The 71,934-nt window shown below is 42.1% G+C and overlaps 2 protein-coding genes across 2 annotated transcripts; both read left to right on the top strand.

The window, feature by feature from the left end:
• The first annotated feature begins 1,058 nt into the window (after positions 1-1,058).
• Positions 1,059-19,510, top strand: LOC149919959 (uncharacterized). Its single transcript, XM_090141848.1, has 5 exons — positions 1,059-1,296; positions 1,428-1,495; positions 11,442-11,581; positions 18,619-18,852; positions 19,378-19,510. The coding sequence occupies exons 1-5, from the start codon at positions 1,059-1,061 to the stop codon at positions 19,508-19,510; spliced, it is 813 nt and encodes a 270-aa protein (XP_089997974.1).
• A 4,669-nt stretch (positions 19,511-24,179) lies between these two features.
• On the top strand, positions 24,180-69,452 carry LOC116229859 (amine oxidase [flavin-containing] A-like). Its single transcript, XM_031594598.2, has 15 exons — positions 24,180-24,321; positions 37,847-37,941; positions 42,436-42,573; positions 49,775-49,879; positions 52,381-52,472; positions 56,749-56,890; positions 58,592-58,741; positions 59,959-60,118; positions 61,486-61,582; positions 63,133-63,186; positions 64,366-64,423; positions 64,836-64,933; positions 66,311-66,422; positions 67,865-67,927; positions 68,075-69,452. The coding sequence occupies exons 1-15, from the start codon at positions 24,276-24,278 to the stop codon at positions 68,228-68,230; spliced, it is 1,566 nt and encodes a 521-aa protein (XP_031450458.1). The 5' UTR covers positions 24,180-24,275; the 3' UTR covers positions 68,231-69,452.
• Positions 69,453-71,934: the final 2,482 nt, after the last annotated feature.

The raw sequence follows: 71,934 nt of genomic DNA, 5'->3' as shown, positions 1-71,934 counted from the left end.
GCCTGTGCGTGTACACATGGTGGGGCAGAGACTGCCAAGTGATTCTTGCAAAAGGATCACACAGTTTATCTGGAAGGTCAAGGTATTTTATGCCTGATTTGAGAGAATGTGACTAGAAGAAATGAGAAGGAAGCAATACCAGAATGCTAGAAATTATAGATTCTTCCCAGAAAGAAGAAATTCAAGTAACTAAATTGTATTACATGCCTTTGAACTGATGCAGATGGATTGCATTTCCAAGAAGGCTGTAAACACAGAACCATCAAAGAGGAGATGCCTTTGGGAAAATAAAATGGTTCCCATCGTATTTGAGGCCCTGGAGTGGTCCAGAGAAGGGCAGTGAAGCTGTAAAGGATCTGTAGCACAAGTCTTAAGGGGAATGGCTGAGGGAGTTCAGTCTGGAGAAAAGGAGGCTCAGGGGAGACTTTCTTGCACTCCACAACCACCTGAAAGAGGCTGTGGCGAGGTGGGGATCAGCCTCTTCTCCCACATAACAGTGATAGGATGAGAGGGAATGGCCTCAAATTGTGCCTGGGGAGGTTCAGATTGGATGTTAAAAACCACTTCTTCTCAGAAAGAGCAGTGAGGCAGTGGCACAGGCTGCCCAGGGAGGTGGTGGAGTCACCATCCCTGGAGGTGTTCAAGAGCCGTGTGAATGTGGCACTGAGGGACTGGGCAGTGGGCATGGCGGGGGTGGGCTGGTGCTTGGACTACAGGGTCCTTCCAACCTTAATGATTCTATGACTCTATATTTCTTGAAGGAGCAAGGAAATGGGAATGGCTCCTTTCCAATTTCCTTACAAGAGAAAGGAAAAAATAATAGTACAAACAAAACACAATAAAGACAACAACAACAACAAAACAACAATGATATCACTAGAGTTTTCTAAGTGAAAGCGATACAGAGAAAACACCATTTGGCTTCCTTACATTTTACGGCAAATTCTGCATGTTTGCATTTGCAATTAGCTCACGGTGCAGCTGGGTGGAGATAACGCGCTTCTCCTGCTGGTGGCGGCCAGCTGCAGGCAAACTCTGCCGCACGCTGACGGGTAGGGATGCGCAAAGCAGAGGATGCCACGGGGCTCTCCACGGCGGCGGATAGAATAAAGCCCTCCAGCAGGAGACGAGGTTGCCATGGGAGCTCGGGTGCTTCCAATGCAATCCGAGTACAAACGATGCTCTGCCCTTGCAGCCGGTTGGATCTTTTCTCTGCCAATGCGGATGACTTGACTGACTTTAAGGAATTCCCCGTGTTTGTTCGAAAGGAGGACAGAAATTATTTCCTGCACGGATGTATCTATCTGTCTGTCTATCTATCTATTTATTTATTTGGGGGAGGGTTTCAGTGTCCTCTGTTAAGATAGTAAAAAATGGCTCAGCATTTGAGTTTACGCCCAAACGGCTTTCTAAACGTCCCTGCTCAGTGCAAGTCGGGGATGCACACAGAACTCACAGCGTCACCGCTGTCCAGAGCATTGCGCGGTGCGATGCGGTACGGGACAGTGCAGGATGGTGCGGGGAGGTGCGGAGCGGAGCGACTTTTCTGAGCCAATGCCGCCCCCTCGCGGGTTCGGCCGTCGTGGGGCCAGCGGGTGGTTCTTCCCAGGGCGGCGGAATTAAATAAATAAATAAATAAATAGATAAATAAATAAATAAATACAATTTAAAAATAATAATTATTTATTTGTTTGTTTATTTTTTAATCCCGGCTAGCCCTGATATCCAGAGACATCCAGATACCCAGAGGCTCATGCGTGCAGACGTAGCAGAAGCAGTGTTTTTCTTTTCTGTTCTTTGATGTATTTGTGTGTGTACTTACAGGTTTAAGTGTATGCACCTCCCACCACTGGGATCCGCCGGTGTCATAACAACTGCCAGCACAAACAGAGATCTCCTGTCAGAGGCAACCAGTGCAGGAGATCCTACTGCAGATCAGCTGCGGTATTTAATTAGAGGTCCGCCTAAACAGCCACTTTCTCCCTTCATTCTAACACCAGGCATCCACTGTCCTAACTAGCTTGCTCTCACCACGTGTGAGAGCTTTCCTATGACACCAAATTGTCACTGGTTTCAGCCACCAAACAGCCCTGTAGACCCTGTGCCTTCTGGAGCAATTTTACAATAAACAAATTGTCCTTTTGGTAGCAAGGCTGTAAGAAGGGAAGCAGTTTGGGGCTGAGATTTCAAACTCTGGATATTTTGTCAAAGGAACAAGGAAGATCGTGACTACGATAAAGATATTTTCGTGTTGCCTTATGCAATGTCCACGTTGCTCTGACTTTACTTGGAATCCCAGACATCTCTGAGATGCTGAGCTCGGGCCTTAGGCTCTCACCTGAAGAGCAGGTGGATTATCATAGAGTCACAGAAAGGTTTATGTTGGAAGGGATCTCAAAGCCCATCCAGCCTCAACCTCCAGCTGTGAGCAGGACTGCCTGCCCCTCACCAGATCAGGCTGCCCAGGGCCCCATCCAACCTGGCCTTGAGCACATCCAAGGAATGGAACATTTTACGTGTACATTTTACATTTTCCTGATTGACCTGGGCAAAGATAAGCCATTCCCACTGTCTTGGAATCTAGATTAAACACAAACTTTACTCAGCCATTACTTATGTACAAGTTGGATGTGCACATTCCAACAGCTGGCAGAGCTGCCCATTTCTCTGCAGACATCTGATTAATCCCCTTTCTCAGCTGGTTCCTCTTTCTTTCATCTGTCTGTCAGAGTAATGGCAAAGCAAAGACTGTGCAATAGAAGGACAAGTACTATGAAATGCCTCCAGTGATGATGCTACAGTCCACAACTTTTTCCCTATCTTTTCCAGTGATCAGTTACTATGCACAGTACCCAGCCTGAACCAGTGATCCTGAAACCACCAGTTTATAGCAGAAATTTCCCTAGTGCTCCTGCACACACTCTCCTTTGCTATTGAACCCTGAGAATGGAAACAACATGGTCTTCGCTCACTTACTGCCAAAGGTTCATGGCAACCGAAGTCAGTAGAGCCACATGTTTGATCAAATGAGCCTCTGAGGACATCTCCTGCACATGAGTCACACCTCAGTTTGGGTGACCCCCTGCTAGGGCTGCATTAAGAGAATTTGCAGTGCCCTTCACAGAAGGCATTCTCTAGGGCTCTTCATAATGAATCCTTCTGTGCCATGTTTGGGTTTGATCCCAGTGTGCTCTCATCGGCCACTGATGATTCAATCAAACTTTCCCTGGAAATCTAATGCTGCAGCTTCTGAGGCTTCATCTTAAGAGCAAATCTGAAGAGCAATGGGACTCAGCTTTCCAGTGCAAGCTCCCAGTATGTTGCTGGAGTTGGACAGTGCAACATGGCAGGATGACAGTAAACAAATGTGTGTTAGCATGAAAGGTCTGGAAGATACAGCCATGGCATTAAAAGGAATTTTGAACATTTTACACTGTATTATTTTTCCCCTGGAATAAATTTAGCCCAAATGTAATGTAGGAAGGGTAGGAAGGCACCACAGAAATAGCTCCAGTGTAAACAAACTCTCAACTGCCAGTGCTGAAAAAGCTCCACAAGTGTGGAGATTCTTCTCAGAGATTTTATTGCTTAGCACAGGCAATAAGGATTTATTTCGTTGTCTTCATTGCTAGATATAATAGCCAAATAGAGATATGAAAGACCCAAGCTGACACTCTGGCTGAAATCTATTGCTCTACCTAAGCACTGCATAACAAGTCGTGGCTAAACAAGAAATCACCAGTGTGGCTATAAATTATGTATTTGCATAAATAAATAAACAGGCAGCCTTATGCATTCAGCTTTCCCATTGCTATACGTGGTTTCCCTGAGATGCTTTTTGGGGCATCTGACTATAGCTTCTTAAGCCCCCAAATCTTCAGTGACATCAGGACTGCCAGTTTTTCAACAGGTTGAAAAGCACCAACATTTTGTTTTGCTGAGTCCGGAGAAAATCTATGTGCATTTGAGCACTTTAGAGAATTGGATCCAAACTACACATATGGGGAAAGATTTTTGATGAAATATAGAAGGGATGGCTTGGACATCGATGATCATAAAATAACTCAATATCCTCCTTTACAAAGACAGGAAGACTCACTACTGTGTTCTGGGTGCTGCCCAATCTTGCCCTGCAAAATGAACCCCCACCCCCCCTCCCCCTCCCTCCTTCTGCAGCTTTACTATAATATGGTTAAAAAGCTCCTGCTTTTCAGCCCACTGTGGAAGTAATTACTGCTATATATTCTCATTTGCAGCATTCTTTGGTGTCTTTGGGGAACAAAAGATAGCAAGTGCACACAGAATATGATGATTATCCATAGATTTCATATTTTCTGGATGAACGAACGGAACAGCAGGATACTAGTTATTGCTATATGAACCTTTACATTCTGTTTGCTGTATCCCTGTGCTGGTTTTGATTGATTTCCTTTTCTGCTGTTGCTTGATGCAATGGACAGTGTCGACTCTGACACTCTGTAACTTCTCAGTGCATTGGCTCCGGCATGCCTCTCTTCATTTCAAGGAGGAAAAGCAAAGTTAAGGGCATCTGCACTAGTGACTGGCTCCTTCAAGTTTTGCTCTGAGTACTCGAGAGTTTATTTAATGTAGGCCTGTAACCATCTCCTTGCCTTGGAAATGGCCCTTGGCCACAATTTATGAAAGTGCTAGGACCTGTACTTTAAGTGGAAATGAAGAACAGCAGGAGAGAAATGGAGGCTTGTAAGATCACTAAGAGAAACACATTATAGCAAACAAATGCAAGATGGCAGATCTGGGTCCAGTTCATAGGTACTTTCCGTACTGGAGCTGCAGGACCACATACAAATATTTCAGTTCCACTTTACTGCAATCACCTGCAAGTTTTCTAATGTCCTGAGATATTTTCCTCTACTCTCTGCAAAGCACACCAACACAGGTTGTAGTCAATAATAAATTCTCAAGAAGACAGGGCTTGGTTGCCCATCATACACTCTCAATCTGAATATTTTGTCCCTGCTGCCTCATATCTACCTCAGTCCAGGACATAGCCAACACTTTCTGCCTACAGCTCTTCGTCATTTTCTGATGACAGAGCATTCAATATCCAGCCATCAAAAAAAAACAAAAGAAAGCATCAGATTCTCAACTTTATCACATCCCGTCTTCCTGATGAACCCCTTCAGTGCCAGCCATTTGATTTACAGACTACTTCATGCCTCTTTGCCAGCATGCTGTATAGACACTAGCTGATTTTTTAAAAGCCAAGCAGGTCTTCTCCTAACACAGATAGGATGTCTCTCCTTGTTCCTTCTTATTTTAGCAAAGAAACTGACTAAATTACCAATTCTGTCAGACTCAGTTTTCCCTTGACTTGGTTTATTTTTCCTGTTTCCAACCACATACCCAACCCAGATGCAGTCTGCTGCTGGTGGAAGGAAGTCAGGTGCTTTTTTACAGCATACATTGGCTTCTCCTTCCAGACCATCCTGTCAGGCAGATTTAGGTAAGATATACCAAAGAGAAAACTATTATCAGAAGCAGTATTTTATTGAACACTGCATTCAGTTTTGACATAGACATTTGGGCTTTGAACAAAGGCAGTCAGACATTTAGGTTGTTTTTTTGTTTTGGTTGTTGTTTTTTGGTGTTTGTTTGTTTGTATCTTTATACCTTTACTCCTTTTTTTTATTAATCCAAGTAATGCATGTGAAATAACAGTTAAGAATGTAATTTCATGCCTAGTTAAGCTTGAAAATATTGGTGATATCCATTGAAGTACTATTAGTGAACACTGATCCAATTCATGGAATTCAAACATTTTTAGTTCAGCAATTCATTAGCAACAGTTAGCACAAAGCATGTGAGAGTTCAGGCATTCTTCATTAAAGCGATCAGTTAACTTCCTGTATAGCCTACCAAGCAAGTCATCTCTGACAGCATGGGTAGGGAGTGGTCCAAATGTAGGCACAGAACAGAAGAGCTGAGGAGGAGAGAGCATACATAAGAACCTGTATTAATTAGAGCATTGCTACACAGCTGTCACTCACTGATGAGAACAACTTAGAATCACAGTCTCATAGAATCATTAAAATTGGAAAAGACCTCTAAAACCATCAGGTCCAGCTATCAGCCCATCACACCATGCCCACTGCCCACGTCCCTCAGTGCCACATCCACACAGCTCTTGAACATCTCCAGGGACAGTGACTCCACCACCTCCCTGGGCAGCCTGTGCCACTGCCTCACCACTCCTAAGAAGAAATTTTTCTTAACATCCAATCTGAACCTCCCCTGGTGCAACTTAAGGCCATTACCTTAATTCTAATCCAGGTCATCCTGGGCATGTCCCTCCCTGCCCTTTTCTTCATGTTTGGCTTTCACAAGCCATGAAGTAACCCCAAAGACATCCTGAAGATTAAAAGTGTGGAGACTGAATGCAGACACCTGGTTGCAGCTTGACCTTCAGCAGATGCATCTCCCCAAGCTCACAGTCCAGTTTTCATGCCCCATTGCTGAAGTTAGGAATATCACAGGACTCAGCATTTTTTCAATCAACAGTACGTTGGCTTAGTATAGCCTAGTATATCTACCTGGCCACTGTGCAATGAAGTCGTTTTGAAGTATATATTAGAAAAATGCCCACTTTTAATTTTTATACCTTACAAGAGAATCACAGAATCATAGAATCGTAACCCTGAATAGGACTCTTCACACAAAACAAACATTACCAAAAACCTTAAAACTGAGGTTAGACCAGATAAGGTAATAGCACACACTAAATACAGAAATCTGAGAAAAATTTCTCTGTTCCCTCCCCAGGGGAGCCACTAACCTCTGGAAGCCCTGAAAGCTAAACAAGCAGAAGTGACCAACCAACTCCTATTGCCTGACTGCAATCCTTTCTCCAGACCGCTCTGCATCCCATTGCTTCCCTCCACTCAATTCTCACATTGTGCCCTGGGCTACTCAGCTCTGCAGCAGCTGGAGCTTGACCATACCTGTTCCCCTGCATGCCTAAATCCATGCATTTCCCTTGATGAGCACCTCTGCCCAAGATTAGCATGGTTAATGGTGTCATACATACTACCGGAGTATCAGTGGGAGGATACAGATATAATGATATCAATCTAAAGTATCCCCAGACATTCTCTATCAGTATTAAACATGCTTCATTCACAGTGTTCTTCTAGAGCATTCTAAAGTGGTAAAATAATGTCCAATGCAGAAGAAGCTGTTTTAAATATATATATGTATATATATATATATATGTGGGAATTAAATATTCAATTAAGATTGACTGGAGCTGAGTCAGTGATACTGGAGGTTGTTCAGGCCCAGTACTTGAGAGAATGTTCAGATTCAGGGCATTGCTGGCCAAACTTTAGTTGGGATGCTGGACAAAGAATACCATCTGTGTTGCTTTTGCCATCTCTAAGGAGGTTTTCCAGGAGGTTCCTCAGAATCACAAGTTTACAGAGATTGTTGAAGAGAAGAAAAAAAAAATCACTGAATTTTTAAAAGTTATAAAAGCTTGCATAGTCTTTGTAGTATCAGAAATTGTTATATCTTTTGAAAGAGGTGATGGCATTTTATCTTTCATTATAGTTTGTTCAGTTCTAATTCTGTGCAGGAGCTCACTTGGGAAAGGAGTTCGAGTACATAACAGTACACATTATTAAAAAAAACAAAAAAAAACAACAAAAAAAAACACCCACAAGCCCTTCTGTCCATTAATGTCTGAAATCCTAATTTGAGTTTAAAGATCATCAGTGCTGTTAAAGATCTGGTACAACTTTGGAGTTTTGCTTTTCAGGCAGGCAGCCAACTGTGAAGGAAGATTTACAGAATGATTTCTGAAGCTTTCAGAGAATTACACTTTGTATCCTGAACACTTAAAAATGGCAGGTAGTAAAGTGTATTCCAGCAGCAGAGAGTGGTAGAATTTTTAAAAGCCTCACTGTACAGTTCTTTATCCATCAGCCAAGGGGCCATGTGCTCCCACACTGGAGCATGTCTTTCACAGCTGAGAAGTGGCCCATTGGGAAAGCAAGTGCCTTAACTTTTCCAGACAGCTGATGAGGTGTGGCATGGAACCCAACAGCTGTCCACTCAGCAGCTGGATACTGTGGAATGTAGTTCCCCAAAACCCAACTTGTCTGCTTCCCTTCATGGGACAGAGGCAGAGTATGCAGAGCATCTCACAGACTGCCCTTCCATATGGGTCAGAGCCCTCCTTGTCCTGTGTTTAATAATTCATCCCTAAGGTCACTTTAAGGAGTCTGCTCAGCAGAAGCAGGAACAGCATAATCTGTCTCTGTTCCAGTCTGTGAACACACACGCTAACAAAAAGCATCAACCAAACAAAGCACCTGAAGTCAGTCTGACAAAAAGTGAGGGTAAGAAAAAAGGGAGAGAAGGCCAAAAGCACTGGTGCCAGCAGCATCACGGTGAGTGTGTTGCACGTGTTGCACGTAGTCTCTGGGAAGGTCAAATGTCCAGGATGGAAGGAAAGGTTGCTGAGGTGGAACAACAACCCCTTTTCCCTGTTGAAGTCCATTACACATGACAAACAGGCAACGTAAACTAGAAGGAAGCTCCAATGCAGAAAGGTAGGATCAGAGAAGCACCAAGGCTGAGAAAACGGTTTAGCATGTTGTTTTTCAATTTTGTTTCTCAGACAGAATTCTCCCACAGAATCACAAAGTGTTTGAGGCTGGAAGGGACCTCTGGAGACCATCTGATCTCACCTCTGCTCAAGCAAGGATACCTGGAGCAAGTGGTCTAGGAACACGTCCAGGTGACTTTTGAAGAACTTCAAGGAGGGAAACACCACAATCTATTTCACTGGTTAGTCACTCACACAAAAAAAGTGTTTCCTTATTTTCCCATGGAGCCTCTTGTGTTTCAGTTTGTGCCCACTGCCTCTTGTCATAGCAGTGGTCACTACTGATTTCACCTTTTCAACATCACTGTTTCAGATAATTGTACTAACTGACAAGATTCCTTCAGCTTCTCCAGGCTGAGCAGTTTCAACTTTTTCAGCCTTTCCATATCAGAGAAGTCACTGAATCATCAAATGGCGTGGGTGGGAAGGGACCATCAAGATATGGCATGGCTGACCACCAACAAAATGCAAGAAACAGAATGGAGACTAATAGGTCAAGGACCAGGACAAGGAGCAAAAGAAGCGGTGAGTGACAACCCATTATTCAGGGTAACTATTATCACTGTTTTGGCTTAGATACCTTCCGGGCTGTTAATCAGTAACTAGGGTCTACCACTACAATTTTTATTCATATTCTGGGAACACGAATGTTATTTTTCTTAGCTTGTGAGGTATTTATCATCCACTATTCAAAGTTTGTTACAGGGAGTATCTATAGCCCTTGATATTAATTCTGTAGGTTAAGCTGAACCAGCTTATAGTTTTATTTTTGAATGTCTACATATAAGTCACCAGTGCCTCATTTGAGATAGTGGCTGTCATACAAGCACATACTCTTTTATTTCTCTTTCCAGATATAACCGAAATTGTAATTTCCCCCAGGAAAGACTGTAATGCTGGCTAAATCTTTATAGAGACAACCTCTTTCTTGTATGTTTTACACTAGTAGTCTGTCACATACCTGCTCATTCCCATATTTTCAAAATGTCTTAGTTGCATGCCACTTAAGCCAAGGAGATGAACATCATTATTTGAATTAATAACTTCTGTGGAAGATCAGCAACATGCTCTGCTGCTGCTGAGACCTGAAACCTCAGAAAACTCATTCCACTTGCATAAATCTTAGCATTGAATGAATTTAGATAGAAACAAAGATGTAGTTCCATCTCTCACTCACTTTTCCAAGCAGCAGTTCTCCTAGGCATGTGTCACAGCCCAAACCATAAGCACTGGAGCACAGTGAGGTAGGGAACCAAGAGGCTGTAGTAGCTTCCTTCTCAGGGCTCTTGAGGCTTTAGGACAGGACCTCCTGGGCATCATAGGATCCAACCCACTGCAACAGCCCTTCCATGGGTACAGAAGGCCAGCATTATCCTCTACCCCAGCCCCGTGGCTTTCTATTCCCACAGGATCACATCCCATCTTGGCCTCCACCACCATAGCAGCGGTGGGAAGAAGCATGGGATGTGACAAGAGAGGCTCTGGCAGGATCTGCCCATCCAGGGTATGCAAGGGGCAGATAAGGGATGGGGAGGTAAATAAAAACAGTGCTGTAGTCAGTGTCCAGTTGGCGTGTGGGCCTGTTTTTGCTGCTGTCCCTGGGAGATAACTTGCTGTTTGCTTTCCCAGCTGTGTCTGTCCCTGTCTGGAAAGCAACACCTGTTTTATAGTACCTGTCTTATAATACCAACACAAAACAGTAAATGGGTGTTGAATAATGTATTTGCAAATACTGTATAAATATTTTATATGTCATTCAAACTGTGACATGGTTTGGAAAGAAAGAAGGAAAGCATTTATTACACTTGAATATAAGTGCTGCAGATTAATGTGAAAGGAGATCTGTATTTTTAATTGTCATGAAACATCTTGTTTCCAGAAGCTTGCTCCTGAGGGTGCCATACATTTTTATATAAATGATTATGCTTGGACAGAAATCATAATTGCATTACTGGAAACGCTGTATTTTTGTACCAGCTGCCTCAGGCTTGACTGTAGAGAAACAAGAATAAAGAAAGCAACCCATGAAAGCTCAGGATTTCTCTTCTAAGAGGCATGCCAGAAATCTGGGGTATTTTCCCAAAGTTACTACAACTGCTGGATTGTCCAGAGGGGCATATATCTGAGAGGCAGAGTAAGTACTGCCAATTCTTGTGACTCCACCAAAATTTCTGTGGTTTCTAGATTTTGTAATTAAACATTTAAAGCCAGTAATGCAGAAGAAACAATGGAATTGATGTTCTTCCCTTCCCTTCCCTTCCCTTCCCTTCCCTTCCCTTCCCTTCCCTTCCCTTCCCTTCCCTTCCCTTCCCTTCCCTTCCCTTCCCTTCCCTTCCCTTCCCTTCCCTTCCCTTCCTCTCCCTCCCCACCTGTCCCCCTTCCCCTTCCCCCTTCTCCTCCCTTCTCCTCCCCTTCCCTTCCCTACTATTTCTTTTCCTTTTTTTTTTTTTTCTTTTCTTTTCTTTTTTTTTTCTAACTGTCAGAAGTTTTAAGACCATTCCATGACTTTGCAATACCTGTCTGATGGTGTTTGGACAGATGCAGTCGACACTCCTGGAAACTGTGGGAAAGAAGCTTCACGTACCCAAATATTTGGGAGCACCTGATGCCCATGTGGATCCATTCTGCCACCTGCCCACATCTCTGGTCATCAGGCTTCACTCATCAATAGCTTTTGTGCTGGGCACAGCAGAGGTACCTCCACAGCAAAAACCTTTCCTTGTCCTGAGCTTCACCTTCAAGGGTAGCTGGAGAACGACTACAAAGTCACAAAGAGGTCCTTCCTCTCAGCTAGCAAATTGTCATAGAGTCTGGAGCACTGAGGCAAGGAGAACATCACATTCACAGTTTGCTGGGCCTCACAAATGCTCCCAACAATCCTTCCAGAGCACCAGCGGAGAAGAGGTATGAGTTAATGCAGACTCTCCATGAAAGGTGAGTTCTCTGTTCTCCTCCTCCCCAGCATGCAGACCAAATTCATTGCTTGGTGATGCTAAGCCTCTGGAATTAAACATGGCTGCAGATGCCTGAGAGATGAGCTATCTTTGTTTAATATCTCAGCATTTTATATCCCAATTTAAGGAGATGAAGCATGTCCAAAGATGCGTGAAAATGGAAAAATAACTGGGGAGAACTATTGTGTTTATAAATCTCAATGGCTGACATTACCATGATGTCTGGCTTTGTGGAAAGCCATTGGTTACCTCCAAATTGGGATTGTTCTTCTGACAGTAAATAAAAGCCCATGCCATAAACTGTGCATGCTGAATTATAAAAGGAAAAGTGCCACCTTATGGCAGTGCATCATTTAAATCATAGCTTTGAATCATCAGTTAGACATTAGGCCTGCCTGTGCAATACCTAAGATATTGTGTTTGCTACAGAAAACAGGAAGGGTAAGGAAAAATACATTTTTCTTGCTTGCCTACTTTAACAATAGTATGTATTGCGGGAACATATTTGTGGGAATGAGAGAAAGGTTCAGCTAAATGCTGCATTAATTGCTTTAAGAAAGGTTTCACAGCTTCTAACAAAAATTCAGAAATAATAACTTTAAAAAAATGAAATTATCAGTTAATCCAGAATTTAACAGGTACACCAGGATTTTGATGTTTTCTACCTTCATGCCATGACAGCTTCAAGAGTAGACAGGAGAAAAGCATCTTTGCTACTTTCCTCTTCCTACTTTTTTTTTAGTAGGTGCTTAAAAATATCTGCCTGAATAGATTTCTGCTAGACAGCCAGAAAAAAAAAACATTAATTACCTAAAATTCTGTTTGTTAATGCATTGGTTTATTTATTATAGTCTTTTCCTTTTCTGAATCAGCATTTTCATTTGGCTTTGTCAGTTTCTGGTGTAACAGACTGTGGAACTCCTACAAGCACAAGCATTGTATATCCTATATTCCTTTTAATGTGCCTTTGAACCCAGAGGCTTTGTGTGCACAAAGGCACATGTGAATAACTTTTTTTTTTAATGCACTTGCAGCCTCTCTGCTACAGGAATCCAGGAATGAGAATGAGATTTTGGCTTCAGTTATCACTGTCAAGTGTTTACTAGATATAATCTTGTCTCGCAGTTTGACAGTTTGACAGCTGGCAACTATCAAAACTCAGGTAAAACTAGAAGCATGGAAGTTGGAGAGCTATTTGAACCATCCACATATTTCAAACTAAAAACCAGTCCTACCTGATTTATTTAGACAAACATCAATGAAGAATTGTCGAGAGAAAGAACAATAAAGGCAGCCAATCTTTGTTGGGGACAATAGCAGGAAGGAAAATAATAGTAAGCAGGAAAATACAATATACAAGAATATAACTATTTCTCTGTGAAATGTAGACAGACAGCATGTCTTCTTGGTAGACAGGCGAAGTTGGGTGAGATGGGTTTTGTGCAGTCACTCTCTCTTATTTGACGAGACAATAAGGGAGACTGTTGTTTATGGTTGTCCTAGAAATTAAGCAGCAATGCCTTTTCACATATGGGTTTGTTGAAACTCTTTAGTCCATTCATGTACTTTAGAAAGAAAACCATGCCAGAGATGTGAGATGTGAGGCAAGGTCATTGCAAAGTGCCAGAGAAGTAGTCAGCTGAATGACAATCCCCACACCAACCTGATGGCTGAATGGATCCAGGTCTGTAGAGGTTTTCCTGAGAGCCAGTGGCTCAGCCCCTGTGCAGTGGGGGAGGTGGGGAGGTTGTATGGCTGGGGAGGAAATCACACTTGTCTTTACACGTGGAAGTGGCTCCTGGACTCAAGCTGTTTGGTGAGGCTTGTCCTACTGCAGCCAGCCAAGAATGACAGAGAGACCACAAATCCATAGCTGCTCTCTGGTGCTTGGCCACTGCAAGCTCCCAAAATATCAAGCTGGGGCTGCTCTGCCTAGGCAGCCATTGCTTTTCAGACAATCTTAATGTCAACTCTACCTTTGTACTGACTGCTGGCTACTAACCAGCAGGATAACCAAATCTTTGGTATCTTGAAAATTTTCATAGAATCATATACTAGAATACCAGAACCACAGAATGGTTTGGGAGGGACCTCAAAGCCTATGCCGCCCCAACCCCTGCCATGGGCAGGGCTGCCCCCCACCAGCTCAGGCTGCCCAGGGCCCCATCCAACCTGGCCTTGAGCGCCTCCAGGGATGGGGCACCACAGCTTCTCTGGGCAGCTGTGCCCTCTAGGGAAAGAATTTCCCCAACATCCATCCCCAATCTCCCCTCTTTTAATTTAAAGCCATTCCCCCTCATCCTATCACTATCTACCCATGTAAAGAGTTGAATTCCCTCCTGTAAATTATCTCCCTTTAAATATTGGACAGTTGCAATAAGGGCTCTGAGGAGAACACTCTTCTCCAGGCTGAACAAGCCCAATCCCTCAGCCTGCCTTCATAGGAGAGGTGTTCCAGCCCTCTGAGTATCTTTATGAGCTTCCTCAGGACCTGCTCCAACATATCCTACTTGTGCTGGGGGCCCTACCAACCCTCACCCTGTACAACCAGGCTGCAGATGCCCTGTGCGTCCCTCCACAGGGCTGGCAATGCGGGGGCATCACAGTGTAGTCTCGCAGGCACCTTTTGTGCTCTTGGACCGCTGGAAAAGTGCATCTCAGCAGAGGAGAGGCCCGGGGCCCACTGAAAACTTCGTGCAGCCTCACCAGCCTGTAATAATCTGGGGTGCCCACCTTGGAGCTGCTTGTCTCATGTAATACAACGCTTTGGTGTGAAGACTACTTTTGCGTATCGTTTGCTCAATGCTTTAGTAAGCATATATCTTATGTAGTGCCCTCTGGATTTTGCCTTCTGACCTTTTTCAATTTTTCTATCTTGAACACAATAGAGAGATTAAAACGATCCTACAGCAATAAACAGCTTGGCATGTTTCCTCTTAGTGTGAAAATGCACTTTTTGAACTGCGGAATCATCACATATGTGAACTTTTATATCTGCCTGAACTTTTGACCCGCGGAACATTTTATCTGCAGGCACTGCAAGTTACATAGCAGTAAATCAGAGTCTCTTGAAAGGAGAATTTTACCTCCTCTGCAATTTGTCTGGCTTTCAAACATATTTATAAGGAGCTGACACCCAGTTACAAACCTTTTCCTGAGAAAATATTCATGTAATGATGGAACAGCTGCTGACAGGAGATTCATTCAGTAAAGACACAGAACAAGCAAAACTACAATAAATCTTGGGTTGTGAAACTCCTGTGTGTTTATGGGCTAGAATACTGGCATTAGTGTGAGCCACTCCCAGAAGATTCTGCTGCTTTTTTTCTGTGCCTGTTTGAACCACAACTCCATGAAAGACCTGGGTTTGTTTGCATTGTACTAGGAACTGTTTTCTAGTTCACACCTGAATCTCCCCAGGCTCTTTTTTTGTCTAAGGTGTGCTGATGACAGATCTCTTAGTGACTAATCTGATTGGAAATAATCCCATTTATTAAATATTCTTCTATCACAATTGTGCTAGACTTTCTATGCTGTTTTCCCCAGAAGAATAGCTTTTCATCTGTTATAACCTGTGATATCTATGGACTAAAACATGTAGATTATGTGCAGCGATGCGTGAGGTTTTTTGGTATACATGTTCAGCACTATGCAATAGTGGGAAAGTGACTATCCCTCTCTGCTCTGCCCTTTGAGGCCCCATCTGGAGTACTGTCTAGGACTAGGACCCCTAGCAGAAGAAAGACATGGTGCTGTTGGATTGGGTCAAGAGGAAGGCCATGAAGATGATCAAAGGTCTGAGTACCTCTCCTATGAAGACAGCTTGAGTGAACTGGGCTTGTTCAGCCTGGAGAACAGAAGGACCTGAGTAGACCTCACTGTGACTTTCTTGTCCTCAGAAAGAGCTTATAAAAGCAGCAGGGAGACTGACTTTTTTACATGGTCTGATAGTGACAGGACAAGGGGGAATGGCTTTAAACTAAAAGAGGGGAGATTTAGGTTAGATGTTAAGAAAAAATTCTTCATTGAGAGGGCGGTGAGGCGCTGGCACAGCTGCCCAAAGAAGCTGTGGTGCCCCATCCCTGGAGGCGCTCAAGGCCAGGTTGGATGGGGCCCTGGGCAGCCTGAGCTGGTGGGGGGCAGCCCTGCCCATGGCAGGGGTTGGGGTCAGTGGGCTTTGAGGCCTCATTCAGCCCAAACTATTTTACGATTTTATGATTTGATGACACATAGTCTTTGCTGCCCAAACCAGACATATGCCCTGGTACACACACACTGTGCTGCATGCCTGTGCTAAGGACAACGGCAACACATAGATAAAGCTGCCTCCTGCTACTGCTGTACATACATTCCACACAGCATTTGGCCTAAGTAAATCAACATCCTAGAGGCAAGCAGCTCCTATTTGAGAGCAGATCTCTTGTCCTCCCTGTCACCTCGACGCTACTAATTGAACTTTGATTGCTCTGCTGCCTGTATCCTATGCAGCTCCCTGAGGCCCTGAAGACTCATGCTGCTTGCTGTGTATAATTGAATGCTGCAGGGCATCAGCATGGCTGCATACCTGTTTATTAATCACAAAGGTTTATGCAGCCAGCCACTTCCAATCACCTTCTGGGGTGATCTTTTTTAAAGCTGGCAGAAACTAGTACTCTGAGAAGCTACATAAAGTCATGGTGTCAGTGAGTATCAGCATAGGATACACCCATGTTTTTAGGGTTTTGTTCTTAGACTGGAAGCATGTTGCCAGGATTACCTTGATCAGAGATTCATTTCAGGTTATTTTTTTCTACCTTTATTTCCTCTCCAATCTGTAGCCTTATCTAGACACCTTTTCTCTGAAGCAGTCAATAGGATTAATTGTTTACTAACTGACATAGTGCAAAGTAATTGATAATATTCTAGAGCACTTATCACCAGATAAGTGATAGTGACCATCATAAGTTCTGTTAAGGTCAAATACTTACACTAGAGGGCAATAATAATTACTAGAAATTTTTAGGAATTCAACCCATTTTTTTCACAACTGTCAGTTACAAAATCTGCTAATGTTATGCTTTGGCCTAATAATTTATTATCTGAATTAGGAAGAAAGTTAACTCTATCCCAGCCAAAACCAAGACAGAGTAATTTTGCCAGACTCAAAGGATGTGCTTTTCTCTAAGTCAGCCTTACAAATGGGTACGATGTTATTCACAGTATCTATTTTAACACCCCAAATTACTGTTTGGATAGATAACACTGTTTTAGGGTCTGGGATTCTCTATTTTGGTTTATTCAATTACAAAAATGTGATTCCTCAGATCGCTCTAGAAAGAGTGATGAATCTACAGGATAGCCTCCAGTCAAAAACTTGTTGAAAAAGCTGAAATGAGCCATTTTGTCCATCTCAGCTGCCTGACAGACATGGGGGAACATGTCAGTGTGTTGGATTTCTACCTGTCAGTGCTTAGGGATGAGTCTAGCTAAACCATGCCTGAGATCAATGCACAGGCCCAGGAGAAAGGGATATGATCTCCCAAATGCCTGCAATGACTTTGTTTCTTGTGAGAGGTACTGGGAGTTTATGTGTTCAGTGAATCACTCACTAATCTAGAAGGGACACAAAGCTGTCCACACGGCCTCAGCTGAGTAGTTCCTATACAGGATTTGCAGAGAACAGCCTTTATTTCTTTTTGGATGCCTTCTATTTGGTTCCACCTCCATTTTATCTGCTAGGGAGTGTGAGGACATGACCAATTTCTCTGACCTACTTTAACAGAAGTTTTTGATGTGTTTTGTTGTTGTCTCGAAGGCTAGAGTTCAGTGACTATAACTGGACTCATTATTCTGTCTGGTGCTTCCACCTACTCTCTACTCTCAGATCAGATTTTATTGTACTTCTCTGCTTTTTAACTGTCTCCACTAATGATCTCCACTGATCTCCCTATATCCCTGTAATGGCTGTTCTGCTTCTAACATCCTGCTCAAACTGCAGTCAGGCTTTGTGATCTCTAACCAATTCTGCTTCAAATGGACTGTCGCAGATTGTTGTTACATCTTATGCAACCTTTGATCTTATCTTGAATTATACCAGCAATCCATGAGCTGTATACAAGCCACTTTTCTACAGAGCTGGTAATTAGAGGAACACTTTCTCAGTATCAGCAAAAGTGCATTGTAAAACTGATGTATAAGAACAATCTGATAGTGTGATGGTGGTGAAGGGCGCACAAAAAACTTGATACCAGCTGTGACTCTGCAGAGTATAAGTCTGCTTCATGTGCCCTAACGAACATGAGCAAAGTTCAGCTCTTCACACGTAGTCATATCTGCTAGCTGGTGCATGCATTGGGTAATGCCAGCACTCTCCCCTCCAAAGGTCAGAAAGCATGCATGTGGTATCTGAAAAGCAAATATAGGCAATTCAGCAGTCTGAGCAGTGCCTGGACCCCAAAAGTAACACTAAGTATCCTAGAGGACTTCAGCTTGTTGAAATCATTTCAGAGAGCTTCTTTCGTTTGAAAGCAAACGAAGACACACACATATATACATGAAATTCTTATAACTACATTCAACAAATGCATTTTGTCTCAGAGTTATTAAATCTCTTTATAGACAAATAAGTTATAAAAATAAATTGGAGAGAAGGGAAAAGACTTCATGTCTGTCTTGACAGAACTAAGATAGATAATTAAAGACAAAGGCTAGTAAGTTAAACAGATTAAAAAGGAGTTACCAGCATTATTTTTTGAATCATGCCTACTAGCTTTAACTTGAATTGCTTCCATGTTTATTGTTAGCATGAGTCAGCTCTCTGAAACTCTATTTCTCTCCTGCCTTGTGTTAAAAATAAAGTTTATTTGTGGGATTTGCAAATTTTTAAAGGCATCAATAATGCTCAGTGATCTGGTTGTACAGCACCCACAAGATGTTTATCAAGAGGTTTTCTGAAATCTGTATGTGCCACTGTAATGGAATGTAACTAGTTATTAAATTCTAAAGATACCTAAAAAAGAAATAGTTGTTTTCTTTCAGAGAAGCTGGAATAGAAGATTCAGTCCTGGGAATGAAAAATGAGCTTATCACACTTTATATACTTCTTCCCAAGTACTGTATCTTCACTCTACTTACAGCCATGTGGAAGAACCACTTCTTTGTGAGACAGCTGTCTGGGAATATTGGAGTTCTTCTGATATATAGAGATTTTGGCTATGTGTCACCCAAAGATGCAGCCTATCCAGTGCTTATAACGTGTTGCTTGAATTTTCAAGATCTGTATCAGTTAACAATATTTGACAGTTTTAAAACTCACACAAAGAGAAGAATTTGGTGCTGTTAAAAATCAATAACAACCTTAATTAGATTGGACAACCACTCAGGAAGGCCACTTTTAACTTTTTTGATAAAGTAATTCAGTTTCCTGTCCAGATTATTTTATGACTGCTGGTGCCCCATGTGTGTAGGCATGTTGTATTATAAATTGAAATATGGTGTTGGAAATATTTTACAGAATGAAATTATTGATAGCATACTATCACTAAAAGAAAACATACATGTAACTCTTTGGTGGTTAAAACTACCTAAAATCTCTAATTCTAGTCCCCAGTTTTGAGGCAAAATATCTTTTGGTGAAGACTTTATCCAGTCAGTATGTAAGAGTTTACTTTGGGCAACAGTGAACTTCTTGATGACTTCTCCCTTAGGGCATAAGCCTCAACCAGCATTGTTACTCTATCCTCTCTGTCACAGAGCTGGACTTTTAAATTTAGATAAATGTTTTAAATATATTTGAGTAGGTTTCCTTGTGGACATTAAAGTTGACCTTTTGATCACGGCTTTAAGAAAATTCCTGATATCCAGTCACCTGTTCTCCCCATCCCTACCCAAATTTTCCAGCTTCGCAAACACAGCAGAGCCACATGAGTGATTCATTCTGCATCCAGCACAGCAGATGGGGCCAGCGACTCTGGAGCAGAGCAGAAGATGGAAAGCAGATGATTTGAGTACAGATCCATCCCTGAAGAGCAAAAACTCTGCCAATGGTGGGGACCAGCTTGAAGCCCCTCTCTTCCCACAGCCCCATTCCATCCCACAGTGCTGCATCCCACTGCCACTGCCTCGCACTTGGGATAGGCAGCACCTGGGAACAGAGAGGGTAAGAAACACACGTCAAGGAGAGGGTTAAGTACTAAATTTTTATTGCCTGCAATAATTGCCTGGGTTATTCTTCAGAAGGTTATGGTGATAAGATAAAAAAAAAAAATCTAATCAAATGTTAATAACCACGAGTGATGATAAATTGCTTCAAGATGCTTATTCATTGATTAAAGCTTAGTGCAGGGCTTGAAATAGAGATATCCAGGAAGCTTCAAGCCCCTATAATTGTTGAAAACATGCCAATAAAAATGAATAATGATGAATAAACATGTCCCAGCCATGTCTGTGTGTAAAAGCCTTTTTCATAGCAGTTAAGACTACTTTACCATACGGGAATGGTGATTATTTCCTGATAGTTTTGAATACATGCCTAAGTAAGAAAGTGGGCTTGAAAAGCTAGGAATATACAACTCGGTCAGTAATTGTGTATTAATGCTCTACAATATTGTTCACATCTTGATTCTTCCCAGTTTTTACCAAACTCTCATATAATCTCTTTATCATTCCCCTCTTAAGACCATTCCAGTTGACTGAAATACTTATGTATCCAAAGAACCAGAGAGAGCCAAAGAGACGACAAACATCCCCCAGGGTACTCAAAGAGGACATGGGAATATGAAGGTGTAAGTTCAAGACCCACTATCTAGTGTAATGTTTTTAATAGTTCCCAAAATACCTCCAACAGAAGAGTGCAAGAGTCCAAAGCAGCCAAGCAGGAAGATGCACAAAACACCCAGGGTGCACTGTGATGGTACAGGTGTAGCTAACATCTCTTGAAAATGTGAGAAGTTAGTTTCAACTCAGAATGAGGAGAAACAGCTCTACTGTGGAGGTGGTCCAACTTTGGAGCAGGTGCCCGGGGGGGTTCTGGAGTCTCCATTCTTCAATGCATTCAAAACTAAGCTGGTCAAGCCCTGGGACACCTGCTCCAGTGGGATCAGCTTTGAGGAGGAGGCAGGACTGCCTCTTCCTTTCTACTTGGGAACACGTTTTCCCTATTTCCACTCTCAGAAATCCCTTGGAGGGACTTTGATTAGAGGTTGTTTGTTTGGATATTATGTATTGGATTTTCTAGAACAGCTTTTCCTTTTCTCTTCTACTCATAGTATACAACACAGTGTATTTACATGTGCTATTTTACCATTTGGCATTTTTATTAGTGATAAAATCTATGGGGAAAAAAAATTACAGAGGACTCTGTAAACATCATTAGTATTGTAAACTAATTGAAGATCTAAAATCTATTGTAACACTAAGATATTGTTCCAGAATGTAAAACTGTCTGTAAAACATACTGTATCACCTACAGTTGAGGATTGAAGTTGCCACATATCATGCACACTGTTGCCCAACTGATGTGCTCGTATCAGAACTATGAAGTCTGATGTCTGGAAGAGTTTGGGTTATTTTTTGCAGTTTTTCATGTTCCAACTTGATGTAAAGAAGAGTATTATCCATGTCACTGCCAGAATGAGTATATGTTGGCATGTAGATGTAGAATCAAGCTTTGCAAAATGCTCAGATATTCTCTTGAGAGCTCATCTTCATGCCTGAAAAGTAGACTGTTAATCAATACAGATGATTAACTAATGGTAAAAATTTAAGCTGGTGGTAACACTGAAGATGGCAAGTTGTAGGATATTTCATCTCTGTTGACATTGTTAAGATAAAGGAAATACTTGGTTTTAGAGGTAGCTAAGTGGCAGCAATCTTAATGACAATCAGTCTTCTAGGCATAATGCATTTTTGTCTTATAGCATTAAGTTTCTTTGTATTCATTTGTTGAAAGACACTCTTAAAAATAAAGAATTAACAAGTTATACACATTAATCTACAACAGAGTATTTATTAAAAAAAAAAAAAAAAGTTTATTTTAATGCCAGCATTTTTTGCCGAAGTCTGTGTTCTGATACTCAAATGCATTGGCAAAATATTGTAACAGTGACAACAGGAAGAAGTACAAAATATCTGTGCCTTCCCAAATGATTATGGCTGATTTTACTCATCATTTGAGGTAATAATCAGATAGGAAAATAACACGTGACCATGGCTACTGATAACATAACCTGAGACATTTGACTTGCTCACATCAATAACTGATAGGCAAAATACACTTCGCACAACAAAGAACTTAATGACAGCATTTATTTTTGAATAATTTTCCTCCTGTTGTTTGACTAAGAAATTGGTGCATTTTGACTCATTCTTACATGACTGTTTTTTCATTGCAGACATAGCTGTGATGTCAAGTGAAAGTCTTGCTCTGGATGTTCTACTGTATTACTCAACACCTTTATGCGTGGGCTGGTTTTTTTATTTGTTTATTTGTTTTCTTGGTAAATATGCAAATCTATGTCAGTCTTGTGATACTATATACCAAGTATATTACCAATTATACATGTTCCCCAGGCTTAGTAAATTATTATTGCAACTCATTCACTGAAGCAGACAGGATATTTTGCTAGGTGTGATATCAGCAACAGTAGTTTCCTACCCTCATCCTCCAGAGTTGCTTGCTGGTTTGTTTGGGTTTTTTTTTGGTAGTACATAAGGAATGGGGGCCATTGGTGAGCATTTCTTTATTATTAATCTCTCTGTTCTAAGCAACAATTAACTTCTTTCCAAATCAAATTTTACCTGCTTGGCTAACACAATGTGTGTATTTTGTACTTTGATGTCATTTCTCATCATTAGAGCTGCGTTAGGTAAAGCCATGTAAATCTCTACTGCTCTTTAACAAGCCAGCTGCAGCTGCATTCAGCAGCAGAGATTTTTTTGGCAACCTCATCTATCATCCAGTTATCTAGATGCACACAAGTTTCCTCATTAGTGAAGAGGATGTTTTTGTTGCTCTCCACAAAACTTGGCTTCTGGATATTGAGGGAAGCGACACTTGGTGACGCTTTTTGTTTGTTCAACTCCTGGTGACCCATTCAGCAGGGCCAGCAGAGCTATGAGAATGGTTCTCCGTGCCACTCTCCAGAAGCAGAGTTGTTTTCCCCCAGTAAGCACAAACAACTGCTGCTGTGTTGCATGTTTTGTTCCAAAATACCAATCACTCACCATCCTGGGCTGTCCCCTCTGAGCTCACTTTACTCTGGCACGAAGCAGCAGCTGTCTCAGTGACAACGAGCTGCTGTATCTGTCAGTGGTCTTCTTGAGAGCTGTCTGGCAGTTTTGCATTAATATCTGGCACTTGTGTGCCTTCATTTCATTGAACTAGCTCTGCAGACCCTCCTTTTTATAGAATAGAATCACAGAATTGTTTAAGTTGGAAAGGACTCTTAAGGGTCATCTGGTCCAATTCCCCTGCAACAAACAGGGACACCTACAGCTACCTCAGGTTGCTCAGAGCCCAGTCCAGCCTGACCTTGAGCGTCTCCAGGGACAGAGCATCCACTGCCCCTCTGGGCAACCTGTGCCAGTGCCTCACCACCTGTATTGTAAAAAACTTCTTCCTTGTGTCTGGTCTAAATCTCCTGTGTTTTAGTTTGAAACCATTTCCTCTTGTCCTGTCTTAACAGTCACTGCTAAAGAGTCTGTCTCCTTCTTTCTTATAGCCCCCTTTTAGATGCTGGATACTTTTAGATAGCAGATACTTTTCCCAGTACCTATTTTTACTTTGAAAAAACTATTATTCTGTGTCTCCTACTCTTGATCTTCATGAAGATAAGTGGTTTCATATGTATTTTTGCCTCTGATCACCGCTGTCTTGCTTTGGCATAATTAGAACAAATCAAAAGCCCTAATTACCCCAGCTGTGGGAAAGCCAAAGCATTTCTGTGGGCACTGCCTGTGTAGCATCAAACTCCTATTCATTCCTTTGGTCCTGCTCAGGCATGGAGGTGATTGTGGAATCCAACATCTCTCAGAACTTGTATCAATATTTATCGTGAAGTGGCATTAGGATTTCCTATAATTATGTGAATTTTAAAGGTCTTCTGTGCTTACCTGGAAGGAGATACACAGGCAGTCTGCCTATTTTTTCTACTGAGCTGCCCAGAGATGACATTTACACTTCAGCAATAAAAGTGGGTGAGCTGCAGAACGCACCACGACCTCATAGAGCAGAGCATAGTAGTACAAGTACAAACAGAACCGGCATTTTGCCAACCAGCTGTTACTGCGGGCATCACCGTGGGGACAACGTGAATGTTAACGCTTCAGTCGCCGGCTCACGAGTGCTGTTTGCTTCTAACAAACGCTAAGGCTTTGCTGCTGCCACCTGTAACCTCGGTCCCACGCAGATATCCAGATATCCCATGCTCACTGTCAGCTCTGATCAGCACGGCCACAACAGAGCAAACGATGCGTCACCCCCGACCCCCTCACACCGCGCCCAAAGCGGGACCCGACCGCCCCGTCGGGCGAACAACCGAGGGGCGTGGCTTATCGAGGCCACGCCCCCTGGCGGCTCCCATTGGCGGGCGGGGCGGGCGGGACGGCGCGGCTGTGTCGGTCCGCCGGGAGCTGGTCCCGAGGCGCCGCCGCGGAAGGGCGGGTTGAAGGCAACGACCGGGGCGAGCGGCAGCAGTATGGCCGAGCCGTACGACGTGGTGGTGGTCGGGGGCGGTATCTCAGGTGGGTTCGAGAGGACGCGGTGTCGGTCTCTAGCGGGACATCCCCGCCGGGAGCGGTCCCGGAACTCATCCAGCGCCGGTGGACGGTGCATGGGGCTGCGGAGTGCCTGCCTGAATACCCGGGATCGCCCCGTCCATGCGGGCACCTCGGGGGATTGGGCGGTCGTTCATGCGAGGTCGGGTCTGCGCTGGCTCCGGGTCCACTTGGATGGGAAAACAGAGAGAGAAAAAAAAAAAGGAAAAAAAAAATATCCATGTTGGCGTCTTAGGATGTGTCCGCTTCCCGTGGTGGTTTGCACGTTTTGCTCGTCGGAGGGAAATCTGTAGGAAAAAGTGACTTTTAACGTCTACAGGTGTGGAAGTTTGCAGGGATACATGCTGGCGGTTTTGCATCTCGAGAACGATGGTGTTTTTCATCGGTGCTTCTTTGGGTAGCTCGTGCAGTGCGGGTGTTGGTGCTCTTTTGCTAAATGCCGCGGAGAAGCGGCTGGGAATACCCGCGCTACAGATCGGTCGCTACAGGTGGTGTTGCTGAGTGATGCGTCCTGCAGACGGCTGAGTTCCCCACAGCGATGGGTGCTTCACTCCTTACCAGAACAAAAATGCGTCCCAAAATGCGGCTCAGATCCACTTTCCAGAGAAGCTGTGGTGCCCCATCCCTGGAGGCGCTCAAGGCCAGGTTGGATGGGGCCCTGGGCAGCCTGAGCTGGTGGGGGGCAGCCCTGCCCACTGCGGGGGTTGGGACTGAGTGGGCTCTGAGCTCCCTTCCAACCCAAACCATTCTGTGATTAAACTGCAATGAATTTATACACAAAGCAGCATGGCTTTTTGGTTTTACCATGTGCCTGGATATTTTCCTGGTAGCACAAGTCATTTTGCTCTTCATCTTTAAGGTTCCTGTAAAGCACACGTTCCACTTAGGGAATTACCACCCATAATGTGTGATCTGAATATGGTTTCTAGGACTCTGTGAAGCTTTTCATGCCTGGAGGGCACTTTGCTCCTCTGGCTTTCCAATCTACAGTAGTGTTTTAGAAATTACACTGGGCATTTCTATTTCACATCTTGACTCATAGTGTGAGCATCAGTAGGTTCGTTCAGAACAGTTCATGGATTAAAGCCTACTGTCAATGGAGTCAAGCTGGAAATTTCAAGGTGTTGCAATCCTTGAAAATTTGTCAGAGGAATTAGGAGGACAAGTAAACATCACAACCCTCTTGAGGTACAGGAACATTTTCCTTGCCAATGGAAACCCTTATGCCATGCCAGTGGCATAGTTTACCTCTTAAGGGTTAGGACATACATCGCTTAAAGAAAGCAACTGTAGAAAAATGAACAATAAATGCCTTATTTCATAATTAATCCATCTCTAATACAGAGTACCAATCGTAGCTGGGCACAGTAATTCCTATCAACCCTTGATTTGTTTTGGTTTTCAGATAGCTGCTCAGTCTGTACCAAAATACCTATACCTCAGCTACGTATGAAGTGCTGATTTCTGCTTTTATAATTGCATATCTAAGATTTTGATTCTGGTGAGATATACAGTAAAATATGGTCCAGTATGGACAGGATTTCCCCTTCTACATCTCTCTTATCCCAGAACTGACTTGCTGCTGCTTGTTTCTCTGAAGATACATTTGCAGATGGCTCATCTGGTAAGGTTACTCTCTCCTCTGCTACTGTTATATCCTTAATACTCTTTACTTGGTGCTTACCCGAAATGATAGGAAACATTGGGATAAACCAGTTCTTTAATACATGAAATTTATATGAGGGACAAGCAACCTTGCTTGCTATATTGTGAGAGCTTCCCAGTGATGAGATGGTGGCTTTTTAAAGTATTCATACAGTGCCTAGCAAAACACATCTCAAATCCTGACTGGCACCTCTGGAGGTAACTGTTCCTTGGAGTGAGGAATGGTCTTGAGAGACAGTGTCTGTAAAAGCCAATGCAATCTACTTGCCCATCCTCCTCCTGGCTTCTGCACACACACATCTGTGTGCAGTCACTGCCAAGGATATGAAATCAGCTCTGCACCAGTAGGAAGGGTGTAAGCTGGGCACCAGGGGTGCTTCTTGCATTGAGCCCTTTGTGGTGGGAAGAACTCCTGTAAGAACTTTGCTTTGGTGACCTCTATTACTGGGATCTTTCTGCTATACTCTGTAGAGTTGTGTTCAAGCTGTCCAGACTGCCTGAACAAGTACCTCTGGACCCTGCAGAGAGGGAGCTGCAGAGCTTGGGCTTAATTCTTCTTTTTACATGTGTATGCACATTAAAAGAGTGAATGGTGGCCAGTAAAAGCTTCAGGAACATGTTTGATTCATGCTTAATGGATAGTGTCCACCTTTTACAGTTAATGGTAATTATTATATTTTATAATCAAGCATCTTAAATAAATTAATACATGAAGTTACTTTCCTCATACCCATGGGGAATTCATCTTTATACACCTAGAATATTGTTCTCTTTTTCTCTTCAGAGGACTTTCTAGTGAACCGAAGATGCTCTTCTGATTTGAACTGATTCTGACTCTTCGGTTGTGCATTTTGGTTTAGACTATGTCATCCCCTCATTTGTCAAGGACAGTAAACTGACAGTGTGTGACATACCATGAACTTGTATCTTATTACCTAGCAGTATTCAGGTTAGATATTAGGAAACCTTCCTTCTCAGGAAGAGTGATGAGGCGGTGGCACAGGCTGCCCAAGGAGGTGGTGGAGGTGTTCAAGGACCGTGTGGATGTGGTACTTAGGGACATGGGCAGTGGGCATGATGGAGATAGGTTGGTGGTTGGGCTAGATGGTCTTAGAGGTCTTTTCTAATGTTAATGATTCTGATTCTTTAAGTTGCTGTCATACCTGACACACTGTCCCAATCCCATTTCCACTACTTGTTCCCCAAGCTAAGTCCACAATTACAGGGGTCTCAGGTTTTAGCTCTGTAGCCCTAGGATGGAGTGTACCCCATTCCTTTAATACATGAAGTGGATTGCAAGGAGCTCCACCATACTCACTCATTCCTTAAAGACTGCATGTTAATGGTTGAGCAGCCCTGAGCGCTCTGAGAGTTTTTACTGAATGCTCAGATATTTCAGCTTTTAAAATCTAGAAAATAATCCTCAGAGTTTTCTAACTAACCTAACTGGCGCATATTTTCCCATGGATAACAAAATGCTTTATATTGACTCAAAAGCTACCTCCTTGCCAAATTTGAAGTTGCGGCTGCTAGTACTTCCAAAGTAGGGGGAAAAAAAATAAAAATAGAAAACACTTGTTTTAAAAACTTTGGAAGGATGTTTATTTCCTGAATATTTAGAAATAGCCAATTTGACAAAGATTTTCCAGCGAAAAAAAAGAATCAGCATAAGAACCACACCCTGAAAGTTCAAGATTGAATCGAGTTGAAGTAATCCCAGATGTATATACAAAGTGGGAGAAGAACTCATTAAGAATTGCCCTACTGAGAAGGATTTCATCATCCTGGCTGATGAAAAACTGAACATGAGGCAGCAGTGTGTGCTTGCAGCCTGGAAGGCCAATGGTATCCTGGGTTCCATCACAAGAGGGGTGGCCAGAAGGATGAGGGCGGTGATTGTTCCCCTCTGCTCAGCTCTTGTGAGGCCCCATCTGGAGTACTGCATCCAGGTCTGGGTTCCCCAGTACAAAAAGGATGTGAAGTTCTTGGAATGGGTTTAGAGGAGGGCCACTAAGATGATCAGAGGGATGGGGCACCTCTTCTATGAAAAAAGGTTGAGGGAACTGGGCTTGTTTAGTTTGGAGAAGAGAAAGCTCCAAGGAGACCTCATTGTGGCCTTCCAATATTTGAAAGGAACGTATAAACTGGAGGGAGAACGAGTCTTTACGGGGGTGGAGAGTAATAAGACAAGGGGGAATGGTCTTAAGCTGAGACAGGGGAGGTTTAGGTTGGATATTAGGAGGAAGTTTTTCACACAAAGGGTGGTGACACACTGGAACAGGCTGCCCAAGGAGGTTGTGGATGCCCCATCCCTGGAGGCATTCAAGGCCAGGCTGGATGTGGCTCTGAGCAGCCTGGTCTAGTGGTTAGTGATCCTGCATGTAGCAGGGGGGTTGAAGGTCCCAGGCCATTCTATAATTCTATGAAGACAAGCTGAAAGAGCTGGGTTTGTTCAGCCTGGAAAAGAGAAGGCTGTGGGGAGACCTTCCAGTATTTAAAAGGAGTTTATAAGCATGAGGTAAATCAAATTTTTACAAGGATAGATAGTGACAGGACAAGGGGGAATGATTTTAAACGTAAGGAGGGAAGATTTAGATTAGATGTTGGGGAAAGTTTTTTACTGAGGAAGTGGTGAGGTGCTGGCACAGGCTGCCCAGAGAGGTTGTGGATGCCCCATCCCTGGAGGTGTTCAAGGCCAGATTGGATGGGGCCCTGGTAATCTGTTCTAGTGCTTGATCTAGAGATTGGTGACTCTGCCTGTGGCAGGGGGGTTGGAACTTTATGTTCCCTGAGGTCCCTTCCAACCCAAGCTATTCTATGATTTCTATCATAAATAGTTCAAAATGGGGAAAAGAAGGATGTAAGCAAGATGTCCCAACTTTTTCACTAGGAAGTTTGGAGAGTGTTTACATGCCAGTCTCAGTTTACATATGAAATTTAAGACATTGGAAGCCCAGTCTATCAAACATATGGATAATTAAGGCTGATTATATACATAATGCAGAACAGATATGTCAGATATGGACAAATATAGCCAAAAGCAAGCAAGTTGAAAGGAACTAGCATGCAAATATTCTGGAAGCATTTTCAGCACATTGCATTACAGGAACAAAGCACAAGGGGAAACACTGCCACAATTGAAACTTGCACTGAGGATTGTCATTCTTTGATACAGATAGTTCTTATTTCCAAATAAAAACATGTTTGTTCCTAGCTAGAAACAAGGATCTCTCATGACTGAAAAAAACAGATGCTTAGATTTGCCAGCCACATGAAGGAATCAGCAGTGTTTTCTGTTGCATTTATAGAGGAGTCCAAGGGCCATGAATTCTAGGGGAAGCTGAAATGTAAAAATGCTAGTAATTAGTCTTTATATTGAAATAAAACATATGATATGCTATGCGATTGATTTTATTATCCCCTCCGTGGAAGAATACTTTGACATTTTCTGCTCCACGATTTGTGATCAACAACTCCATTACTTGAGCTACCTACGCGTTGGCTGTGGACTTGGAGTGAAATACTGAATAATGAGGAGATGCAGATTTTTTCTTTCTTGCTATATTGGCAGCACAATTTACATTGTATACTGCTCAAATTGTTTTGACAGCATACCAACCTGCTGGTGGGTGGTGGTGTCAGATAAACTGTCAAACACACAGTTACTGGTAGAAGATAAAATTCAGTTGCACCTGTGTAAATCTGGAGTCATTTTCTGTAGTTCTTTTTTCTAGTGCTACCTCCAGAATTTGTCCTTGGAAGAATGCAGTATCTGCCTCCTAAAATGTGTACTGTGTTTCTCTTTTTACATGTGCCCTGTGCTGGGCTCTGGCTACATGATTTGTTCCTGCTTTCTTTCTGTATCCAACAGAAAAAGCAGCAGTCAGTGGTAATGTTGTCATTTGGAGTGAGACGTTCCTATAAGCCATGTTTTTGGATGGAGGAATAAATGTTGCATAGAGCTCTCTGCTCCCTGTGTACTGCTAGCAAACTGAATGTCATTAGGTGAAGAATTTACTGCAGGAACAGAACAATGGACACCTCTCCACCCATTAAAAAAGTATTAAGGGCATTATGTACACTGCTTACAAATAAGCAAAAATACAAATTTCCACTTGCCTCTTTCTTCATTATATGTTCCTATGTTTTGCTACCACAAATACAAAATCTTATGACTGTGGGGCATGTTTGGTTTTTTGTGAAGACATACCTTTGTATTATGCTCACTGCAAGATATTTAGTATTGGCCAAAACATATTTGGGATGCCAAGTATAGAAATATTAGAGAGTGTTGAGGTGCTGGCACAGCTGCCCAGAGAAGCTGTGGTGCCCCATCCCTGGAGGCACTCAAGGCCAGGTTGAATGGGGCCCTGAGCAGACTGAGTTGGGGAGGCAGCCCTGCCCATGGCAGGGGTTGGGGGAGGTGGGTTTTGAGGTCCCTTCCAACTTAAGACATTCTGTGGTTGTATTATTCTATTTTCTTTGTCTTTCATCACATTCTTCATGTGGTTTTCTATAGCAGATGTGTCATTTATAAACTTCACCTAACACAGGTGGTAACCTAAGTGATCGCATCTGTTTCTGTTACTGAATGAAGCATGTGCTCCTTTGGTTTCTGGTAAAAAATACAAAATAAAATAGTATATACAGCTGTGTGATTCATTGATTAGCAAATTCAGTGTTCCTAGAAGCATGCTATAAATCTATGGTTTGTCATTGGGAAGCAGGTTTTGCACCACACTCCAGGCTTAACTGCAAGTTGTTGAAAGGTGGCAAAGAATATTCCTGTTAGCTCAGTTAAAAAGCAGTCTTAAGAGCGTTATTTACTCCAGCAAGCAAAAGAAACAGCCAAGTTGTTAGGGTGTATATCAAAATATGGTAGCATAATGAGAATAGGGATGGGTCAGGCATTATGTCCCTCCCACGAGTACCAGTGCTGATGCTTTCAGTATTTGTGGTAATGATATCGATCGATCATGGTTTTGCAGCAATTTTTTTTTTTCCACAGATTTATTTACCTGACAATTGCTGTTTCAATGATAGAAATTTACTCTGCCTGCTGATCAAAGTAAAAAGAAATGTGCATGAGCACCTTAGATGTTTCTATAAACTAGGTGCTATCAAACTACTAACATTTTCACATGTAAGGAGAAGGAGAATGCTCCCTTGTGAACTCCGTGCTAGCTAGCCTTTTTCTGCTTCTATTTTTGGGGCATAGAGGAAGTTATACTGGGGAGATGAGTTTACTGCAGCCAGATTTTGGACTTGAAAATTGTATGGGTATGTATGTAGGAGTGGATTGATCCTCTGAGTACAATTTCCTCTTTTTCATGTGCACTGTGTTTCTGTTAACATTGTCCATGAGAAACTGTCTTTGTATCCTCCAGGACACAGTTTGCATCTGTTTAAAGTATTTGGACAGTAGTGCCATTGAAACTAGCCGGAGTGGCTTGCTCTTAGTTAAGCAGTGTTCTCTGAGACAGAAAATACTTGTTCCTTTATGTGGAAATCTTAAGTGAATCAACTGGATTATGTTTGATGGAGGTTGAGGGGGAGAACTGATATATACGAAAATCTTCTATCTGAAAACGAGAAAATGCAGAAGTGCACCCTCATCCCCAGTGCCAAATACACTACAACAGGGATAATGAAAAAGGTCATAGAAAGACCAAATGCAGTCTCCGACAAACAGGAAGCTAGCAGTGGTATTCTGGTGTTAAGCAACACTGAAAGGAGAAATGAATATAGGCATGTGATCAGTGCTGTGTATTCTTGCTGTTCTGTGCAAATTTAAGGGAGTGTAATTTAATTAAGAAGGTCTTTTGCTCAATTTCAGTGGCAGTTTTAGATCAGACAGACTTGTAGTATGGAAACAGTGCCTTCATTATCAGCTTTCTGCGTGTTGCTGTCCATTAGTGATTTCTCTAAAGCCAGTTTGATGCAATTGAGTACATTTTGCCTGTATTTTAAAACTCAAGGTGCACCAAAAATTTTCAATGAAAGCAAAATCTTGTGGGGAAGAAGGACAATAAGGAGAAAGGAAGAGAGATTTTACTCTATAATCATGATAGAAATGTTTTGCATCTGTTATTGGCAGGTTCGTGTTTACTTGGCAAAGTGGCTTTGGATTGAATAACAAGACATAATTCTTAGGTGGCTGCTGCCAGATTTAATTACTCAATTGTATCTTGAAAAAATTAGACTTTCCATCAGTGGAAAAGAAACAACAATCTCAGTGTTAGCATGCTGTTACAGTGGAACTTTAATGAAGATATATTGACAATTGCTTTACATTACTGATGTGAATTAGAATAATGAACAAAAAGGACTAAAAATGATTCCACTGTTAAGATCAGGAAAATGTTAAGACTTTCCATAATGATTTTGTCCTTAAGTTATTCAATTAAAGCTTGCTAGAAAACCATGACAATGAGCTTGTAGCCTTTCACAGAAGATAATGATCTCATTTCATGTATGGAAGGATAATGAAGAAAGATTCCAAGAGGGAATGTTGTATTAAGTTGGTTTTGGTAAACTTTCACCCCGCCACTGGTTGCATAAAAGGCAAATACACTTTGTGTAAGAAACCAGCAAATAAACAATACACCCAGAAAAACAGCAGACAGTTGCCTTTTCCATAATAATAGTTCATTTTCTCTTTGTTTTGGAGTGCTTGATGTGACACAGTTTGACCTCAGTTTGAAAGGTTAAAAGTTCCTGAAAAATCAGGCTCCTCTAATACATTGAAATGCCTCGTGTACTTAAGAGTGCCTTGCAGACTTCATGCCCAGAGCATGATCTTTTTCACCAGGTATATGAGTGCCTGGAGGCAGTATAAGAGTTTTACAAGGCTGTGCTGTAGTGAACTTCATGCTGGCTGCAGATAACCAAGGTAGAGCTCATGGTGAGCGAGCATGACTTGTAATTGGGAAGATGGAGCCTGGTGAGAGACATGCAGCTGTGCTTTGCAGGATATCTGTGACAGAGCAGAGTACACTTACTGTTGAGTTCAGCCTCTTCTCCCAGGTAACAGTGACAGGACAAGAGGTAATGTTGTTAAGCTGTATTAGGAGAGGTTCTGGTTGGATATTAGGGAAAATTTCTTCTCAGAAAGAGTGGTGAGGCAGTGGCACAGGCTGCCCAGGGAGGTGGTGGAGTCACCACAGCCTGAAGGTGTTCAAGAACTGTGTGAATGTGGCACTAAGGAACATGGGTAGTGGGCATGGTGAGGATGGGCTAATGGTTGGACTAGATGGTCTTAGAGGTCTTTTCTAACCTTAATGATTCTGAGATTCTATCATTCATGCATAGTGCAGGTGAGCTGGTTTTCAGTTTAAATATCTAGTTGTTACTCAGCTGATGCAAGTTGTCTGAAGAGAAGGGAGAGGGATCCAAAACTTTTAGCCTCGGTGTTGTGGTGGTCAGAACTGTTCTCTGCCTGGCTTGGTGATGTTTTCATGATTTTAGATTGCCCCCACTTCCTTTCATTGTGGATATTGCCTTCATATATTTTGCAAATGCTCAACATCCATCTTGTTAGAAGTGCTGTCTCTAGGACAGATGCTGGTAATTTTTGCCTCCTATCATGGCACATTAGGGAATCTGTTTGGTGAACTGGATTTACAGACTACACATTTTGAAAAGTAGAATTACTCTTCTGTACCATCCTATCATGTTTCCAACAAAGTAACATCTTTTTATGGTTGGTTTTTTTTATCTCATACCATTGGTGTCATAGAACTCTATCTGTTTAGATGCCCCATATTAATCCTTATAATGAGGTAACTTGGAATTATTCTAAATAATGTTTCTCATATAAATACTTCCCTATTTCATAGGAAACGCTTCCCGTGTTACGTGGCTCTGGTGGGAGTTGAGCTAAAGTCTCTTAAATCCCCATCTTGGACTCTATCTGTAGGGAGGATCTTTCCTCTCCTAGGAGGTGCAGGCATGCTGTGCAGTATGCCCATAGAATCATAGATTCATGGAATCCTTAGAGTTGGAAGGGACATTCATAGGTCATCTGTGGGAATACAAGAAAAACTATTCAGAGCAGGAGCTGTGAATCAAGATAAACAGCAGTCATCTAGTCCAACTCCCCTGCCATGAACAGGGACATCCATCAGATTGCCCAGAGTCCAGTCTAGCTTGGCCTTAAAAGTCTCTCCAGGGATGGGACATCCACCACATCTCTGGGCAGCTGGTTCCAATGCTTCACCACTCTCACTGTAAAATACTTTTTCCTTCTATCTAAATTAAATCTACCCTCTTTAAGCTTGAAATCATTTCTCCTTGTTCTATCAGAACAGACCCTGCTAAAGAGTGTGTCCCCTTCTTTTCTGTAGCTCCCTTTTAGCTACTGAAAGGCTGATTTTTCCGTCAGGCCATGTACAAAATCCAGTATTGTTCTCTGTTTCATCCATGGTGTGTGCCTGATATTCTGCAGATTGGCATGAAATCATCTTAAATTTTTTTTTTTTTTACTGTATCCAGTGTTTTGATGCACTTGAAACCACTTTGCTTGATATCATTATGGCAATTTTCTGAAATGAAGGCAGCAGCAGTATGATCTGTGACTGCAGCAATTCTGTGCCCTTAACAGCACTGCAGAATCAATTGGAGAAGAGCTTTCTTGTGTGGTGTCTTCAGACACAGAGAGCCTGGGATGAGATTGCCATAGAAACCCTTGTGGAGGATGTATAAGTCATCCGGCTTTGTTTATTCTGATCTAATAACAAGTGAATTTCTCCAGCCAGATACTTCAAACGAAGCATGGTTTTGGCAGGCTCTTTTCATCTTTCTGAGGCAGATAGTATTTTGTACTTGTAGAGTGTACGGAATGAGCATGGCCAGCAATTTGGGGTCCTTTGCAGCTTTATCTCTACACCAAACTCAGAGACTGTGGAGGAGTCAACCAGTACTACACCAGTCTTGGGTACTGGAAGCCGTGATGATGATGAGAGGAATCCCAGGGTGAGGAAAACATCTCCAAGTGCAGTGCAGTGAAAGGCCGTGGATCAGTGCCTGCTGCAATCACAGGAAGGGCTCTGTGTGTGCTTGTCAGGGCATAGGTCTCCAGCTTAGGAAGGAGAAGGCACTCAGGTGGGGTGGCAGTGGTAGAAATATCTGTGCTCTAGTCGTGCAGGCATACATAAGAAGTGTATCAGTGAAATGTCTTGCTTGAGTCTCGGCTGTAGCCTGGGAGTTCATAGCCCACACCAGGCATGGCCTGGTGTGCCGTGCTTGAAGGACAACTTGGATATTGTGTTTGGTTTCAGAGCAACGTGTAGTGAGGGGACATGGCAATCTCTTTTGAGGCTAATTAGCCCATGTCTCAAAAGCACACAGGCTTTTTTGACCTGTGGGGTTCTTAAAACATGAACATGGAAGCACCTCTGTGTAGTGCACTTCAGTTCAAACTGGAAAGGAGCTGAAGAGTTGAGTTCAGCAGCTATGTGTAGATATTCTCTGCATGTGAGTGTTCTTGCTAGTCCTCCATTCTCAAAGAAAATTGTACCTGTGCTTCAAACAAACAAATGCACAGTAACAATCTTCAATCAGCATATTTTGTTTGTTTTCTCCCCAGCCTCTATCCCTGCCTACCTTTTTTGCTGATTTTATTCCATTAAGAGAAGAAAACTATTTTAATCTGGGATTGCTCTATTTACTTATTTATATTTATTTTCTGCATTAATAAACATAGTTTTATATTTGACCTTTTGACTCCAATCTTCAGCTTTTAACCTTAGGGAGATAAAACTATCACCACCTCTGCTTATGCTGTGTCATTGGCCTTTCAAGTTTCATAAACCTGAATTTACAAATTGGCACTGTTTTTAATTCTCTGTCAGGCTCTCTGTCAACTGCTGTTATCACTGTCCTGGTGTATCTCTTGTCCTCTTCCAGTCTCTATAGCTCTGAAGCTGGGTTTTTTTCTGGGTTTTTGTTGCTTTTTTTTCTTTTTTGCATTGGTCCACAGTGATTTTTGGGTTAACAATAACAAATCTAAAAATCTATTTGGCTGGAGTGCAAGATTAACAAACAAGCAGGATAGAAGACCTCAGTCATATTACCATGAGTTCTTCGTACTTTAGCTGCCTTTCTTTATTAGGACACATCATATAATTAAGGTATGAACCAACATTCAAGTTAACTTCCAACCTAATTCACTGAAATCATTATTCTTTCTAAAGAGCTGTACTATGTGATTATAGCTGTTGTATACAGTATGAAATAAGAGACAAGCTCGTCAGTCTTCGACACTAATGAGGTTATTGGATTTGCATACAGTCATTTTTTTTTCATACCTAGACCAGATTTTCTGCCATTTCATGTTCCTATGCATATTTTCAAAAAACATTTATCTATCCCATATCTATGCATGTCATATTTATATCGACTTTCTTGTAAAAGAATTACATAAAGAATTCATAAAGAATATATAAATTCAAGTTTCCATTTTATGTGTTTAGGAAATCCAAGTTTCTGTGACAGTAACCAGTGTGAATTTTTGAAAAAAAATAATTCTTCCAAATATAAAATATTTATTTATAAGAAAATGCTGCAGTTTGCGTTTCCAGCACTGAAGACTTATGTTGTCTATGTTTATGCTGAGGATGAGAACACTGTCAGCAAAATGACTTAAGAATGAACAATAAGTATAATTAACTGTCGTCTGTAGTGTCTCACACAAGAAAAGTTATTGAAAAAAATCATATCAAATAATAAGATGTTCACTCCTACTGAGAAATTTTTTGTCAGTGTAAGACATTTGAATTTCCTCTCTTCTTGCTTCCATTAAATCCTGTCCCACAACCGTATTAAAAGATCACATACACAGAAGTTTATGGGCTGTTCTGTATTGTCCTCAGTATAAATGAGTACTTTTGGCGCTGTTCAGAACCTTAGAATAATTCCTCTCATCTGACCTTTTAAGACTTGCATTCTTTGTGGGTTCACAAACAGTTGCTTTTAATCAAATTTTGAAGTAGTGTAATATACATGAATATAATATTATTATTCCTTACTACAGGGTATGTTAGAAGTTCTGATCAATAAGTCTGGCTTTTGTATACTTAAAGAGGGGAAACAACTCTAGAAGAACAATGTTTCAGTGCCAAATTGCCCTGCAGGACAATGGGATAATCTGACTTCAGAAGCTCGTGATTGCTTTTAACAATTTCATTTCTCATTTGTAAAAAGTGAAAGGGACTTCTGTCCTATTGAATTTTTGGTTCTCTGTAATGTGTCTATCACAAAATCCCATAATTAGATAATTTTTGCTGAGACGGTAATTCCTGTTATAAAGTATCTACATACAGGCTGTTTGATTGCCATGATCAAATTCTGTTGTTTAAAATTAATCTTGACAGTGAAGCAGACTTATTTATAAGTGAGGACAATGGACAGCAGCAGAGTGAAGTGTTGGGTGAGAGAAGAAATGTGCTAGAACATATCTGTTTGGTATGTTACTATTCCTATCACTCTAGCCACACAAGCTCCATGTGATGGACTCCCCCTTTCTATGCACTACACAAAAGAAAAATGAGATGCACGCCCGTAGCAACAGAGATTAATTTCTTTAAAAAGCCAAAAATGCTAACCCAGAGGAGGCGACTTAAATCTGTGGAATGTTGTTTATGCAGTTGCTTATAATATGCAACTAAACAGCAGTCATGTGATTTCTGTGAAAAGTTTCAGAATTCTTGCAGGAATCTTTGAAAATATTGTTATAGTTCCTGATCATGAAGCCTTGATTCAGTTTTGGACCATTGTGTTTAATAGCTGCCACTTGGTTTAGAGCATGCTATCTCTTTTTTTTTTGTAGGCTTGTCGGCTGCCAAGCTGCTCTATGAGTTTGGGCTCAATGTGGTGGTGCTTGAGGCCCGGGATAGAGTTGGAGGAAGGACGTTCACCATCAGGGTAGGTGCTTCCTAAAATTTGTGACGCTCTCTCTTGTGCTGGTACTGCAAATGTCACACCTGTCTTCCAGAAGGACAAGAAAGAGGACCCAGGGAACTACAGGCCTCAAGCTTCAATTCAATCAATTTCCAGGCATCTGAAGGACACAAATTTAGCAGTCTGCATGGATTCAGCAAGGGGAAGTCATACTTGATAACTTATGATGAAATGACCATCATGATAGACAGTGTGAGAGCAGTAGATACTGTCTGCCTGGACCTCAGTAATTTGGAAGTGTCTTCCATAACATCCTCATAGAGAAAATATGGGTAGTTAAGCAGATAGTGTGATTGAAAACTACCTAAATGGAAGGTCCCAAAGGCTGGTGAACACTTCTATGAAGTGTGGAGGGAGACATGTACCTAATGGTGTATCCGAGGGGTCCAATCCTGTTCAACCTATTCATTAATGTTGCTAGGAACATTTAGATTGGGAAAGACCCATAAGATCATAAAGTCCAACCACCACTTAATAGTAATTCCTGTCCTCCAGCACCACCATCTACAGATCTCTTAAATACCTCTGAGGATGGCACCTCTACCACTTCCTTGGACAGCCTGTTCCTATGCCAAACCATCCTTTCCATGTAGAAATTCTTCCTGAGATCCAGCCTAAACCTCTTGTAACACAACTTGGGACTACTTCCTTGTGTCCTATTGCTTCTTACTTTAGAAAAGAAACCAACTCTCACATTGCTACGTGCTCCTATCAGGTGATTGTAGAGAGCAGTGAGGTCTCCTCTCAGCCTCCTTTTTCTCAGACTAAACAGCTGCTGCTCCTGCTGCTGCTCCTCATATGTCTTGCTTTCTTGTCTCTTCACTAGCTTTTTCTGAACATGTTTCAATGACTTAGTATCTTTCTCACAGTGAGGGGCCTAAAAATGAACACTGTGGTTGAGGTGCTATCATATCCATGTCATGATCTGGATGGTGGGGTAAAGTGTATCCTCAGCAAGTTGACTGATGGTACAGAAGTGAGATAAGTTGTCGGTAAGTAGAGAGTCATGCTGCCATCCACACGGACCTGGACAGGCTGGAGGAATGGCTTGATGGGAACCTCATGAAGTTTTGCAAGGGGAAGTACAAAGTCCCGTACCTGATGAGGAACAGCCCTAGGCATGAATGCATGCTGAGGGTCACCCAGCTGGAAAGCAGATTGGCAGTGAAGCACCTGAGAGATTCTAGTGTACACCAAGTTGAATGTGAGCCAGCCATGTGCTGCAAAGAAATCTCATGGTTTCTGGGGGGCTTGCATTAGGCAAAGTATTGGCAGCAGATGGAGGGAAGTGATCTACTCAGCACTAGTGAGGCTACATTTGGAGGACTGTGTCCAGTTTTGGGATCCCAGTTCAAGAGAGGCAAGAACATGGAATTATAGAAATCTGTGATTTGGGTGGAAGGAGCCTTTAAAGATTATCTCCTCCAAGCTGCAAGCGTGCACTGCTATCTCATGTCCAATTTTTCATCCACTAGTATCCTGAAGTCCTTCTTCATGTGGCTGCTTTCCATCCATTCCTCCCCTAGTCTGTACTGATACCAGAGGTTGCCCTGATCCAGATGTTTGACATTGCACTTGGCCTTGTTGAACTTCATGAGGCTCATATGGATTCTTTTCTCAAGCCTGTCCAGGTCCCTTTCACAGAATCACAGAATCACCAAGGTTGGAAAAGACCTTCAAGATCATCCAGTCCAACCATCCACCCATCACCAATAGTTCTCACTAAACCATGTCCCTCAACACAACGTCCAAACATTGCTTGAACACCTCCAAGGTTGACTCCACCACCTCCCTGGGCAGCCCATTCCAGTGCCTGACCACTCTTTCAGAAAAGTAGTATTTTCTAATGTCCAGCCTAAATCTTCCCTGGTGCAGCTTGAAGCCATTCCCTCTAGTCCTATCACCAGTTACACGAGAGAAGAGGCCAACCCCCAGCTCACTGCAGCCTCCCTTCAGGTAGTTATAGAGATCAGTGGGTCTCCCCTGAACCTTGTCTTCTCCAGGCTAAACAATCCCAGCTCCTTCAGCCGCTCCTCATGAGGCCTGTGCTCCAGACTCCTCACCAGCTTTGTTGCCCTTCTTTGAACTCGCTCCAGGGCCTCAATGCAGTGAGGGGCCCAAAACTGGACACAGTACTCGAGGTGCGGCCTCACCAGAGCCGAGTACAGGGGGACAATCACCTCCCTGTTCCTTCTTGGCCACTGCTGGCTCATATTCAGATGCCCTTTGGAGGGCATCTCTTATTTCTGTCATATCAGCTGCATCATGGTGCTCTGTGTTTCTGCAAACTTGCTGAGGATTCACTCAGTCCTACCATCTGTGTCTTTAATAAAGATATTAAATAGTACAAGTCCCAGTATCAGACACACTGGAGAGAATCTAAAAAAGGGCCACTACTAAGATAATGAAGGAATTTGAGCATTTTCCTATGAGGAAAGGCAGAGAGAGAGATGAGACTGGTTGGCCTGGAGAAGAAAAGGCTCAGGGGAGGACTTTATCAGTCTCTATAAATATATGAAAGGAGGATGAAAAGAGGGCAGAGCCTTGTTCTTCTCACTGGTGCCAAGTGACAGGACAAGAGGCAATGGGCATAAACTGGCACAAAGGAGGTCCCATTTGAAAACCAGGAAATACTTCTTTTTTCTCTAAGATTGACTGAGCACTGGTACAGATTGCCCAGAGAGGTCTTCCTCCTTGGTGATACTCAAAAGCAATCTGAGCACGGTCTTGAGCAAGCAGCTCTTGGTGGCTTGAACACAAGTTGCATCACATATATGCCAGTGGGCTCCTCTGACAGGAGGCACTTTAAAATTGATCTGGATGTGATGCTGAGAGTTATGAAATGGAATTTGGATTCCTAAGAATCTTATGCATGTAGTGCCATTTTAGCTGAACTGTGGTACCTTGCCTGGCCTCTGGTAGCAGGTTTTCTGTAGGTGCACTGGATACCTTAGGCTGTCTAAAACATGGTTAATCATCTTTATTAAGGTAATTGATCTCGGCCCAGATTGCCCATATCCTTTGTCCATGGCAGGATCTCCTCTGCATGTAACTAGCGATAGGACAAGAGAGAATGGCCTCAAGTTGCACCAGGGGAGATTCAGGTTGGATATTAGGAAGAATTTCTTCTCCAAAGGAGTGATGAGGCACTGGAACAGGCTGCCCAGGGAGTTGCTGGAGTCACTGTCCGTGGAAGTGTTTAAGGAAAGGATGTAGATATAGTAGTTAGGGACACGATTTAGTGGGCAATATTAATGGTAGATGGATGGTTGGACTAGATGATCATAGAAGTCTTCTCCAACCTCAATGATTTTGTGATTATAGAGAGAAACCATCATCTGAGACTGTGAATGTCAAAATATTTCTCCTCCCATTCCCCTCTCACTTTGCAAACTGTAGCAGGCATGATAGCTATGTAGGAAGCAGCCTGAGCAGGGCCAGACATCACTACAGCACAGGCATATGTTTTAGCATGGCTTAACATTATCCTGCTTTTAAAAATTGACTGCATCTTGGCTGCCATTGAAAAGAAAATGAAAGAAACGATGAGTCACCTGAGGCACAGGGTAATGTAATACAGATGTTAACTCTGCCTCCCAGTCTAAAAATGGGAGAGATTTAAATTAGGTCAGATGCCATTGCTTGGGAAAAAGTGGTAAACAGTGTTGTTTCAGTAGAAATAATTGTACATGAAACATAAACAGCATCCCTCTGCGATGCTGAAAATGCCTGGCTTCAGATGCTCGCTATAAACAGCGTTAAAAAGTTAACTGTCCTAAGTGTTACTGCCTTGGAAAATCAGCCTGCTTTTAACAGCATGTATCTCAAACTTCTTGCTTTCTGCCTGCTTCCCAAGTGAGTGTGATGCTGGTCCAAGTGTTGTGTGCAGACTGCCTTTGCTGGCAGGCATGGCTAGAGGCTGCTAGCCCAGGTGCAGCGGGGTAGATCCACAGTGTGCTGTGCTGTAAAGAAGCTTACATCCTTTGAATACTGCACTGCAGTGCTCAGCATCTACAGCATTAAATGTAAGCAGGTATCTGCAGAGAGAGAAGAAAAAAGAAACAACCCTGGTGCTTGAGATAGTTTTGATTTGAGAAAGGTTTTGCAGTGGCAAGTAAAGTATTATGAGTGCTGAGAGAGTGAGGTTAGACTTCTTACCAAGGTATTTAGTTAAGATATTTCTTTATATTCTCATGCCTTTTGTGTAAACAAAAAGTGAGTACTGAAAACTATAGTGAAATTTAAACAAGTTAAGCCCTGTTGAACATATGCGTGGTAAAGACTCTAATCTTTTGTGTGTCTGTCATTACAGGGCTCACTGCTTACGTTAGTATGCCTTGTCTCCTCTTCATATTGTTGCAATGCTATTCAGTATGGAATAATTTTTCCTGATTATAGGTGTTTGTACTGAGGAGTTTCCTACAGAGCTTTTGATTCCTGTATTATTTCTTTTGACAGAACAAGCAAGTTAATTACGTAGATGTTGGTGGAGCATATGTGGGACCTACACAAAATCGTGTTCTCCGGCTGGCAAAAGAGCTGGGTATTGAGACCTATAAAGTGAATGTAGATGGCTATTTCATCCATTATAAGTGGGTAAGTGTTACATCTTTCATGTTCAGATACTTAAAGATAACACTGAATTTTGGAAACTGCTGGCAGTCATTCAAGGGGTTTCATTTAAAGCTTGCTCTTGGGAATCCCATTAACACCTGTTGGAAGTGTTGTTGCTCTCCTATAACTTCCTGGCAGTTAGATAAATGATTCTTGTTTTCTTTTGAAAAGGCCTCAAAAAATTAGACACGTGGCATTCTAAAATTTGATACATTCAGCACCTGATTATCTTTTCACACATTCTCTTAAGGGATTGTTGCCTGAAAATTCTCTTTCTGAATTACAAGCCCAGTTCAGTACTGGAAAAAGAATAATGCTATTGGATAATATTGAATAATGATATTAAATGACAGTATTTTAGGACTAGCCTTGTAGTATTGTAATGTATTTGGCCCACTTGTGTAGGTAGCTTCACATGAGGTATCTCCCAGTCCTTTAGAGTGGGATTCATCTTACTTAAAATTGGATGTCTAGAAATTGCACGCTTGCTGAGATTCTCTGGCTCGTGGTGAGGAACAGGCACTTCCAAGGCTCACCATAAACATGTCTGAGATGTGAGACAGAGGGAGTTTGAATAACTTCTTCTGGTTAGGTATGGTTAAATGGCTAAAGTGAACTGAAATGAAAACTATCTTTAGAGCAGTTTATCAGCTCTTGTCTTAGTTCTTTAACCCACCAGTTTTTTATTCAGGTCCTACTCAGGACCAGTACAGAGGGAGAGTGGTAGAGAGAGAGACAAATGTATAAGGTGCTAAGTGTCCATCTTCATAACTCACAAATTACTTTCCTTTTTTTTTTTTTTTTTTAAATATCTTTTTGTTTTGGTACTTCCCAGACATTGGCAGAACAAGTCTTGAAGCCTATGTGAGGCAGAATTGACCTGCTTGATAGAGGCAAGTCTATGTGGTGGATCCTTAACTGATTTAATTTTTATTATCTTCCCACTTTTTCTTCCTAGTATTAGAGCAATAAGCTCACGCTGGAAAGTTCAATGGCCTACTTCTGTAGTTTCTCCTTACTGGGGAGATTCATGCCATGCTCATAGAATAGTCACATCTTAAATAATTGTATAGTCACTCCACTCAAAATATTAACCACCTGGTGTAAAGTTGACATAGTTCTATGGCAAGAGAGCTGGGCTGATTTTACCAGCTGTATGCTTGGCCCACTGTATTTAATTTGAGCACACACATGGAACTCTTTGCTTCTTAAAAGGCACTTATCTTCTGTGTGTTAAATAAAAGGCTCTAACGGGTTTCATGAATTTGAGTCCTTAATCCATTTTGACGCTGAAAATACAGCTTTTTCTGTCCCTTATTACATTATGCATGTTCTTGCTAATGACCAAGTAATTTTGTAAGTTTTCTTTGAAGTGGAATCATGTTCCTAAGCAAGAGGTGGAATTATGAGCTGTTAGCTGGATCACAGGCTGTGGATCAATTCTAGACTGGGCATTGTGGTCATGCCAAGAAAACCAAGGTTCCCAAGAGAGGCGTAGCTGTTGAACAGGAGGACAGCAAAGAGAATCTGAGGTCTCTCTGTGTGGAAAGACTTAAACATCAAATAAATAATAATTATGCTTTTCTTCCAGTGTGTCTCACTCCTCCCACAACCTCTTCCCATGAATTGCAGGTTTTTTGTTTTCTTTCCCTAAGGTCTTTCACTGTTTTTTCTCCTTACTTACTCCTTCCCTGAGAGCTCATGTAGTCACCATGTCCTTTGTTTCAGGGATTTGTTATTGAACTTCTGCTTGAAACTTTTTGAAAACAAACTGTGCAGTCCAGGGTATTGGCTAGGTTGATGAATGCTCAGTGATCTTAGGGCTTGTACTTTTTATCTATCGTGCACTGACAGTGAGAGTTCCTGGTGGAGATTTGTGCTTTCTTTGCTATAGATGTACATTTCATATTAATCAGAGGTGCTTAGGGAACCCAAAGTAGTATTTCCTAGAAGATAAAAAATGTGTTACTGAAGAAGTGAGTTGATATTAGAGGATATTGCCCCAGAAATTCAATATTAATCTAGAAGAGGGATGTGTTCAGCTTCTTGGATACTGCCAGCTGTGGGCCAGCTTCCCTTTGAGTTTGAGGAGTCGGCCTGAAGGCTTTTCCCCTTGCATCTCATGTACTGTTTCTGTCCCTTAATAGCTGTGGAGGCAGGGTCAGACAGGAGGGGCTCAACACAAGGGCCTATCTGTGGACTCTGCCATCCTGCAGCAGTTTTGTCAGAGCTGAGAGGGAGAGTTGTACTGAGGAAAGGCCGAACATTTCTTTAGATGTAGTTCTGACAATCATTCATTCAATCATATGTGATCCCCACCCATGCCCAGATGAAGAGATTTTTCGCTGTTTGTTTACCACAGTTGTCAGTTCAGTTTGGCTCCTTCTGCAGGTTTCCAGGATACAGCTTGGGCTGAGTTAGGGAAAAGTAGGAAAGTGATTTATCCAGAAGGGGAAGCTGCCAAGGGAAAGTGGAAGTCACCCTGAGGGATTTCATGAGCTGCTGTGCTCTGGATGGAATTTTTCCAGTATGTTTGTGGAAAAATCCCACATGCTAGATGCTTTAGAAACTGTGTTGCTTGGTGTGGGCAGCTTTGCTTTGTAGTGTTGGTTTATTTGAAATTCCAAATATGTAATTATAGTTTATCTTTTCTTTTATATATTCATTCTCTCCCATCAGTTAGCATGGTAACATGAACTGCTTTGATATCAATCAGAAACTTGTTTGTATCCTGTCATTGAAAATCTGTAACTTCTGGGCGTAGGTTTTTTTGCCAGGCTTTCTTTCCAGCCAGATTGCTCTGTGGCTGCTCTCCCATAGTTCATAAAGAGCATTTTTGGACTGAGAAAAGGCAGATGTGCTGAGGTTCTGTCTTTCCAGAAGGGGCAGATAGCTTTGCTTTTTTACAGAGGTCCTTGAAATTTGCTGTGCTTCATTTTCACCTTCTTTTTAGCAGAAGACCTTCATGCTTTGGTATTGTATTAACCTCCTCATATGACAGCAGTCCTCTAGGTGCGTGGCTGCAGCACTCAACTCCACCTGACAGCAGTAAATAAGGACTGGTTTTGCTTATTTGTTTGCTTACCATTTTCAGAGCAAGGTAACCCGTGACAAAAGATGAGCATTTTTTTAATGCGGTGCTTCACATTCACCATTCTAGTCTTCTCTTTCTCTTTCCTTCATTTGGCTTTAAGATTAAGAGATTAACATTGTCACAGTACGTCTGTGCAGATGGCTGTATATCTGCAGTCCAGGCATGGGAATCAAAGGCAGCTCCAGGTACTGCAGAGCTTGCTAGGTTAGACCTGCTAGAGGTGTTTAGCAGGGAGGAGTGCACACCAGAGACTCATACCTTAAGGAGCTGCTGCTACAGCTGTGCATGCTGTATATGGCCCAGGAGCAATAGGAGTTTTGTTCTTGAAGCACAAGAAATGTTCTTTCTGTGCTTCTGACACATAGATGGTCTCAGTACAGAGGCCAGGAGCCAGGCTTTTTCCACAAGCTGGCAAAACCAAGGTACTTGTAGATGATGGTTCTACACAACTTTATTTTTCAAAGTGATTTGATTTCTTCACAGCTTCATAAACATAAAGACACCACTGAGGTTTAAATACCCTATTTATTTCATAGATATCATCAAAGATCTTAGTAGTTAAATCAAGAAGTCAGTAAGGTTGGAGAAGACTACTGAGATCATCTAGTCCAGCCATCCACCTATCACCATCATGCCCACTAAACAATGTTCCTAAGCAAAATTGTCCATTCTTGGGGTGGTGTCACCACTTGGGCTATATTTTTGTAGCAATGGCTACAAGCTGCAGCTTAACTCTGGGCAGAGAGAAGACAGATCTTGGACGGCACAGCATCTTTATGAGGCCTTGCTAGTCATAGAACTACAGTGCCTGGGGATATAATTTCTTTGGATTGATGTGGGATAATTAATCCAGGCAGGCAGCAGGACGTAACTCTGAGGTCTGCAGGAAAGTATTCAACATGCCAGGAAATGGGAAAAAAGAATTAGATAAACTCTGTGAGGCGATCAAGCAGCCTTGTGTTAGCATGGGAACAAAGCCAGGAGGTTGTTTGCCTTTCAGTTAAGAAAACAGCGGTTCCCAAAATAATCTACCCAGAACGCTGTAAACTTGTTTAAAAATGGACTGTTGCAAGATCTTGTCTGTTTGCAGCGACCTTCTCTGTGAAGCATGTGACCAGAGCTTCTGTGCCTAGCAGGGAGCTGATATTAAAAACCAATGAATAATTCACCAACCCCATGCCATATGGGCTGGATTAGTCCCTGCTATGGAGGAACTTCTGTGAACAAAGAGATCTGGCTCTCTGTCTGGTAGACAATGGAAATTTCTCTCCTGGAACTTAGAAGAATGGGGCTTGTGTCCAATTGGCTCTGACCTGTTACAGGTCCAGACCCCTGCACAAGTTGTTAGTGAGCCTGTGAACTGTTCCAGGCTCTATAAATTCTGTCACAGCCCCTTCCAGGTCAGTTGGTATTGCATTTTTCCAGTTTTTCCTCCCCTTGTCTTTTAATCCTACTAGAGTTATGAATATTGCATGCATAAGAGAACAGAAAATAACACTGATTTAGACTGTGTTCATTGTCATTTGGTAGTTGGTAGTTCTGAGAGGGTTAAAATACACTTTCCTATTGATCTTCTCAGCCTTTGCCATTGACCAAAGACGTGGGACTGTTTTCAGATCAGTAAAATGGTAGTTCTTTTTATTTTTTTTTTAAATAGCAGTTAAGTGAATATCCATTGTGACATACCGGTGGCCTGGGCTATAAGATTTCTTGATTAGTTCTCAATGGATTGTGGTCATGTTGATTTAAAGCTAGTGTAGTGTGGACAATTTGGAGGAAGATGTGAGGCAGGCAGGCAGTGGGCAGGTTCTCTCTGCCCCAGCAATCTTTCCATCTGCAGCCATCTGCACGATAGGTTTGGGAGTTTCTGAACCTGGAACTGTTTAACATGGTAGAGTCAATACTGGGAGTTGGAAAAGTTTTGGCACAAACCCCATCACAGAGTTACCTAGTGATACTTTTCTTGGGCTGTTGTTTCAAGAAATGTGAGGGATATGTTTGACTGGGAAAAAAAAAAAAAAAAAGGGAAAGAAGCCTTAAAAGTTATTTATTTTACTTTCTTTTAAAAATAAGTGCTGCTTTTTGTTGTTGTTTTTTCTTTTTGAGTTGTGTGAGCCAAGGACAGGACAAGTGTTTTCAAGTTACACCACTCCATTCAAACACTCTCCAGAAAAGCTTAGAAGAACATCTTACTTTACTAAACCGTGGGAAATTTTTCAAACTGAACAAAACAGCCCTGAACTGGGCATTCTTTTTTCCCTTGCAGTATCACCATGACAAGATTTCAGTAATAACTAATATTTACCTGTTAACAGTGCTCTTCACCTCTGCTTCAGGTCAAAATTATTAGTTTTAAAGCACATAAAGGAAGACATGTTGATGCCACCTGCATTCCTGACCAGCATTAAATAAACTCTGATGGAGTGCTGTGTGATAATCTTTTGAAAAACAAAATGCTGTGCAGTAAGAAGAAAATGATCACCGAAGTATTACTGCTTTGCATAAGGATTACCATGCTTGATACAGCATCAGTTTGTTAGAGTAGAAGCTATAGCATGCAGTTGGCCACATTGAATACATTTTTTTGGTCCATTTTTCTGTGTCTGAACGTGCAGTGAGGAATAGTCTGCCCAGAGAAGCTGTGGTGCCCCATCCCTGGAGGCACTTAAGGCCAGGTTGAATGGGGCCCTGGCAGCCTGAAGTGGTGGGGGGCAGCCCTGCCCACAGGGCTTTATGTTTGAATACTGCTCAGGAAAAAGGAAGGGAACATTCCCCTACTGGTAGTTTGTAGGAGCATTTTCTCTGTTCTTGCTGTGGCAGGAGTTTGTTTTGCATGCACACACGCACCTGGAGAAGGCTGGAGCAACCTCCCTAGCCAACTTGTACATACCCACCCAGTCCTCCTCATGACTTGGTCCCCTGCCCAAGTACTCCTCCTTCTGCTGTTGCACCAGCTCTGGGGATGGCAAAAGTTGACCCAAATGTGAGAGTTTGGCTTTTCTTACTACGTTTCTCAAGTCTGAAAGTTCAGTATGCTCTCTAAGTTTCATACTGAGCCATTTATTTTTGTTAAGATCTTTGCAAAGAAATGGTCTGGAAAATGTCAGAAATATGCACATAGTTATCAGTGGGGAAGACTTTGGTGGGTTGGTCTGGCATATGCATTGCACAAGAAGCATATTAAACACAGCATAGCACCACAGCTCCTACCTGCCATGGTCCAGCATGTTCCCTGCATCCTGCCACGTTACCTGTGCAAACTTTTGACACACCTGGAAAAGCAAATATTTAAAAGTCCTGGTGAGACATTTGCACTTGAGTTACATGGGAAATGGTTCAAAGCAATTTAATATGAGAAAATGCTGCCTGCTCATCCAATCTTCTTTCAGATTAATATTATCAGAAAGAACCAGACGCCGTTAGATTGTTTTGCTTATCTTTATATCACAGGATTATCTGTAAATGGTCTGTATTCCTGTTGCAACTGTGTATCTTGAGCATTGTAAGTACTGATAATATTGTTGCAAGTGTGCAGAGTTTTTCTTTCTGCAGCTTAAATCTTCCTTTTTGGCAAAATAATTTTTGGGGGTCTATTTTTCTCTCTAGACGCTTGGAATAATAAAGAGATATGTTTATTTTATAAAGGTGAGGTGTGTCATAAAGGCACTTAGATAGTTAGAAATTTTAAAATGTGTGCAGTTTTGAACCCATGCAAATTGCCCAGCAGGCAGGTAAGCACATTCTGCAATATAAAGATATGTTGATGTGTGGTAATGAAGAATGCGTAGGAACAAGGAATATCACCTCCTTGGCCATTGCCTGAGTTTCTATAGCCCAGAATTTGACAATCTGTCCTGGACAAAATAAAAAACAACAGCTGTAATATCAGCCCAACTACTCTTTTTTTCTTCATACTTAGCTTCATGCATTCAATTGTTAACACTTCTGTGCGGGGAAAAAAAAATATAGTAAGTCTTTGGGGCCAAAAGTTTGACTAAGTGATGACTTTGGGAATACTGTGTTCATGATTAATGTGGATAGGCTTTCTTGGTGTCTCTCTTACTTATGTTGTTTATATTCTTATTTTAGGGAAAGTCACGTCAGTTCATGAGTTTTAACCCTCCAACATGGAATCCCTTAGTGTATCTGGATTACAATAACTTCTGGAGGACCATGGACAAAATGGGAAAAGAGGTAGGCTGTGTTAATTCCACCTCTTTTTTGTAATGCCTATGTCACCATAAGAAAATCTGTCTTGTTTATATTTTTTTTTCTCTGGCAGACTTTTTCTTGCTTCTTTAATATAAAAAAAAATAAAAATAAAAAAATAAAACAGTAAGTCTCATCAGGAAAGAAATCTAGATTAACCAGAAGCTATGAGCTATGATAGGGTTTTCTCACCAAGAAGGTAAAAAAAGATCTGACTGTCTAAGATATCTGGAAAAAAAAAAGTACTTTCAATGTATGTACTTAATGTTTGTACTTTCTCATGTCAGGGAAAAGCTCTACACAAACTGGGGGATGAGAATTACAACTGGAGGTCTTCCTGTGTACAAAAAAGTATCCCTTAGAGAGTCATACTGTTTTTCAAATATTTATCAGCTGCTTTATGGTCTAGCTACAATCCAGGGGCCCCACCATACAACAACCTCCAGGCACACTGTATATTTGAAAAGTCATGGCAGTCAGGTAAATTCCCTGGTGACTAGAATAAAGGCAGTGTCACATCCATTTTTAAGAAGGGTAGGAAGGACCACCCAGGGAACTACCAGACTGTCACCCTCACCTTTGTACTGGGGAAAATCATAAAACAGATCCTTCTAGAAGCTATGTTAAGGCACATAGAAGAGCAGGATGTGATACAAGGCAATCAGCTTGGCTTCACCAAGGGCAGATCTTCCGGGCAGACCAACCAGGTGGCCTTCTGTGATGGTGTAACTGCAACAATGGACATGGGAAGAGCCATTGATGTCATTTATCTGGACTTGAGTAAGGTCTTTGGCACAGTACCCCACAAGTTTTTCTCTTAAATTGTAAAGATAAAGGTTTGACGGGTGGACTGTTCAATGAACAAGAAACTGTGAGATCATACCCAGAGAGTGGTAGTCAATAAATCAATGTCCAAATGGAGATCAGTGACAAACAGTGTCCCTCGGGGTTTAGTACTGGGACCAATGCTCTTTAATATCAATGACATTGGCGTGGGATTGAGCACGCCCTCAGCAAGTTTGCAGTTGACACCAAACTGACACATCTGAGGGAGAGGATGCAACCCAGAGAGACCTAGACAGGCTTCAGCAGTGGGCCTTCTTGAGCCTCATGAGTTCAGTAAATCCAAGTGCAGGGTCTTGCACCTGGATCATGTCAACCCCTGCTAGCAGTACAACTTAAAGGATGTAATGATGGAGCACAGCCCTGACAGAAAGGACTGGGGGGTACTGGTGAATGGCAAGCTGAACATGAGCCATCAATGTGCCCTCACAGCCCAGAAAGCCAACCATGTCTTGGGCTGCATCCAAAGAATGGCCAGCAGGCAGGATGATCCTGTCCCTCTGCTCTGTGCTGGTGAGATCTCACCTGGAGTACCACGTCCAGATGGGGAGTCCTTCAGTACAGGAGAGGCATGGACTTGTTGGAGCGTGTCCAGAGGAGGATCACAAATATGATCCAAGGGGTGGAGCACCTCCCCTATGAGGACAGGCTGACAGAGCTGAGGCTGTTCAGCCTGGAAAAGTGAAGGCTCCGGAGAGACCTGATAGAGACCTTTCAATATCTAAAGGAAAAAGGAAGGGGACGGACTGTTTAGCAGAGTTATTTTTTGCAGTAAGACAAGGAAAAATGGTTTCAAAGCAAAAGGGGGAAGATTTAGACTGGATATAAGAAAAAAGCGTTTAATGATAAGGGTAGTAAAGCACTGGCACAGGTTGTGGAGAGATGTGGTGGATGCCCTGTCTCTGGAGACATTCAGACTGGATGGGACTCTGAGCAATCTGATAGAGCTGTTGGTGTCCCTGTATGTTGCAGGGAGTGTTACCATCTGGACTTCAAGGCTCCCTTCCTACTTAAACAATTCTATGATTCTGTGAAGTTACTCCTGTCACAGCAAAGTTCATTTGGTGTATGTGATTTAGCACAATCAAATTTGCACACTATACTGTACATCTTTTTGTAAAATAATATGTAATTTTAAAACACTGAAAGGTACAATAGTGTACTCAAATGTCATGGATTATCAATAAGAATTTAACTGTGTAAACATCGTTTAATAGTATCTAGACATTTTTGATCTGTTTGTAGTTAACAAAGAGACATAAGGGCCTTCAGATATTTGCCTTATAACTCAGTGAATGTCTGGAGAAGGAGTTTTCTCGCTTTGCTTTTAGAGGAAACCAAGACAATTAAATTAGAATGCACACCTCCCTTGTAGATTACTAAAGGCCAGGTGAGTCCCAACATAAGGATATAATTCATTAGTCAAAGTCAGATTTAGTTCTCATGGTACAATTCATACCCAAGGGTATGAATTATAAAAGCTACTCCATTCAGTGGACTTGTTTCAAACTTACAGCCATGAACAGAGAACAAAAACAAGTCTTGGGGCCAGCATATCAGTCAAGTTTGTGCCACAAGCTAGCTACGACCTGGCAGTGATATAGTACTGAATTATTTCTTAAAGAAGTTGCTTCTGTCTTTAGATTCCTCCTGAAGCACCATGGGATGCTCCACATGCTGAAAAGTGGGACAAAATGACCATGAAAGAGCTGATAAATAAGATTTGTTGGACCAAGTAAGTAACTACTCATTTCAAAATCAAGCCTAAAATGACAGTTGGCCTCGAGCAAATTCTGGAGTACAGCTGCATGAAGCTTACTTGTGAAGGACCTGCTTGTGTTTCCTTTGACTTCAGGTGGGGCACAATCAAATCTCTGGTGGGCCACGCACCCAGGGGATGGAGGGGTAGCTAGAGCCTGACTCAAAGAGGTATGAAACTTACCAGGAATTTGGAGGAAGTCTTTGTAAAGGAGTTGAGAAGTGTTACCATATGATGTGAAGCCTTGTAGAAAAATTCCTCTGGTCTTGAGTGCAGTTAGTGGTTTAGCTATAGGTAACTGACAGAGAAGATGAGATATAAACATCTATGATAAGCATACAGACAGCTCGAACTGACATAAAACAGTAGCTATTTAAACAAGTCTTTTGAAACACTCTTGAGAAGTTAAAGGTATGCCATCCACAAATAATAAAGAAGTAATTGCCAGTCATTTGAGCTGGCTAAGCTTTATTATCAACATCTGTTTTTATGATTTTAGTGCCTTTGAGCTCTATTCACAGACCAGATACTTACAGAGTAAGATGCTTTGTGAACACAAGAGAAATACATGGCATTTCACCCCAAGTGCTTACAGTTTAGTCTGAGAGATAGCAGGTGTATACACAGGCAATGAGAGGGCAGGAGATATTTGAGATGAGACTGATCTTATTGTTGTACTGCTGTTAGGTGCTGAATGAGGATGTGTGGATGACAGGGTAGTGCACAGTGCTTGTGTTGGCTGGCAGATATAATTAAAGATGCTAGAGGAACTTGAGGTTTTCTTCTGCAGACCCACATGTGGGAGTGACAGTATGTGCTCTTTTTACCATTTCCACTTAACTCAGTTAGGGAATTTACTTTTCTTTGTCTTTAGAAAAAGCAAAGTGTAAATAACTCCATTTTGTAAGTATGATTGAAGGTCACTGGCAAGCATAGAAATGGAGCCAGAAAAAGTGAAGAGTTTTGCCCAGCCCCATGGCAGAGTAGGAGCTGAGGAATGATGCCCTGTGACTGTGGCTATAACCTCTCCTACTTAGTTATAATGTGTGTCTGCTTTAGCCCTTGAAAGGAAACAGGGTCTTCTTGCTGCCTTTTACCTCCCTTGCTGTTTTGGCTTCCTGCCCTGAGCTGGACCAGGAGCTCTGTCTTCATCCCAGCTGGCCTCTTGCCATACTTGTCCAACTCTCTGCCCATTGCAAAGCACCATTCTTCTGCTCCAAAGAGCTGTCCTTGAGCATCAGCCAGTTCTGTTGGATTCCTTTGCCCTACCGGGTAGTTTCCCATGGGACCCTGCCAATCAGTTCTTTGAGGAAGCTAAAATTTGCCCTTCCAAAATCCAGGGTTGTAATTCTGCTGTTTATCTTACTCCTGCCAAGGTCTTAGACTCCACGGTCTCATGCTTACTGCAGCTAAAGATGCCTTTCACCTTTGCTTCGTCGAACAGGTGTTCCTTGTCTGTGAGTAGCAGGTCCAACAGAGCATCTCCCTAGTTTGTAGGATCATGGCCCAGGTTACTGTATTGCTTAGAAGATGTGTGGTGCATTTTATATGCCTATGAAGGACAACACTGTGTGAATAGAAAAAGGAACAATGTTCACTATGGAATGATAACAGCTGGAAATACTCTTTTCTTCCTATCCTTTTCAATTAATTCTGTTTATTAGGCAAAGAGAAACGTGCTAGCACCTGTATCCCTGCATGCTTTGCTGGCCCTATGCTACTCTATACTACTCTCTTGCCTTGCATTCAGTATTTTTTATTTGTTTGACTGTGCTCTGTTTACTTTTTCATGCTGACTGTGGTTTAGCGCTGTGCCTGCAGCTTCCTGGCCAAAACTTTCCATTTGAAATTATATCACTGTGTTATATCTTACTCTGGCTGCATGTGATCTAAGATACAGTGATTTCAACTTTTTCTTGCTCTCTGTTGCATCGTAGTTTTCTTTACAATAAATTTCATGAGTTGTTTCTCTGCAGAGTCAGTCCCTTTGAGTCACCCTTTCTGTTCCAAGTGCACTGGCTCTTCCTCTTCTTGTTTTCTTGTTCCTCTTAGTCAGGAAGTCAGTGAAGTATAAGCAAAACTGGGTTTATAGTGATCTCTGTGGGAAAGTGCTCCTCTGCATGGCTGTTTCTACTTTCAGTGGCTTTGTGACTCTGCAGTGTTAATGGATGTGCACAGTGGGAACACATTGAAAAACCTCTTTTAGATCTTCAAGACAAAACAGATTTTTTTAAATAGTTAAGAACTGTACTGCCCTAAACAGAAAAGCTCTTTTACAGCATTTTCTGTATTACTTTGGTCAAGATTGTAACATAAGAATAATTTGTTATGTGTCATAGGTCAGCATGTACTGATCCTGGAGACTATCTTCACATTTCTCAGGTTACAGCATTTTGTATTTCAGTGCTTTGAGGATGGTTACAGAGGGCTCTTGCATGCATGGTGTCTTCATATCCTTGCTAATGGACTAGAGGTGACTGGACTTCATGTCCAGAGAAATTGGGTTATAAAAGTTTATAAGTTATGTATTGGATTTCTTTGAGCTACTTACAGTGTTTAACTCTTGGTCTCACAAAAGCAGTGTGCAGCACAGTCGTGTGGAAGATGGGAAATGTCTTGGCAGTGTGTTTAGTTGAGGTCCTGAGGGCCAATTAGACCTTGGAAACAATGTGCCTTATGAGCACCTTGTGGAGGAGAAATGCAGATTTTCACTAGTAGGTTACCAAATGCATTCTATTGTTGAGAAAAGTATATGTTTTGATGAAAGAAATGATGAGTGGAAAACTAATTAAGAAATAACTGAGGTAAAATCAGTGGGATTTAAAATTGTATGGGTGAATGTTTTGGGAGAAAAGGAAGGAGATCTTGGTATAACCATTGAGGCCAGTCAGCCTCACCTCCGTCTCTGCAAAAATGATGGTACAACTTGTTCTGGATGCCATCTCCAAGCAACTGAAAGAGAATAAGGTTATCCGGAGTAGTCAACGTGGATTCACCAAGGGCAAATCATGCTTGACCAACCTGATAGCCTTCTATGTCATCACTGGCTGGGTAGATGCAGGGAGAGCAATGAATGTTGTGTACTTGACTTCAGCAAGGTGTTTGACACTGTCTCCCACAACAACTTTGTTAGGAAACTTAGAAAATGTGGGATAAATGAGTGGATGGTGAGGTGGATTGAGAACTGGCTGCCTGACAGAGCTCAGAGGGTGGTCATCAGTGATCAGAGTCTGGTTGGAGGCCTGTAACTAGCGGTGTTCCCCATGGCTTGGTACTGAGTCTGGTCTTGTTCAACATCTTCATCAGCAACCTGGATGAAGGGATGAAGGTTCAACAGAACCTGTACAGACTGGAGAGTTGGACAGGGAGGAACCTGATGGGGTTTAACAAGAGCAAGTGCAGAGTCTTGCATCTGGAGAGGAATAACCACATGCATCAGTACAGGTTAGGGGCTGACCTGTTGGAGAGGAGCTCTGTGGAGAAGGACCTGGATGTCCTGGTGGACAACAGTTTGTCCATGAGCCAGCAGTGTGCCCTTGTGGCCAAGAAGGCCAGTAGTATCCTGGAGTGCATTAAAAAGAGCTTGGCCAGCAGATCAAGGGAGGTGATCCTCTCCCTCTGCCCTGGTGAGGTTACATGTAGACTACTGTGTACAGTTCTGGGCTCCCCAGTTCAAAAAAGACAGAAATCACCTAGAAGGAGTCCAGTGGAGGACCACAAAAATGATAAAGGGTCTGGAGCATCTCCTGTATGAGTAACCTGGGTCTGTTTAGCCTTGAGAAAAAAAGACTTGAGAGGGGAGGTGGGAGGCAAATGGATGAGATCAGGCGTGGTGTGTAGCAATAGGACAAGGAGTAATTGCCTAAAACTTGAACATAAGAAGCTCCGTACTAACGTGCAGAAGAACTTCTTTATAAAGGTTACAGAGCACTGGAGCAGGTTGCCCAGAGAGGTTGTGGAATCTCCTTCTATGGAGATATTCAATACCTGTCTGGATGCCTACATGTGTGATCTATTGTAGGGAACCTGCTTTAGCAGGGGGTTGGACTTGGTGATCTCTTGAGGTCCCTTCCAACCCCTACAATTCTGTGATTCTGTGAAATATTCAAGCTTCAGGCTAAAAATGAGACACATACAAACCATTTTCGATTTTTTTGATTGTAGGATAGCAAACCTTTAAATAAGTAATAATGAAAGCCACCAGCATGTCACATTTATTCACTATCTGATTCTGCTCCTGTGTTTCATGCAGAGCTGTTAAAGACTTTGCCACCCTCTTTGTGAATGTCAACGTCACATCTGAGCCTCATGAAGTCTCTGCTCTCTGGTTCCTGTGGTATGTGAGGCAGTGTGGTGGCACAGCCAGGATCTTCTCTGTCACCAATGGGGGCCAGGTACAAAATGTCTCATGTTCTTTCCCCCTTGAAACCATAAAGAACAAGTGGAGTGTTGTACCTGTCCAACTGTGTAGTTAATGGAAGGAGGACAAAACATCAAGTTTATGTGGCAGTTATGTTCTCATAGGGCTGAGCAGCCCTCTCAGCTCTGTGCAATGAGGATTTTTGTTAGCAAGGCTTTGGGATAAATTGGCACAATTTAATTAATTCTTCCTTCTTGCTTTCAGTTCATCACAGTCCTTTAGTTACAGTTTTGTTGCTTTTCTTTATCTGCCAATTTGTTTTCCATGAGATACTAATCACATTTGAATGTTTGTCAAGAGTTCAAAGCAACTGCTTCAGTCTGAAATACCAATTTATTTGTTCTTTGTGAAAGTCTGTAATGACAAGAATTGGAAACAGCTTGTAAAAGGACCCTCCATCTCGAGACAGTTTACATGGCAGCATGTTTTTTGAGTCTTTGAGACTTTTTCACCTTGGTACTATCAGGATGCAGAACCTCATGTTTTTTATGTGATTGTTCTTGATGAAGTTTCAGAAAAGGGAAGAGGGAATCTGTCAAAATAATTGGGATATGGTACGTTAACACTCTTCATTAGCCTACTTCAGTTAACACTACCTCAGAAGATATGTGCAGTATTTCGGACTTAAACTATGAACTGCAAAAGCAGAAAGAGATCCATGTTTCCAAGTACTAAAGGTAGGGAAACATACAAAGAATTTGCCTGGAGAGATGTGAAGTCCCCATCAACATCTGTCCATTGTGGTGAGAATAGAAAACTATGTGTTGGGAAGGAAATAAGCAAAATGCTGGCCTCAAATAGGAGCAGGAGTCTTCCTGCCCAGTGGCCTCTCAGCTACAGTTGCTGTTCCATGTCAGCAAGTGCTAGATGTGGTAAGAATTAAAAACAAGATGAATTCCAGGACACTCCTACCGAGACAAGGCATGAAGAGAGGAAAACAAGACTGAAAATAGTGCTTCATGTTCCTTGTGCCTGGATCTATCAAGCTGTCTTGGTTACTACCTGCCTTCCCTCATCCTGATCAAAAACAGCAGTGAGTGTTTCTGACTCAACAGCCAAGATGAGTCTTATAAAAATAACCTCCCTGCCAGTACCTGTATCCAACATTCAAAAGTGAGCTGCTTGATACAAGTATGGTGACTGGAAGATAAAAGAGGGTCAGTGATTCCACTGACACTCTACACGGACATCACAAAAAAAAAGTGTTGCAAATTGTGCTGTGTCTTCCCAGGGATGAATAAAACTCATTACATTCCACACTCATGGCCTAAATCGGATCAGGATCTGTCTTGCTCCTGCATTTGTAAATAAATACTTCAGCTGTACGGATGCGAGCTGGTAGTTCTGTCACACTTAAGGGTTATGATAGCACAGTGACAGGCAAAATACTATAAGCCTCTTTAAAATTAAGTGATTTGTTTAAAGTAGGTAAATTACCTGTTTCATGTTTCTTTGTTCTGTTGGCTTCATGAGCCTCCAAACTGGCTAGCTGGGAAAGCCATTGCAAAAATGCTTTTGGTATCATTCTCCATTGAGTTCAAGGCTTTGGAATTAGCTCTTCTAAAAGTCTGCTGATTTGATATGCAGTTTCTTCATTATGAACAGAAGTCTTTTTCAATGTCATTGTGACTAATGGTGAATTTTTGTTTTGTTGTGTTTTTCCTCTTTTTTTTAGGAGAGGAAGTTTGTTGGGGGTTCTGGTCAGATATCGGAGAAAATAATGGAGCGCCTCAAAGGCAGAGTTAAACTGGAGAGACCTGTGGTCTGTATTGATCAGACAGGTGATAATGTCATTGTGGAGACTCTAAACCATGAGACATACAAGGTAATTTGATCAGAATAAAAGAAGAATATGCATTTAGTGGGGAATACATCTGCTGTAGCTCTTAGCCAGATGTAATCAGGAAGTACTCATTTGTGAGTGTCTGTTCCTCAGACTGTCCTGACAGACAATCTGTGAAACCTGCTTTATAGATTTATTTATGGCTCAGACACTCTTGTTGTTTTGCAAATTGCTCATTAGTCTGCCTTGTCCGTCTTAACATTTTCTAGATTATATGATTTTACATTTTAAATATTGAGACTATTTCCAATGAAGAAAAATAAGGTTCCTGTTTGTATCTAAGCTTGGTTTGCAGGGGAGGGGGGGGGGGAGGAGGAAAGGGAAGGGAAGGAAGAGACATTTCTTACTCATTTAGTAAGATTTGAAAGATCAGCTGGTCACAAACTAAGAAAGACCAGAGCTCAGCCTCCTCACGCAGGGAGGTGCTGTCAGTGCAGTGATGACATGCAGTGCTACATACAGAGCCAAGACTGTGTATAATGATTCAGTGTCATCCTTAGCCCAGATGCAGAGCATCCTTCATCACTCTGGTCAAAGACAGAACTGTGGGAAGGATGGAGCACGTTCAGGAAAGCTGAAATCACTATTGCTATTGCTTATCCTGAAGTAGTATCCTGTGAATATGCACAGAAATTATGATGATTATTTTTTTAACAGCTTGTAGTTTGGGTAAATGTGGATCATATTTCCTTTGGAGGGGTAAAAGGCACTTTTAACTATGCTTGTCCCATTCCCCAACTTATATTCTGCCAGATTTCATCTCTGGTCCTGTAATGTTCAGAAAGCTGTCAAGAATCACCTAATCACAAAACAATGTATTTTTCCCTACATTCTTTTTCCCAAATGGCAGAATTCTTCTGGTCACCTGGAAATACCTGTGTGGGAAAGCCAACTACTAATGTCAAGCGTGGGAAAGGTGTTAAAAATGAATGAGAGCATCTTTCAACTCATAGAATAGAATCACAGAATGGTTTGGGTTGGAAGGGACCTCAAAGCCCATACCACCCCAACCCCTGATGTAGGCAGGGCTGCCCCCCACCAGCTCAGACTGCCCAGGGCCCCTCCAATCTGGCCTTGAGTGCCTCCAGGGATGGGGCACCATAGCTTCTCTGGGCAGCCTATCCCAAAGCATGTGTCCTGCAGGATAACCTCAATAAGAGGCAGTGCCTTGTTTCTATTGACTGTGTTTTACCTTTCAGGGCAAGTATGTAATCTCTGCTATCCCTCCTATCCTGACGACAAAGATTCACTTCAAACCAGAACTGCCACCAAAGAGAAACCAGTTAATTCAGCGTTTGCCTATGGGATCTGTCATAAAATGCATGATGTACTACAAGGAAGCCTTCTGGCAGAGGAAGGGTATGTGAGGAAGGTGAAGGACTTGGGAGCCCAGTGCCCTGCTAATTTTAATGCTCTGCTGTCTGTCAGGGAATAAATCCAAGGAGGGATTAAATGTGCAAAACCCCCAAATTAAACACACGGAAAACCAAAAAGTAAAGCTCTTTGGGAAGGAGAGTTATTTTTCTAAGCTTAAGTATACATCTCATCTCAAAGCAGACTTCAGACCCAAGCAGGGTCCCAAAGCTCGGAGCTGCTGGCTGATGACTGATAGAAGCCAGATTTCACAGTGAACTAAAGCTGGCTAAAGCCAGGCCACCTGAAGCACACAGAAACAGAGGCCTGCAGTAGGAAGTCCTTGCTGGGACAGTTAGGACAGCCAGAGAAAATTTACAGTAAATCACAGTGAGAGCTTTAGGTGTGAGCAAGGCCCTTTCTTAGTTATATGCCTGTTCTATCAACTTGATATCTCAGAGGAATGGAAAAAGTAGGTTACCTTTTTGTTCAACTCGGGACATATTTTTCCCAGTATTGCAACATCACACATTTCTCAGCTTTCACTGTTAATAAATGATCAAAAAATCAGTTACCATTTCCAGAAACATTTATATGGACAGATTAGTTTCATAGAATCATAGATTGGCTTCTGTTGGAAGAGACCTTAAAGATCATCTAATGCCAACCCCTCAGTTTCCACTACCTGTATAATGATAGCGAGAGTTGCACTGGTCAAGAATGTTTCTCAATTGAAAGAATATAATTTTGCATGTTTCAAGACATAAACCAGTAATTGAATGGGAATAAAAAGAAATGTAAGCAGGTTTATATATTGCCATCTATACAGGATTTTTGACATGGTCATCTGAAACATGTTGGTCGGAATGGGGATGTGATACTTGATTAGATTGTCCATTACTGTTACTGGACTCCATTCCCAACAGTCTTATCAGCAAAATCAATACAGAGTGCACATTTGTGCCTATGGTGACCAGACATAATTACAGTGGGATTTCTGCTGCTCGTGTTTTAACTGAAGATGCTTATGGAATGAACCATCGTAGTTCTTGCTAGACACATTTTTTTAATGCTTATTGTGCCCAATATAGAAAGCCAAAGGGACCTACAGCAAGCCACAAAAATTCCTGCTAAGTAGTAACAGAAATTAAATATGACTTTATAAGTCTGTGTACAAAATTTCCCAGAGTCAGGTGGAAAAGAGAAGGAGAAACTGTTGTAAGAATGCTTCAGACTTGTAGATCTTATTGGTAACAGAGGAACAACTGTACAATTCTTTTACTAATAGTTTCCCCTGTTCACTGCTGTCAGTAGTGGTGATCATTACTGAGGAGTCTCTCTGACAATCATTTTGCTTTCCTTTCTCCCCTTAGGTTGCTGTGCTTCTCTCTTCATTGATGATGAAGAAAGTCCAATTGGAATTACCCTGGATGACACAAAACCTGATGGATCTTTTCCTGCCATTATGGGGTTAGGAGCTTCTAACACGTGTATTTCTTTTGTATAAGGAAGCCAGAGAAAGAGGAAGAGATGGGAATGAGATTCATATCAGTGGTGTCCACTCCCACATCATTCATAGATAGAGGAGAGTACTTCCTACATCTCCCTTCTGCCCCTCTAGCCTATGTAAGCTTTTATGTGGGGGCAAAAAAAAAAAACCAACAAACTGCTACAAATATCCCCATACAGAGACAGTTGTGGGGAAAGGGATGCTGAATTAATCTTTGCTCATTTTAAGCAATCAGATAGCGTTTTGCTGCTGAGCAGATTTAGAAATAAAACTTTTATTTACCTAGTTTTGTGAGCTTGTATTCTGCTCACGTTGGACCTTGTATTTAGCACCTGGGCCAAAATGAAAATGCAGTTGTTCAAGACATCATCGTTTGCCTTCTTTCCCTATCAGACTGAGGAGGGATGAAGGGCATTGGCTTGTGGTTAAGTTAGGCAGCAGCTTTCAGTGAGGAAATCAGCATTCTGAAGAAACTGCCAAGTGGAGGAGCTGTAGTTTGGACAAACAGATGAGAAAATATGTAGCAGCATTTATTGGCTTTTAAAATAAGGTTAAGCTAATATGAACAAACAATTTTTACAAATGTTTCTACTGTAACCTGAGAAGAAACTTCCCCCCCTACCCCCATCCAAAAAGCCAATATAAATGTCAGGCAACTAAATGTGAAGTATTTGGCAAGACAGCTTGCCAGTTCTACAGAACTGCACGTGCTTATGGGCATATTCAAAGCTTAACAATTTGTGCCCTGAGAGCAGTAAACCTCCTCCAGACCTCAAAAGGCAAATGATTTCATTCTTTCCTCTTGTGGACTTCTCTGAGCAACTTTGGTGTGGAAACCTACTTCATCTCCTGCATATCTCCACTGAAGTCAGAGAAACTAATCACCAAATCTGTTTCCTTCAAGCTGAGAGAATAGCAGGCCCAGTTCTTACAAAATTGGCCGTGGTCCTGTCAGAGCAGCAGGCACTTAGCAATGCCTGTCAGCAGGGGCAGTGGTGTGGCAAACTGCCTGTAAGGTATCAAAATCATGAGAAAACTCAGTCTGAGACCTTTTGGATGAGAACTAGGTGTTAGAAGAGAGCTGGTGCAAGCTGGCTTATTAACTTCTGTCATTTCTCTCTGCTCAGTTTGCGGATAACTTTGCTCTCCTGAATCAGTGGGATGAAGAGCTCATTCCAGATGAGGAGAATGAGGCCAGTGCTGGCAGCTTTGCAAACATGCCTACAATCTGCAGCTTTCTCAGCTGGTAGCTGCCAGGCCATCCTTTCTGCATGCCCTCTGGGAACACTTGCCCTCTGTTCAATTAACTCCGCAGGGTATCCCACATAGGCCTTTCACCCCTGTGGCCTGTAATTACTAAGTGATGTCATACAGTGAAAAGCTCTCAAGCCCATTACATACCATAAGAATGCTCGACCCATCTTTTTTTAGAGTCATTTCAAGCAAAAGCTTACAAATCAGCTGGAGTGCTGACACTGTGATATTTATATGCCATATTTTTCTTTTTCAGTTTCATCCTTACCAGAAAGGCTGTTAAACTGGCCAGCCTCAGTAAGGAGGAGAGGTAAGAGTTCAGAAGCAGTAAATACTTCATATATGGGATACTTCTTGGAGAGACTTCATTGCTACCTTCCAGTACTTTCAGAGCTCACAAACAGGAGGGGGGACAACTTTTTACACCATCTGGTAGTGATAGGATGAGGGGTAATGGCTTTAAACAAAGAGAGGGGAGATTTGGGCTGGATGTTGGGGAAATTCTTTCCCTAGGGGGCACAGCTGCCCAGAGAAGCTGTGGTGCCCCATCCCTGGAGGCACTCAAGGCCAGGTTGGATGGGGCCCTGGGCAGTCTGAGTTGGTGGGGGCAGCCCTGCCCATGGCAGGGGTTGGGGTCAGTGGGCTTTGAGGTACCCTGTAGCTCAAACCATTCTGTGATTCTATAATATGATTCTATGATGCTTCTCCACGGAAGTGTATGTGGTTTTTGTGTGCATATGAATATACGCACATGATCAGTGCAACTGCCAGTGCTGGAAACTGGGGTGAAGGTTTAGCTTTTAGGTCTAGACAGGAACGCTGATATCATCCAATTGTGGATATTTCTGAGTTTCCACATCCTGCTCCTCCATGTTTCTCAGACTGCATCCCCACTGAGTAATGTTTCACCCTAGAGATAAATGGAGCTCTGATGTACAAAGTTTTGCTTATTCTTCGCATTTAGATTGTGCACCAGAAATTTTAAACTCCATGTTTACGACACTATGATTTCATCATTAGTCTCTGAAGTGAACACAGTATGTTCTAAATGCTATTTTAGTATAAATGCAAAAACAGAGGAATTCTGCTTAGGAACGTGAGTAGTACTCTCCAGGTCATATTTTGTTCTCAGCTATAGTAAATCTGTAAAGATTTCATTGATTTATTTTACATCTCTTCTGGTCTTACAACAGTGAACATGAGAACAAATTGTCTCTGCATCCTAGAATAACTGTACCAAGATTTATTTTTTAGAGCTCTTTGCCAAAATTGGCCTTCATTTTCCATTCCGGGGTCCACTTTGGATGTCACACTTATGCATCAGCACTTGAATATGCACACTAAGAACTGGAAATCAAACTTGAAAGCAAAGCAAAACCCAGCTTTCTTTCCACTGTATTGCAGTATGTACAATTTTTTTTTATAACAAGAGCAATAGCTGAGAGGTTTTTATCTCCCCCTTTTCCCAAATGCTTTTATTTTCATATAGGAGGAAGAAAATCTGTGAGTCATATGCCAAGGCAATGCAGATGGAAGAGGCTTTACATGTAAGAAATTAGTACCCATTTTCACCTCTGTTGTAGAGTAATGTTGCTATTTTGTTCTGGAGGATGAAGTCATAATTCCTGGTACCCAAAATTCTGTGTTGTGCCATAGAATCCACAATGCCAAGGGGAGGGCAGCAGCATCTACTGCAGGAAAAAAAGACCTGGCAATCTCATTATTTGCAAGAATGAAGAAGAGTGTGGTTTAATTTGCGCTATCATTTCCACACGGGAAGCTACTGCTTCTCTAAAGATGCAAATGTTTGTTGTGTGTACGTGGATAGCATTAATCAGATGACATGATATGGCATCCTTAACCTGTTCTTTTCCCTTCCTCAAAGGAAACTTGTTTTTTATTTTTATTTCCAGTTTCTTTGCCACTGTTTCATTGTCTAATGTTTGGTAATACTTACAGCCAGTGCATTATGAAGAGAAGAATTGGACTATGGAGCAGTATTCAGGGGGCTGTTACACAGCCTACTTCCCACCTGGCATAATGTATTCATATGGAAGGTAAAACAGAATACTTTTGTAGCTCATGTACAATGATCTATTTTATGCAAAAAACTTAGGGCATATTTAGCACAGTGGGGGACTTCCAACACTCTTTGCACTCCCTTACATGCCAGCTAATGAGTCTTGCTTTTGACTTTTAATAAGAGCCAAGTTTCTCTTGTGATTTTCAAGGCAACAAAACACAGTCACGAAAAGACCTGCTGGAGCTATAAAACCTTTCCACAGTAGTCTAGTTACAGTATCGACCCCTGTGCACTATTTGCCTATTTGCATTATGATTTGTAATGCTTCCTAAGGCCTCGAGAGCACGAGGCCTCCTCCTTAGACAGAGGAGGAGTCTCCGCTGACTGCGCAGGTGGAGCATTGAGTTCTTGCAGAGCCTATTGAGTTGCATCACCTGGGAAAGACACAAAACCCTTACAGAAAAACTCATTCTCTCTTCCCATTCAGCAAAGTCTTCAATACTCTCCCCACACAGAACTGCTGTATTCATAAAGGGTCATAGTAGATAAGAGTGATTAACATTTGGTGTATCACTGAAAAGCCTATGGAAAGCACAATTCAGTACCTATTAGAAACAACCAGACAAATTGCATATCCATTCCCAAGCACCAAACAGTGTGGGCTCTTGCACGTTTTCCTCAAACTAACTGTCCATTGTGGAGCTACACCTGACTTCTGTCCAAGATGTGAGTGGGAAGGAGTCATCCCATGTACAGACTCTTCTGTAGCAATTTATCTGAACACTTTGTGTTCAGATGTAGCAGTGGCTGAGGTCTCTTATCCACAGCTGGATGGGAAAGGGAGTTCATTCCCTTTATCTGGGTTGAGCAAGATGCTTGTGCAGCTTTGCGTGGCTGATAAGCTGGCTTATGGCTCTGTTCAATGTCAGATGCAACTCACTGAATGCAGATGCCTTCAGCAGCCAGCCTCTTTTGGCAAGCAACCAGGCAAGTTCAGCCCCCAAAGAGTAGCTGATATTGGTGACCCACCACAGCAAAAACATAATTCACACCCCATTGTAATAGCAGGATAACAGCAAAGTTGTCATGCACCTGTCAGCTGCACTACATTTTGGGAGGCCATTAGGATTATTTCTTCTCCTAGCACTAAAATAAGGCTGGTATTATTTTGCACAGAAGCTGGGCATACTGATTTATGCATTGGTTTTTCTCTCTCAGCTCTTGAGCATTGTTTACAGAAACAAGTTGGTGGTCCTGCAGAAACAGCTTATGGCAACATGCCTCCCAGCCCTGCTCTGCAGGAATGATGGAGAAACAAAGTCGAATGCTTCATCAAAGCCAACAAATTGCTTTTAGAAGGATCATCGCCTTCTTATGACTTGTCATCTGACATTCTCCATTTGTTTTGAAGGATCATTCGTCAGCCTGTTGACAGAATCTACTTTGCTGGCACAGAGACGGCTACCCAATGGAGCGGGTACATGGAGGGGGCTGTACAGGCAGGAGAGAGAGCAGCCAGAGAGGTACAGACACTGGTTTGCTTTGGTCATCTCTTTTAAAGGCTAAAAAGCATCAAGTACAGCTTGGAGAGGTCTGATTTGGCGCCTCACACACTGTGATTGTTGCTGAGGTTGGTGGGAAAGAATCAGATAATCCTAGAAAAGAAAGTGAAACAAAGGCTTTAAAAATGATTAAAAAAAAAAAAAAAAAAAGCCGAAACAACACTTTTTGAACTTAATTATTGAATAAAGTGCAACAATCTGAACATTACATAACATGTTGCCACACCTGATTTAAACTGAAATTCATGCTGCATACCCCATCCCTACAGAAACAAACTCTCCAACCTGTGATGGCCCTTAGATATACCATCATGTTTTCTATCTATTTAATCGTGGCATGTTTTGCAATCAGTTTCAGTCATCAGAAATGCTTGCAGTTATTGCCTTTGAAACAATCTGGAAATCTGAGCATTTTTCTAATTTTTGATTCATCCCTTCTTCTTCTCCTTTCACCAGAGAGAACAGTGAGCTTGGCTTTATGAATCCATAATGGGTGCCTCTGATAATGTTTAAATCTCAGAATGACACACATTGGGCTGGGTTCCCAGTCTGTAAAATCTCTACAACTGTCTGGAAAGAGGGAAAAAACGCACATTAAAGGACATGTATTACACTTACAGTTGCTATATGATAGAGCCACAGTTCTGTTAAATAATAGAAAATCAACCCCTTGCTTCCCTTTGACAGTGTCATATTCACCTTATAATCTTCATTCTGTGCTTGAGTCTCCTCATTTCTCATTTCTCTTCTCCATGCCTGAGTAGCTGTTATAACAACAGTTAGCTCTCTCTTCTGGAGACATTCACTCGCCCCCAAGAACCTCCATGATTGTTAAAATCAATTTGTTGTAAAAAAAAAAAGATCCGTGATGAACTTCGTACTACCTGAGTGTAGCCAAGAGGTAACTTCATAATGGCGCACTTTGAAAGCCCCAGACTTGAATCTCTCATATTCCTCATTTGTGATTCAAGAAGCATCATTCCCAGCAGCCTTTCTGTTCCGAGTTTGTGGCACTATGCTATTTCTCAAGCTGCCGTGTGAGAAAGCACTTGTAGTCAGAAAAAGAAAAACAAAGCCAAAACACAACATCTGGGAAAACTATAGGTCTTTTGGATTGGTCTACTTCTTGCAGATGGTACAAAAGACTCTGTGGAACTTTCCTTTTATCCTTAAAACATTGGTAGGCACATAACCATTTGATGACTATCTATCCTGTTTTTACACAGACTATCAAAACTGCCTCTTTCTCTCATTACTGATACAAACAGAGAAATCACTATTCAGTTTTCTGGTCACAGTTTTGCTTTTTATCAGTGTCATCTTGCTCTGACTTGCTATATTTTCCTGAAACAGATGTGCTTTCTTCATTTTTCTCATGTGATACCAATGTTTATCTTTTCTAGATATTATATCATATGGGGAAGATCCCCAAGAATGAAATTTGGATGCCAGAGCCAGAGTCACAGGTAAGCCTGACTTTCTTTTTGTCACCAGAGGATTCAGCCCCTTGATTGATCTGCAGGCTCTCTGTTGGTGGCTCCTCTGCTAGGTTTCACAGAATCACAGAATGGCCAGTTTGGGCCTATGGTCATACAAATTTCTCTCTCCTCCAGGATGTCCCATCCCGACCATTCATCACCTCCTTCTGGGAGAGGAACCTGCCATCTGCGCCAGGACTGCTCTGTCTACTTGGGTCTACTGTGTTCTTCACCTCTGTGGCTGCTGCAGTGCTGTTTGCCTCTAAAAAGGGACTGTTAATTCGAAACTAGTGCAAATTAAATGTCCAGCCAAATGTGCATTCTTGCTCTTCTTCCCTTTTATCAGATGAGGGTTATTTTTGGAGAGAAGTGACATGGACAACTGGAAAGGGCAAGAGGTGTTCTCCTTGTGATTTTCCTTTTAGAACTGTAATTAATGCATTAAATCTACTGCAGTGGTTACCAGCAAAACAAAACTAAATCAACTGTGGGGGTATGTTTGAAAATTGCCTCTGCCTTGTCCATTTGTTTTGATTGGACATCTTTATATCAATGTTGCATTCCTAATACAGGGAAGGCAAAGGAAAATCTTTCCCAAAAAGTGAAGAGCTCTTGGAATATGCATTCATTTCCACTTGCTGCTTTATTTTTTGTCACATGAGTTAGTAAGTAGCCTTACGTATTCACCTCAGTGGTTCAGAATATATTGGAGGTTTCTTCTGTAGCATCCCTGCTGCGCAGTAGAGATTAGCATGCCAATCAGGCACAGAATTGTTAAATTAATTTCCAAAGGCATTTGATTAATTATTAATCATCACAATGTGAAACTTTACTATCAGCAGTATGAAAGAAGATAATTAGCATGAAGTGGATCGTTAAAGAGCGAGAGTGGTAGCACACGTGGACTTCGTTCTGCCCACAGCTGAGCAAGTAGCAACACTGTGTGGCTACAAAAGCCATGTAGGGCAGTGAGCCTCACGCTTTGCAACTCTTCCATGGAGCAGCTCTCTGCTGCTTCCTGACCCAAGTGCAATTGATCCATCTTGGCCACTGGCTATTAATGTGGAGTGAAGTGAATTAGCAAAGCTGAAGCCCCTCTGACTTGCAGCACATGCTCGCAGTTATGTTCAGAACGTCAGCAGTTTCCTGGCTCCCTGTCAATCTGCTCTCCCACATATTGCTCATAATCTGCACTGCCTTCCTACAATAAGGAGAAATATATTTGGGGCTTGAATTACTGCCTTGTAAATTACAGTAATTGGATGCATCTGCCTGTTCCGCTCTTATTGTGTACAAGACACACTTAAAATAATCACTTTAGTGTTAACTGAAGTCTGGAATATAGGTTTCACAACGTACCATCATTACGCGATCTTTTTGCTGTGAAATGTGAGCATTGTATGTGTCCATGAACTCCATTGTCATTCAACATCAGTGAAACGTGCCTTTCAATAATCCTGAAACCTTGATAAGAGGATCTCTTCTATAAAATTTTCTTCATATTCTTTTTCTCGTGTCATTTTTTGTGAGTTCATGGAAGGTGGTGTTTCTCTGTGTCTTTATTAAATCACAGGGCATATCATGTGCAGTAGCCACGCACGGAAACACCTACCAAGCAAGGTGACTTCACTCTTCACTGCCTTGTCCATCGTATTCAAATGGGATATGAGTTGGGGCAAAAGCTTTGCAGACCCCATAATTTATGTGAACCAATCTCAGCCCAGGTGCTGGTGGGCTCAGCAGAAGCTCTTCTCAGAGGGAAGGGGTTGCTTTGGTGGCCCCTTGTCATCATGGCCCTTTCCGATTGGAGCAGATGTTCTTGGTGACAGTGTTGAGCACAACACCCATTCCGAAATACTCACCCACATTTGTACTTATGGTTGTTAGAGCCAGTCGCTTTGTTGCTGATTCAAAACTTCAGAATTTTGCAGCCATAAGCAGCCTCTTTGCACATGTACAAAGGAGACCCAGAGTAATCTGCTGTATAGCTGTGAGCCAGCACTGTTCAACTTCACTTTTCACCTCACTCATGCACGTTTCAATTGCAATTTGCTTGTCTTTTGAAGAGCAAGGGCAAACCACCTGAACTAGCGGAAGACCATGTTGCTCACTGCTTGGGGAAGGGGCACATCTCCTGCAAGTGGGAGCAAAAATCAGCAAACAAAGGAGGGTGATTAAAAGCGGCATTTCTGAAACTTGTGCGGCTCCCAGGCACTGTGCTTCTACAGGAGAGGGCAGTGTTTGTGGCTGTCGGAAATCACCAACCAGTTTCCATTCTGCTTCTGTGCCTCTTTTGACTATCAGAAAAATTGCCCTGTTCAAACAGTAAATGTCTGGCTTAAATATTAAGCATCCAGGTATCTTTCTTAAATCAATTTTGAAAGAGTGTGGAACAGACTTTATTACCACTGACAGCTCTCAAAGAAACAAGCCACTGCAATCATGAAAAGGCTGTAACAGTGGGAACACCTCTTTCCACTAGAAACAGAGCACAGTCCTCACCAGGCCACAGGGTGGAAAATCCTTTGTTTTGCTCCATCGGAAGTTAGGGTCCAGCTTCATGGACCATAGTCGGACAGCCCTGCATCCCCTGGCAGAAGTAGAGGATGCTCTGTTTTCTCAAAGTGAGGGGTGAAGTGGGAGAGCTGGGCACCAATGAGGTGGCTAAGGCCCACACTAAGTCCATCAGCATCTCGATGGGAACTGAACGGCATTTACAAATTTCTAAGAGCAGGTGTAGGCAGCATCCTTCTATCTGTGCTCCCTGTACTGGACCAGGAGGAGGTCTCACCATGTTCCAGGGTGCTAATGGCATACTTAAACAATGCCGCACAGAGGGATGTACTAGTTAACCTGTCACAGTGTGTAGGTTTCTCCCCTGTTGGTGCCCACATGCTATTGAGCAGTATGCTGCCTAACAGCATGTGCTTTTCTCTGGCAAGAAATCATGCCATGGGCAAACTGGATCCTGGTTTTATGTTCTTTATACAGAGTACAGCTCCCATTTCTTAACAGCAGCACCAACAAATAGAAAAATGGACAAATCTCTATTGAAAAAAAAATAATTGTTGTTGGTTATCCTCTTTCACTTCTTTCCACAGAGATGTTTAAAACAACCAATTTTGCTTTGTAAATGTTCCCTGCTTAGTTCCTTCCTACAAGCACACAGAAAGCAAATTTCATCTTGGTGAAAACCCAGAAAGGGAAATTAAATTTGTGCATTGACAGTGAACTGCAACTTTTTCTTTGCCTACTGTGCTCCCACACTTGGCAATCAACGTTTCATTTCCAGTTTCATTTGCTGTTCTGCTCTTTATTTGTAGCGCTTGGCTTCTGAGTTTCTGTTCTCTGTCTGTGTGTCTCTCTTTAAATTTTCTTTTTTTTTTGGCCCTATCTTATGTAGCAGAGAGAGAATAACCTGGGATACATAGGAGTAGCAGGGAATCATAGAATTATAGAATAGCTTAACTGGCAAGGGAACTTAAACCCCATCCAATTCCAACCCCTTAAGCCATAAGCTTCTCTGGGTGGCCTACGCCAGGGCCCCACTGTCCTTTGGGTAAAGAGTTTCCTCCTAACACCTGACCTAAATATCCCTTTTTTAGTTGAAAGCCATTCTCTCGTCCTATTACTATTAGACCATGTAAAAAATCAGCCCCCTCCTGGTTATTTTCTTTGGAAAAAAAAGTTTCCCAAGAATGAGCACATTTCTTGTTAAAGGAAAAAGCTCCATTGCTACTCACAGTGAAAAAAGACAGCTACTTCTCCATCTGGGACTGAAAATGAAGGAAAGGATGTAATTATTACTTCTGCTAGGATTTTAACTTCTATGGCCACACCAGTCACTTGAAAACTCAGTTATAGCCTGAGCAGCATCATTTTCATTTAAATATGAGCTAAATCCAGTCTGACTGAGGTTAGAATATGTGGGAAACAACTCCTCATATACAGCATCTTCTGAGAGCGGTGCCCAAGCCTATGGATGCCGTCTGTAC

The sequence above is a fragment of the Phasianus colchicus genome, chromosome 1, assembly GCF_987193195.1.
Source record: "Phasianus colchicus chromosome 1, bPhaCol1.hap1.1, whole genome shotgun sequence".
Taxonomy (NCBI): Eukaryota; Metazoa; Chordata; class Aves; order Galliformes; family Phasianidae; genus Phasianus; species Phasianus colchicus.
Note: the sequence above shows the minus strand (reverse complement) of the source record. Positions and strands in the feature narration are given on the sequence as shown.

Coding starts and splice junctions, on each gene's coding strand:
- LOC149919959 (XM_090141848.1), top strand. CDS start 1,059: ATGCGCAAAGCAGAGGATGCCACGGGGCTCTCCACGGCGGCGGATAGA. Junction 11,582..18,618: donor ATGCAGACTCTCCATGAAAG/GTGAGTTCTCTG, acceptor GTTTTCTTTCAG/AGAAGCTGGAATAGAAGATT. Junction 18,853..19,377: donor ACGTGTTGCTTGAATTTTCA/AGATCTGTATCA, acceptor ATATATTTGAGT/AGGTTTCCTTGTGGACATTA.
- LOC116229859 (XM_031594598.2), top strand. CDS start 24,276: ATGGCCGAGCCGTACGACGTGGTGGTGGTCGGGGGCGGTATCTCAG. Junction 42,574..49,774: donor ATTTCATCCATTATAAGTGG/GTAAGTGTTACA, acceptor TTCTTATTTTAG/GGAAAGTCACGTCAGTTCAT. Junction 61,583..63,132: donor TCTTTTCCTGCCATTATGGG/GTTAGGAGCTTC, acceptor TTTCTTTTTCAG/TTTCATCCTTACCAGAAAGG.